The 60,948-nt window shown below is 35.1% G+C and overlaps 4 protein-coding genes and 1 non-coding gene across 11 annotated transcripts; 2 read left to right on the top strand and 3 right to left on the bottom strand.

Annotated features, from left to right (window-relative positions):
• Positions 1-6,210: 6,210 nt before the first annotated feature.
• Positions 6,211-7,650, bottom strand: LOC107177797 (uncharacterized). Its single transcript, XM_015532234.1, has 2 exons — positions 7,065-7,650; positions 6,211-6,788 (listed from the first exon to the last, which is right to left on the bottom strand). The coding sequence occupies exons 1-2, from the start codon at positions 7,648-7,650 to the stop codon at positions 6,211-6,213; spliced, it is 1,164 nt and encodes a 387-aa protein (XP_015387720.1).
• A 2,761-nt stretch (positions 7,651-10,411) lies between these two features.
• Positions 10,412-10,518, top strand: LOC112499136 (small nucleolar RNA R71). The gene has a single exon (XR_003066659.1). It is a non-coding gene; the product is annotated as a small nucleolar RNA R71 (small nucleolar RNA).
• A 9,331-nt stretch (positions 10,519-19,849) lies between these two features.
• On the top strand, positions 19,850-27,482 carry LOC102631183 (ATP-dependent Clp protease ATP-binding subunit ClpA homolog CD4B, chloroplastic). Of its 2 annotated transcripts, none has more exons than XM_006485046.4 (10): positions 19,850-19,975; positions 20,983-21,555; positions 22,175-22,290; positions 22,436-22,558; positions 22,641-22,826; positions 23,916-24,131; positions 24,686-24,903; positions 25,392-25,467; positions 25,558-25,647; positions 25,901-27,482. In XM_006485046.4, exons 2-10 carry the CDS (start codon positions 20,991-20,993, stop codon positions 27,080-27,082), a joined length of 2,772 nt encoding a protein of 923 aa, XP_006485109.1. In that variant the 5' UTR covers positions 19,850-19,975; positions 20,983-20,990; the 3' UTR covers positions 27,083-27,482. The 2 variants fall into 2 exon arrangements, with proteins under 2 accessions (XP_006485109.1, XP_006485108.1); XM_006485045.4 differs by having other exon boundaries at positions 19,918-20,083.
• A 240-nt stretch (positions 27,483-27,722) lies between these two features.
• On the bottom strand, positions 27,723-35,041 carry LOC102630871 (dual specificity protein phosphatase PHS1). Of its 4 annotated transcripts, none has more exons than XM_015532280.3 (11): positions 34,670-35,041; positions 34,504-34,581; positions 34,275-34,417; positions 33,714-33,978; positions 33,102-33,278; positions 32,797-32,957; positions 30,542-31,619; positions 29,605-29,745; positions 29,265-29,492; positions 28,557-28,714; positions 27,723-28,448 (listed from the first exon to the last, which is right to left on the bottom strand). In XM_015532280.3, exons 1-11 carry the CDS (start codon positions 34,718-34,720, stop codon positions 28,088-28,090), a joined length of 2,841 nt encoding a protein of 946 aa, XP_015387766.1. In that variant the 5' UTR covers positions 34,721-35,041; the 3' UTR covers positions 27,723-28,087. The 4 variants fall into 4 exon arrangements, with proteins under 4 accessions (XP_015387766.1, XP_024956585.1, XP_006485107.1 ...); XM_025100817.2 differs by having other exon boundaries at positions 33,714-33,942; positions 34,670-35,040; XM_006485044.4 differs by having other exon boundaries at positions 33,714-33,918; positions 34,670-35,038.
• Positions 35,042-37,104: 2,063 nt separating this feature from the next.
• On the bottom strand, positions 37,105-45,933 carry LOC102606790 (coiled-coil domain-containing protein SCD2). Of its 3 annotated transcripts, none has more exons than XM_006485047.4 (17): positions 45,318-45,924; positions 45,062-45,231; positions 43,945-44,020; positions 43,731-43,772; positions 43,579-43,641; positions 42,486-42,535; positions 42,379-42,406; positions 41,934-42,008; positions 41,742-41,852; positions 41,605-41,665; positions 40,951-41,067; positions 40,743-40,861; positions 40,395-40,464; positions 39,935-39,976; positions 39,310-39,350; positions 38,593-38,719; positions 37,105-37,598 (listed from the first exon to the last, which is right to left on the bottom strand). In XM_006485047.4, exons 1-17 carry the CDS (start codon positions 45,693-45,695, stop codon positions 37,459-37,461), a joined length of 1,710 nt encoding a protein of 569 aa, XP_006485110.1. In that variant the 5' UTR covers positions 45,696-45,924; the 3' UTR covers positions 37,105-37,458. The 3 variants fall into 3 exon arrangements, 2 of the variants coding, with proteins under 2 accessions (XP_006485110.1, XP_024956587.1); XM_025100819.2 differs by having other exon boundaries at positions 45,062-45,227; positions 45,318-45,466; XR_008054118.1 differs by having other exon boundaries at positions 37,354-37,598; positions 38,593-38,735; positions 45,318-45,933.
• Positions 45,934-60,948: the final 15,015 nt, after the last annotated feature.

Raw genomic sequence — 60,948 nt, 5'->3', positions numbered from 1 at the left:
AGTTTTATCTTAATAAAATCCAAAATCTCTCGTATTAAAAACCATAACTCATTACTTATATCATTGCATTTTATGGTGCCATTTCAGATGTGGTCCCAATCCCAAGAAGCAAATATGTGCTCTCTCACGGCATGATAGTTAATTACTTGCCGCAATTTGGCAGCACAGCATTGAAAACATTTTACTGGGCAAAGTGACTGCCTGGCTAAAAACATTACACTTGCATAATGAAGAGTTTTGTTGCTGGTTTTTGGAGATTCATATCGGTCTTCAAGCCAAATCTAGTTCAGGATTTGGCCCCTGACCCTAGAGACAAGATCACAATCTCTAGAAACAGGCTATTTCCTTTCTATTCTAAGCCAGCTAAACTTAAAACTGCAGCAGCTATTTCTGCTAGGTAGGCTTGATATTAATTATTAGCTACTAAGCTTATAATGATCCAAACACAGGGAGGTTGTTTTTTTTTTTGAGACTGATTAATCATCAGATTACTGCATTACACAGATATTTACAACAACTGCTTATTGTAGCAGAGGTATTACACTGATATTTACAATCAGATATACATGATTGGGACTTATATTATTACAATGAATTTTATTAAGTACATGCCCAATACAAATAACCCCTCACAGGAAAGGATGTCCATACTCCATTTGTATTTCGCAAGGGAGAAGGATATAAAGAACATTTAGCCCCCACAATGCTTTTGTGGGGGCTAAAACCGCAGCAGCCCACCACTTCGGCCAAGGCTGAAGTGGCAACACAAGGAGGTTGTTAAAAGAGTTAAGGAGTCGTTTGATGAGATATCTGTATATCAATCTAATTGTTTGTAACGGGCCTTCTCATGATTTGAACTAGTTATGCTTCAGGGAACTTGTATTACAGCAAGAAAACCTATTCACAAGTGGGTGTTAAAAAAAAAAAAAGTGTCACAGTAACTCATTGTAAAATTTACTTTAGTGTTTTAAATTGCAAACTGAAAATTGGGAAGACACGCCATTATATGTACGTATGTAAATTGTAGCATTGAATTATGAATATGAAGTGAAAGAAAGAGAGATTATACGACACTCAACAGCAGCAGCCAGCACAGTGAATGAGAATAATAAAATATATGTAGTAGATGATGATACAATAATAACAATAATAATGATGACAGGGAAAGGAAGCCAAGTATCTCGTGATGCTTTAAAAGTTCACCGCACCTACTGGGTGATGCTGGCCAATCAATTCAAATCCTCTTAAGCCGTGGCTGTGTCTCTGTGTCATCTTCTTTATTCACATATTTTCAGGATCTCGCTAGCTAGTTTGGTCTGTTCATCAACGGTTACTTTTTTCCTTTAGATGTGCCATACCAATCTCTAGTCTCTACTTTTCCTTTCTATTCTTCTGTTACTCGTCTACCGCCACACTTTTTCTTTTTCATTATAAATCTTTTTCAACTTTCATTATTAAGAAAAATTAATAATACTACACTTGTATAATTAGGGTTAGTTTGCAAGTGCTGGCATGCGATAGTCATCTGATACTACTCTCACTGTTCAGCTACTCGACGCCAATCCCAAATAGCCTATTAGTTTAGGAAATTTTAAAATAATTGTTGTTGGCCGTAAAAATAATTAATTGTGAAGAAAATTAGTTAAATATTTGACAAATTTTATTTTAAAAGTACTGTAAATTTTAAAAACAGTCGTATGCATATATGATAAATCTTACTATACTGAATTGTTGTAAGAGTGCAAATGACTAAAATTGACATAATATTGAACAAAATTTATTTAGACATTTATGAGCATGTGTGCATTACTAAAATAAAATTTTCATTTTGTTATTTTAATAGAATTGATAATAATAATTCTTTAAATTGAATAATTTTATTTACTAATTGAATAAGACTGATTTTGGATTTTTATAATATATGTGAAGATATACATGGAATTGCATTGATTATAAAACCAATTCTCAAAATTAGATTTTGAAAACTACTCATTACTTTTTTTTCAAAATCTGCTGTAAGATGGATGATTTTGTCAAAAATTGATTTTTTAAAAAAATTTATCAAACACCAAAATTAGTTTCTTACCTTTCAACATTATTTTTGAACCTCTCAAAAGTAATTCCAAACAGACCCTTAGTTTGAATTATTATTTGTCATGTGTTGTGTGTTGGTTGACTTTATTTTAAGTGCGATAATTGTACTTTATTTGATTATCTTATAAATATATTGAATTATTTATTTATTATGTTAATCTCAAATCAAAACCAATAAAACCTAATATTTAATCAAGATTACAATTTATCATGCATATAAGAAAAAGAAATACAACTCATCAATTACACCTATAATATGGTAGTTTGATTTTCTTTTTTCTTTTTCTGATCAATGAAATGTTATGACATAAATTTAGTGATTTACTAAAAAATTTAGTTAATATGTTAGTCCCAAATCCGAACCACTAAAACTTAATATCTAATCGAGATTATCAATTTATCATGTATATAAAAAAAAGAAATGCAACTAATCTATTACACCTATAATGTGGTAGTTTGATTTTTTTTTTTTTTGTTTCTCAACGAAATGTTGTGATATAAATTTAGTGATTGAAGTTCATAACTAGAAAATATGAACTTACATCACCATTTGGACCCACTAAATCGATAATATATGTAAGTGAGTAGCTAGTGGAAATTAATGTGAAGCATTACGTTGAGTGTAATAAATGTTACATGTCCAAGTAAAATGTAAGAAAAGAGTGACAAGAATCTTAAATAAGATTTTTAGCAGATGGGCTGCAACTGGCCACTGCTAGTAGGGAAAGCAAGATGTCTTTAATATTTCTTGTATACACTCGTGATCTTGAGACATCATTGAAAATTGGCTCTGATTTTTCATTAATTAATTTGTGTATGTGCAAATTGGAAAACGATGCTTTTCAAAAAATACAAGGTGAGGATTGAAGATTGAGGATTATGTTTGGTTTGTAGTTAATGAGATGACGGTGGTGTGAGTCATTTTGTAAGATGTGATGGGTTAAATTTGTAAATATGTATTTATACGTTAGTTTACACAAAATCGGTATTGTATATCGTATATCAAAAGCACGTATCATCATAAAATTTGTTAAGTCCCTTAAAAAACAATTACAAGTATGATTATGTTCGTGTTAAGTAATCAGATGATTATTAAATGTGTTACAATCATATCACTTATATTTCCTAAAATATTTACATTACTATAAAAAACTTATACCCATCCAATCCAATCTGCTTATTTAAGTTGGTTATTTCTGCACTTAAAGTTCATGAAACCACTGTGAAATTTTTTCAATGGAGTTGCCCCTTAAAGTTTGCATTTTGCATCAACTAATTATAGTACAGTTAAACACCTTATAAGAATCAGTTAAAAAAATCTATGGTAACTATTTTACCCCTACGGTTTAGGGTGTTTTGAATCGAGAAACCTCCAAAAAGAGAATCATCACAATCTAATTAATCAACTAATTTATCGTATTGGAGATCATGAGAAACTATCCATAAACAAGTGCTCTGGGTTGATAGCAATTCACAATAGCCCTTTCTAATCCCAATGCAGAGCCATATGATAGCTTTTTTTTTTTTTCGATGAGAAAGTAAGCCTTTCCATTGATTAAAATTGGAGAATAAAATCTACAGCAGGAACTGGGTAGTTTCCTATCCAAAGGACAGGGTCTACACGATCTAAAGCTACCTTTGCCAAATTATGAGCCATGACATTACACCTTCTTGATACAAAAAGAATAGATGCCGTGTTCTGCCCTTTTAAACATTCCTGAATTTCTTCTATGTTCCATGATATTTCAGTTAAGCTGCTCTTCCTTTTCAGAACAAGCTCCACAGCTTCTTTAGAGTCTGATTCAATAACAAAATGGGCACAATTTGCTTTCTTCGCTACTTGGATGCCTAGCAGCACAGCTTCAGCCTCTATGTTTGCAACATTGCGTTTAAGAGTAGTTCTCTGAGCTGCTGCAGCTACACAATCTCCTCTGGAATCTCTGACCACAGCTCCAATCCCTCCCCTTTGCTTAGATAAATTTGTAGCCGCATCTACATTTACTCTGAACAAGCCAAGTGGAGGGGGCTACCAAACTTGCTGCTCATTTTGCTGCTGCCCAACCAAAACATTATTTTTTTCCAGATTTTATCCTCCTATATGACTCCACAACGGCTTCTGCTCTTGTAGCTGGAAACAAAGGATCTTTCATATTTCCTTCAAAGACAAAGCAATTCCTCAAGTGCCATATTGCCCAGCAAACTGCAATTATTTGTTCAATGTCTTTCTTCCCCCTCTTCATTGCTAACTCTTGCAGCACACTTAACATATCCTGATGAGCCATCTCCTTAATCTCTTCATAAAATTCTGTCAGCTTCCAAACTTTTTGGGCAACCTTACACCCCACCAGAGCATGAAATACATCTTCGCTCATACTACAACATCTCTGACACACTGGATCCCCTACAATTTTCCTCTTCCATAGATTTTCCACCGTTGGTAATACATTTTGAGCAGCCCTCCACATAAAAATCTTCACCTTCTCTGGAATGTCATTTACCCAAATAACCTTCCACAGTGTTTTGGAGCTGTCTAAGCAACTTGGCCTATCTGGAGATTTTAAATTCACTGCTAACTGGTATCCACTTTTGACCGAGTAGATTCCATGTTTATCAAAGTGCCATACCAACTTATCTGGTCTTGGAGTTTTTGGCAGTGAAGTTCTCAATATTCTTTCAGTAGTTTCTTTGGAAAAAGACTGCACAATCAAGTCTTCCCTCCACTTGTTGCTTCCATCAATTAACTCAGCCACCATCCCCTCTATTGATAAGCTGGGCTGTGGGTTTGCTCTAGGGATCTCAAAATTTTTTACCCAATTGTTTCTAGAAATTTTCACTTGCTTCCCATCTCTTATCCTCCATCTTAGGCCTTTATGCAATACTTGCCTACCCCACAGAATACTCCTCCATACAAAAGATGGATTGGACCTCAACTTCGCTTCCATAAAGCTAGAGTGCTTGAAGTATTTTGCCTTTAAAATCTGCGCCATTAAAGACTCGGGATTATGCAAGATTCTCTACCCCTGCTTTGCAATGAGGGCTTGGTTGAAACATGAAAGTTCTCTGAAGCCTATTCCCCCTCGTATCTTGGCATGGCATAGTCTTTCCCATCTAGCTCAATGTATGCTTCTGTGAGTATCAGAGGATCCCCACCAAAATCTTGAAATGGCTTTCTCAATATCCTCACAAAGGCCTTGGGGAATTTTGAAAACACTCATGCCATAGGTTGAGATTGCTTGAACAACAGCTTTGATTAACACTTCTTTGCCACCACAGGAAAATTTCTTGCTTTGCCAGTTGGAGAGTTTGCTCAAAACCCTTAACTTTATCTCATTAAAGAAGCTAATCTTCCTTTTCCCCACCATAGATGGAAGGCCAATGTATCTTTCATGTTTTGTGACAACATTCAGCCTAAAAATTTTCTTGAATTTCTCCTTTTGAATCTGACTTGTACCAGAGCTAAATAACATAGACGATTTTTCGAAGTTGAAAACCTGTCCCGAAGCTGCTGCATAGTAATAAAAAATGCCCTTCAAAATTCTGCAATCAATGTTGGACGCCCTTGCAAACACCAAACTATCATCAACAAATAAGAGATGTGTAACTGATAAACTCATGTTAAACTTTAGCCCCTGGGTGAGACTTCAATTTTCTGCCTGAACCAACAAATTTGAGAGCACCTCTGCACACATAATAAAGATATAAGGCGAGAGAGGACATCCCTGCCTTAAACCTCTCTGTGGGGTGATCAACCCTTTTGGCACTCTATTGATTAGAACTAAAAAACTAGTTGTAGATATGCAATTCATTACTAATCTCACCCATTTTTCAGAAAACCCCAACCTTTGCATTGTGTGCTTTACAAAATTCCATTATATTCTATCATATGCTTTACTAATGTCAAGCTTTAAAGCAACTAGCCCTTTTTTTTTACTTCTACTCTGTCTTATTTTATTCAAACACTCATATCCAATAACAATATTATCCGTAGTGAGTCTACCGAGAACAAAGGCACTTTGGGTGAGGGAGATGATATCATTTAAAATCCGTTTAAGTCTATTTGCCATTGTTTTTGCAATGATTCTATATATTACGTTACAAAGGCTAATAGGCCTAAACTCAGTCACTTTTTTTTGGCTTATTTACTTTCGGAATCAAAGCAATGTAGGTATCGTTTAAAGGTGCAAGGTTATCTCCCTTGTTTAAAATATGCATACAAGTTGTAACCACCCCCTCCTTCACTGAGTTCCAGTGCTTCTGGAAAAACACAGCTAGGAGTCCATATGGGCTTGGTGCTTTCGTGGGGCACATTTGAGCTAGCGCTTCTGCAACTTCTTCTTCCGTGAAAGGCTGGTCCAAGTTGTTTCCCATCTCCTTTGTAACCTTTGCTGGCAATTCCTCTACAGCTACATCCATTTGCTTCCGAGAATGATTTGTTGAGCTGAAAATTTTTGAAAAGTACTCATAAAACAGTCGTTCCACTTCTTCCTCATTCTTTGTCCACTTCCCGCTTTCATCTTCCAAGCTGCGAATCTTGTTTTTGTTCTTTCTTGTAGAGGCCTTTGAGTGAAAGAAACATGTATTTTTGTCTCTTTCCTTCAGCCAATCCGCCCTCGACCTTTGTTTCCAAAAAACTTCCTCATCCAAAAGAATGTTATCTATCTTCATTTCTATTCTCCTAATCTCCTTTCCACTGTCTAGATGGCAGAAACCATTTTTCAAGTCTTTTAGCTTCTTTTTTAGCTGCTGTAATTTCCTTTTCCTTCCTTCAAATTCCTCTCTACTCCAAATCCTCAAATTCGCCAAAGACTACTTAGAAATCCTTTTGAAAATTTCAGCCGAATTTCCACCCTTTCAGCTGCTCCCCTCCATCCATTCTTTCTTAACAATTTCCTTGCATTTTTTATATGGACTCCACATGTCTTCATAGTGGATTCTATGAAAAGTTTTTCTGGAGTATCTGTTTCCCCTACCTTTCTCTAGGACCTCCATCATTAGAGGGTTATGATCGGAGCTCCAAGAAATTAAATTTTGGGCTGCCTTCTCTTGCAAACTTTCCCTCCAGCTACTATTTCCTAAACATTTGTCTAGCCTCTCTTCTATAATATTCACCTCGAATCTTCTATTTGACCATGTGAATGGATACTCGGTACTCCCCAAATCCGTTAGGTTAAAATCTTTTACTACTTCCTTGAAATCATTCACCATATTTGCCCTTCTATCTCTATCTCTAAATTTTTCATTTAAATTCAGAACCTCATTAAAGTCCCTGAAACATAGCCAATGAAGTGAAGATAAACCAGTTAACCTTCTTAACAGCTCCCATGTATGCTTTTTTTGATCCGTTTCAGGGTGGCTGTAAACTTCAATACATCGACAGTATCTTCTCCCTTCACTATGAACCACAACATCCACATGGTGTTTGCTAAAAGATTTGATTTCCACATTAATGTCATCTGTCCAACATATTGCTAAGCCACCTCCCAATCCCTCTCTATCAACTGCAAAACAATTCTGGAACTTTAGCTTACTAGCTTTCCCTTGCATTTGTCTAGCCATTATTTTTGTTTCGCAAAGAAAACAAATTTGAGGTCTATATTCTTGCAAGAGTTGCTGGGCTTCTCGGAACGTTCGGTCTTTGCCCAGCCCCCGAACATTCCAACTTAGCAGTTTCATGGCTGTTGGCGGTGTTGGCTCCCAGCCACCGCCGATGTTTCATTTGTGACATTTTGGACCTCCTCCCATCCATTCTCCTTATCATTTCAGAAATTTAGTTTTGTTGCTGCGCCAGCTAGTTTCTGAAGCCGCGGTGATAAAATGATATTACCCGGGCTGTTTAGTTTGCTCTTTTTTTGGTTTTGGGGTTTCCCAATCGATGGTGCTGCTGGGCCTCTTTACTCTTGTAATCTCTTCATTAACCCACTTTTCTCTTCTTTATTTTGGGCTTGGTATTTCCATTTTTCTTCCCCTGGGCCCGTTTTCCATATCTTCAACTTCTAATTCTATTATCGGTTGCAACCCATTTGTCTTTTGGCAGTCCATCTCATCTGAAGCCTTCCTCAAATTCTCATATTCCCGCTAAATTATTCCCGCGGTTTTCAAGCCCCCCACCACTGCTGTGTCAGATTTTATATCTGCCATGGTCCATCCGATTGCTCTTCTTTCCCAGCAAATCTACTAGACTCTGTTCTTGACTTGCATCCAAAGTAGAAGAAATGATTACAGGGAGTATATTGTTTTGACCAAGATAAGCATATTTTAAATGTGAAGGTAACAATTTTAATTCAAAACTAGGAGGTGATTCAATAGATGGTAAAGTTGTTTTTACTTCCCTGTCTGAAAGATTCAGGTGTTCAATAAACCTGTTGTGCCTATCAAATTGCTGTTTGTCCATCTAATCTGTTTGGATTGCTGCAACATCTTCCTCTTCAACATCCTCAAATGTGGTGACTTTGTCAAGTACATTACTGCAGCATCTGTCCATTCTGTCTGCTACAACAAGATCCACTACACTTAGGAAATTGTAATCTTCTACTTCATCGGGTTCCTCATAGCCTCTAGTACATTAAATGTGACTTGCTGATCATTCACTATCATGGTGAGCTCTCCTTTTTGCACATCTATCAAATTTTTTCCAGTTGCTAGAAAAAGGTCTTCCAAGTATAATGGGTACCTATTTGTCAGCTTCAAAGTCCAGCACAATGAAATCCACTGGAAAGATGAATTTGTCAACCTTCATCAATACATCCTCTATCTTTCCTTCAGGATATGCATGAGATCTGTCAGCTAATTGCAGAGTGACTGTTGTTGGTCTGCACTCCCCTACTCCCAACTTCATCAATACATCCTCTATCTTTCCTTCAGGATATGCATGAGATCTGTCAGCTAATTGCAGAGTGACTGTTGTTGGTCTGCACTCCCCTACTCCTAACTGCTTAAATACAGATAATGACATCAAATTAATACTAGCTCCCAAGTCACAAAGTGCTCTGCCAGCATACCTAGTCCTTATAGAATAATGTATTGTAAAACTCCCTGGATCTTTCAATTTTGTGGGAATTTTACTCTGGAGTATATGACTGCTTTCTTGTGTTAAAGCATTTGCTCTCCCGGCATTCTTTTTCGTGCCAAAATATCTTTTAAAAATTTCACATAATTTGACATTTGCTCTAAAGCTTACACAAAAGGTATATTTATGTGCAGTTGCTTTAGCACTTTCAGGAATTTACTGAACTGCTTGTCTTATTTTTGCTTCTGGAACCTTTGTGGGAAATGTGGTGGATGTCCAAACTACTAGGTAGCTTCAAGAGATATCAAACTTTGTTTGTTTGATTTGGTGCAAGTTATAACTACTGGTATTGTGACTTCTTTTTCAGCATGTTCTGGTTGAATTTCCTCTGCAGTTGATGTAGCTTGGCCCATGTAACCAGTGTCTTGAAGAGGAGTTTGTTGTAATAGGCTTCCCTTTTGAGTTGGTTTTTGTGCTGAATTGTATTACATCCCTTTTTTGGTTACCTCAACTGGGATATCAATATTTTTTTCCAGATCTCAAACTAATTACTTTGCAGTGTTCTTTGCTCTCTCTCCTAGGGTCTTCTGTGTTGCTAGGTAGGCCTCCTTGAATTTTGCTGCTCATTGTTGTAGCTAGTTGTCTCATTTAGTTCTCATGATTTCTCAAGGACACAGCTTGACTCTGCACAATTGCTTCATTCTTTGCAATATACTCCTTGATCAGTGCTTCCAGTGAAGTGATTGGATCCTAACTAATATGCTTTTGCCCTTGACTTTGTTGATGAAAATTAGGTGGTTGTGTGTTTCTACTCAGTCCATTCAATGCTGGAGCATTTCGATTCGGGCTGCTCCATGAGAAATTTAGGTGTTGTTTCCAGCCTGGGTTGTAAGTATTTGAATATGGGTTGTTCTGAGGTTGTTGATTGAAGTTACCCACATAGTTTCTTGAAGTTGGATTTCCAGGACAATTATCAAAATCATGTTCTTCACCACCACAGACACAAGAAAGTTCAGTAACTTGCTTTACTGTTGCTGAAGCAGCTGTCATGGCTTTTACCATGTTAGTAAATGAGGTTACTTGTGCTGATAAGGTTGTAATTGCATCACTGTTATGTACCCCTGCTGATCCTCTTGCTGCTGGTTGCCTGGCTGAAGGCCACTGGTAACTATTGTTGGCAATTCTTTCAAGAATTTCATAAGCTTCAGTGTAAGATTTGGATAACAGAGCTCCATTTGCTGAAGCATCACCATTAACCTTGTACTTGGATTCAACCCATTGTAGAAAGTTTCCAATTGAATGCAATAAGGGATACCATGATGAGGACACCTTCTGAGCAATTCCTTGAATCTTTCCCACACCTCGTATAAACTTTCATCTTCAAGTTGATGAAAGGAAGTAATCTCATTCCGCAGTTTTGCATTTTTTGTTGGTGGGAAATATTTCATTAAGAATTTATCAACCAATTCATTCCATGTAGTGATGGAATTAGAGGGCAACGAATTTCACCATGCTCTTGCTTGATCTCTTAAGGAATAAGGGAAGTGCCTTAGCCTTAAGGCATCTTGTGTTGGTCCAGCAATCTTGAAAGCATCACTTACTTCCAAGAACAATTTCAGATGAAGATGAGGATCTTCATTAGGCAATCCATTGAATTGTCCCACTATTTGTAACATTTGAAACATCACTGGTTTCAACTCAAAATTTGCTGGTTATACCTCAGGTCTGATAATCCGAGGGTGTACAACTTGCGGGGTCAGTATCGCGTAATCTCTTATAGCTCTGTCTCTGTCATCAGCCATGTAAATAATATTGTTGTTGCCTGGCTGTCTCCCGTTGGCATGTTCATTCTGCTCTTCTTGAATGTTGACTGGTTGTAGGGGCCCATGAGGATTCAAATTTTACGCATCCTGTAAATTATTCATGCTTGAAGCACTTTTTGAATTCTTTTGTTCTCTTCGTAGTCTCCTGACAGTCCTTTCAATCTCAGGATCGAATTGGAATGCCACAGATCTGTCTTTACGCATGCATGTACCGATCTGCCAATAAATAGAATGAATCAAATCAAATTTGGCGCTATCAAGATTTACTTCACACTTTAAAAATAAACAATCGATCCCCGGCAACGGCGCCAAAAACTTGTTGATTGATTTTTATAATTAATTATTATCAATGCCAATGTGCAAGTATACACAACAAGTAATAAAGTGTTGAGTATTCAAGATCATCTCCACAGGGATTGATGTTACTCAAAATACTAAAGCAATCACAATAGTACAAATCAACTAAAGACCGAAACAAGCAATTGTCAAATAATTATATCGTAACTAATAATTGTGAGAGATAGAAATTAAACAATACTGTAATGAAATAAATTAAGTTAAATGTGTCTAAGATTCAATTGAGAATATAGTAGTTGAATGATCAAACTCTTCTAATGGGGTGATTGTTGTTTACCAAATTAGCACCAGTTGTTACAATAAGTGCTGCAGCAATGGGTAGAATAAATCTGTATCCTTAACTATCGCATGTTGGAAATCTCATACCTTTAAATCTACTAACAATGACCAGTTGCTCATACATTTATGGTACGACATTATAACATTTAATCTCTCCACCCTACAAGGTGAACACCTATGTCTAGAGTGTCACAAATCTTAACTTCAAGTATTTCCCTTATGGGATTCAAGGTAACCTAATCCAGGAAACTCGACTTAAGAACAAGTAATACTCTAATAATGTCCGCTAAGACATGCCCTTTTACTGCTCTATCTTAACTGAAACTATTAAATGGGTGGTCAACCGAAATAACAATTGTATTCATAAAAACTACTAGAGTATAATGCTACAGCATTACCATAACAACATAAAAAAACAGTCAAGAACCCATTGAATTATTTGTCACTCAACCACAAGTAAATTTAGTTTATAATCTGGATAAGAAAAATAAACACAAATATAGTGATCTCGGAATACATCCAAACAATTCAAGGAAGAAGAGAAGATATAAGTTGAGCACGATGAAAGACAAATAATTATGCACGGTTCTTTTCTTTGTTTCCGAATAGCACTCCTCAATCTTGATCTCTTTCTTCTTGCCTTTGTAATTATTTTTTATGATAATTCCTTACCGCCTTTCTATGTGGTGCACGCCTTCTTTTATATTGCAAATTAGGGTAAAAAACCCAAAGTCCATGCGCGTGCATGCGTTTAAATTAGGAAACATGCAGATCGCGATTTTATGGCTGACCCACGCTTTAAGCTTTCTCCCGCATTGCTCTCTGATTGCTGCAGCACTGGTTGCCCTAGAATCCACAACAGCACTGCATTATTCCCGATTGTGCTTGTCTTCTTTTGTGGCCATCTTCTTTCCTCCTCTTGCTCATCTAATGTCTCAACATCCCCTTATGAATTTAAAACCTACAATTATGCACCTGTTTTTAGCACAAATTACTTGATTTAAACAAAACTTATTAAAACCTAACTAAAATGAATGTTTATGCAAAAGGTAACCAAAATGTAATAAAAACACCTTATTTTCTCTCTAAATGATCTTGATTTAAGTCTAGAATTCATGTAATAACTCTCATTTCCTAGAGTTAGCAACTGTATTATTGACAGCTAGGTTTTTATTCCCCGTACAACTATCCTCTAGCTCTTTGCATCCTGCCAACCCTTGCATTAATTGCTTCTGACTCCCTTTCTGAATCTCACCCATTTCCCCCTCCAAGCTATCCATGCCCGAATCTTGATGGATTCGATTTTCTTCTTCAGCACTCCCCATTTTACCCACCCTGTATCTTTCATTTTTTGTGCTGCTTTGCCTTGGATCTTTCATTGGCATTGAAGAACTTGTGTGACCTTTGCTAGCTTCCGACTCTCACCTATCTCTTCGTCTGTTCTGTTTTAATCTCTCGGCTATGGAGGTAGCCTTTAGCCATGGCCCATAAGCCATTTTATCCTTGGATTGGGATTTGTAGTGTGTACATTCTCTGTATTGATGCCCAATTCTTCCGCAACAAAAGCAGAAATCCGACAATCGTTCATACATTACTCTTATAGGAATATCATCCTCGTCATCCCTTTCATGTTCCAACTCTATAATCTTTTTAAAGGCTTAGTGATGTTTACTGAGATTCTTAGCCTAAAAAATTCTCCAAAACATTCCCCAGCAGCATCATTTTCTATTTCTTCCACATTTCCAATCACCGCACCTAGCTCATTTGCCATCTCTGTATACATGCACATGATAGGAACATCATGAATTTGGACCCAAAAAGATGCATGGCTGAAATCCTGCTTTTTTACATCCCCGATCCCAGCTGGCTCGTTTAAAACAATTAGAGCTCTATCAAAATGCCACGGACCTCCCACCAAAATGCTTCTTTTATCCATTTCAGACCCGAACTTGAACATAAAAACATTTTCTCCCAAACTTTCAATTTTAACCTCTCGTGAAGTTTTCCACACCCTCTGCATCACAGCCTTTAAACCTTCAATACTAACCCCCCTTGTATGAATCACCTTCCCAATCAAACAGCCCACAATTATTTTTTCCCCTTGAGCTTTCATTTTGCTTCTGAAGGTTACTTTTCCTTCCTCCTCATCACTTAGCTTTATAGCTCTGCACCTCTTTATTAACTCCTTTGAATCCATTTTACTGAAAAAATAGCTTTAATGCTATATAAAGATTGATGATGTTAAAGACCCTGGACCAAAGGTCCTTCTAGATGGACTTTTCCTTAGCTGACAAAAGTCTGCTAGCAGAAAAACTACTAAAAGAACACTAGTAATAAAAAACTTTAATGTTACAAACCACCCACTGAGAGTGACTTCAAAGAGTCATGGCAACTTTATTCAATCTCTCATCCTTATTTGTCTTCCACAGAAAACTCCTAAGGAAAGAAAACTCTTCATACACTTAAATTTTATTCACACACACACCATATGGTAGCTTATTTAGTCATAGTTGATTGCAAACAATAATTTCCCTCAACCATGACACATTATAAATTTAATTTCTACTGGTATTTCAACTTTTATATATTTATTTATTACTAGAGTGTAATTAATGTATCAATTGAATTTTAAGAGAGTATAACAAGTCTAATTTTACTAAGGAGTAGGTCAAATAATAAGAATATCTTAATTCTAAACACGACTCTATATACACGTATAGCCCCTCTTGGAGCTAGTTAAGGGTCAGGAGGACTTCAGCTCTTTTTAGGCCATATTTTTTTTCATTTAAATGTACCCTAAACTCTTTCTAAAAGAGTTAAATAAAAAAATTTGGGTACATTTTTTATATAACAAAATACTTATAATTTAGTGACAAAAATGCTTTTTAGTGGTTTTGAAGACTTGGTTCAAATCCCAATAATGATTGCTTATTTGGTTCTCAAAAACACAAATTCTATTATTTTTGGTTAAATTTTAAAAAATAATACTAGTTAATTATTTATTTTAAATGTTGGACCTCATTGTGAACATTAAGAAATAAGTATCCCAAATTAAATTAAAATTTTTTAAATTAAGTCCCTCTCAATTTAAGTGTCTGAGTCTGCCATCATATACATTTACATACACCAAAATAGGGGAAAAATGATATTTGTATCAAAGCAAAGACACATAATAACACAAATTAACAGTGGTTAAAAACAAAAGTTCTACTATTTTTGGTTAAATTTTAAAAATTAATACTAGTTAATTATTTGTTTAAATGTTAGACCTCATTGTGAACATTAAGAAATAAGTATTCCAAATTAAATTAAAATTTTGAATTAAATCCTTCTCAGCTTAAGTGTTTGAGTCTGCCATTATATACATGTACATACACCAAAAAGGGAAAAAAATGATATTTCTATCGAAGCAAAGCCACATAATAACACATTAACAGTGATCAAATCGCCTCTGAAATAAGGAAATCCCTAAGTTACATTCAATGTAACATACAATCTAGGAAATCTTGTCCGCTTAAAGTGTTAAAATCTAATCCAACGGCTGATGTTTAAGTTGTCCAAAAGTTGTAACGGACGGGAAACTGGCTGAATAGATTTGCCCATTTGATAATCTTCTTTACCTCTCGACTAACATTTTCTTGCCTCTTCATTGCCTTCTGCAATATCTTTTCTTGCTTTTTAACCATAAAAAAGTACTCAAATCCAACAAGAACTCATTGTTCTTTATAGCCCAATCAAGATCATCACCAGGAATTGGACTTTTCCCGGTCTTTTTCTTCGAAGCACTTTCGGGAGAACAAAAAAAACAACCATTTCTTTATGGTGGATATGGTGAAGAAGAAGGCCAATCAATCCATGAACTTGGAGAACTCAACAACGAAGAAAATGACTTGGATTTTGACTTCAACTTTGATTTCAAGTAAACAGTGAAAACAAGAATATAAGCAAAATAGACCCATATTTGGAATTTTCTTTAGAATCAATTTTTTGATTTGGGTTCTATTTGGACTCTAAGAAAATGGCTAAGGGAGAAGAAGAATCACAACTAGAAACTGATTTTGCAGTCTCCTAGCCGGGTTTTCCATCTGGGTTTTGTTTGGAATCGAATAAAAATTGTCTTTGAAGTTGGATTTAAATGATGATAACGAAGAGATTGTGTGCGCTTTTCAATGTGATGATGATGATTATCATTGATGTGGGTTTTGGGTTCAATAGTAGCAGGGAAAGATTTGAGCTTGCGAAATCGGGATTCTAACTCAATAGAAAGGACTGAGTCATCGGTGAAACCATAACAGTTGATAGCAGAGACAATCGACTATAAAAGGTGTCTCATGCATTGACTTTTTTTAGTGATCGGTCTCCAACTGCTTAAATCAACTCCATTTTATTATTGTTATGTTTACCTGACATTTACTTATTAGCCAATTAGTCATATCACTGACTGTATCTTACGTTAAACATAACTTAGAGAGGTCCTTGAAATAATTTTTTAATATTGAAAAAACGTATGATTTTCTTCTATAAATTACCATGTAAAGTTAAACATATTTATATTTTAAACCTCATAACTTGTTACTTATTACACAACAACCCAATAATTTTAGACATTAAACCCCTAATGTAGCAAATATACTTTACCCCCGAATAGTTGTTATTTATGACAAAATGGCGCCCATGTCAAAGATTATGCTTGAGACCCATTCAATTATTTTGAGTAATATCCAACACCCCCCCCCCCCCCCCCCCCGGGGGGGGGAACCAGCTAGCACTTCCATTTAATTGAAGTTGAAAGTCAGCTTGACCTTGATCACACTTGGCCTTCAACTTTGAGTAAGTGGATGACACTTATTCAATTTGTTTCTCATTATTTTATAACAAGATTAACCTAAATCTGGTAATTTTGTTCATGTTCGTGTTCATTCGAAAGGACATGTACTGTCACAAATTGTCACCCTTATAATACAGTGATGTTAAGTATTTCTCTTATTTATATTAAATAGATTTTAAATTTCATTATGTACTGCACAAGTTATAAATCCCTTTTGTATATGTGCTCCAAGTAACACGTACTGCACAAGTTATAAATCCCTTTTGTGTATGTGCTCCAAGTAACACCATAGTATTATCTTCTATTCTATAAACAGATTCGAAATAATAGTAAAAGATAAAAGCAATAATAAGAGTTACAAACTCTTGTATAAACTTATTTTGTATAAAATTGATGTGACATGATTGAATTGGTTGGATTAAATTAAAATATCTCTTGGCTTGCATGATTTATTTTTATTATTTTATATTTTCATCCAAATAATGAATTAATGCCACATCAATTTGTTCAAAATAAACTTGTACAAGAGTTTGTGATTTTATCATCACTCAAAAAATAATCTAATTTACAAAAAAAAAATTAGAACAAAAAAAAATCCATGTAAATCAATGATAAATAGATAATATTTGGAGGATATATTTAAATAAAACTAAATTTCTTTGCTTTTGATATTTTGCCTTTAATAAAGAGATGTACTTAGTTTTAGTGCCAGTTTGGTATGACTTATCTAATAGTCGTAAATACTTTTTTAACCCTATAAGCGCTTTTCAAATTTTTTTGTTGTTTTTTTAGTAGAGCTTTTAAAGATTAAATAAACTATTTTGCCTTTACTAGAAAAAGTTCAAATTTTAGGTTTTTTAGAGTAGAAATTGATAATATCTAAAATATATTTTACTTATTTAACAATTTTATTTCATTTTTTATAACATAACTTTAAATAACTTGCCGATTAAAGTAATTTTATAATTTTTCTCTTTGACAATCAAACAATTAATTTTTTTTTATAAAATCTCTACTTAAATAAATTATATTTAAAAATATATATTCTTAATAATCTTTACCAACTCACTAGGGCAAATAAGAAATGCTTTCCCTTTGATTAATTTGAAGGTGGGGCTATTTAATAAATATTTCATATCTGGGGCTTTTCAGTATAAGTTGAGTACGTGTGGCTTTCTTTAAAAGGCCTGATCAAAAAAGTTTTCGAGCCCAGCCCAATAGTAAAATCTTTTGTTGAATGGAGTTCTCATTTAGATATTTTGAGATGGAAAGCTTTATTTTATTTTGTTGTTCTTTGTTGACCGTTGGACTTGCAACTAATAAATAGCCTTTGATTCTTAATCTTAAAATTAAAGTCAATGACCTAATTATATTTTGTCACTACACTTATGTTTGTGCTTAGTTTTCCTAATTATTTGTTGGTTGAGTTAAGTTTTCCACCTTTTGGAGACATGGGGCTTGCCTTCAATTTTCTATTGTTCCTCATGTTCAACATCATTGTTCTATAATGACACAAATCAAGCTTATCTCTTTTGTACTAATATAAATAATTATTTGCGATATATTGCTAGAAAATTTATAATAAAATATTAAATACTACATATAAAAATGTTCTTATCGTGATATAACGAAATCTTCATTCAACTCAAACACATATGATTGATGATATCTATTTGTAGACATATCATTAGGTAATCAGTTAAACCATCACTACTGATTGAAGAACAAGGAAATATTGAACAAGAGATATCTCTTGTAAGTATCTCTATTGACACTTTAAAGTGCATAATAAATTGAAGGTACACAAGATTGTTTATTTGTTCTTTCAATATACTTTTTATAATTTGAGTGAACTTCATGGGTAGGCACAGTAATGGATCTTTCAACTTATGGTGTATTTATTTTTTAGATCGGGGAATCAGAATTTAGGATCAAAATCATTAATATTATTTACTTCACAAAATAAGGATGTAAATTAAAATCATTTGGGTGGGGCCCATAACAAAATGGGATTAGGAAATGGGTGTCTAATTCCTAAGGCGGGAGGGCGATTGTGAATTAGACTCTCATTCCTAGAACTGATAATTTTACCTCCTAAAGAAAATTCATAAACCTATTTTTTTTTCAGTCCCAAAAAAAATAAAAAAACATAGCAGCCATGATCCATTGGCAAACTCATTGATGAGAACCAAAAGCCACGATTATTGCATGTCGGTCATCAAATACAGCAGAGTTGATTGGCGTGCATTCATTGTCGCACATTGATCTTGTCAAACGCAGTAGAACCTTGCATAGATGAAGATTGTCAACCTCACGTTGTTGATCATCACTGTTTGTATGTAGTACCTATTGATTGTCCAATCGCTGTAACTTATCGATTGTCTAGCCACCACGACTTGACTATTACTAAAAAATAATGTTACTTTTGTTGTTGTTGTTGTTGTCGTCGTCACAAATATTATTATTATTATTATCATTATTGACAATAATATTAATAACAATAGAAAAAATAATATTAATCATATTTATTATAATAAATAATAATAATAATGACAAAAATTAACTTAGGGAGTTTTATTAATTTAAAATAATTTATTTTGATTATAAGACAAAAATAAACACATCAATGAGAATATAGTTCATTCTAATTTTGATTTTTATAGTTTAAATAAACAATTTATTTTGATTCTCATTCTCTATTTCTATTTCAACCCATTCTAATTCATATTTTATTTTGATTATGGCGCATTCTAATTACTAATGAGTAAAACCAATACTCTGAGTTAGGTTATTACAAAGTTGTACAAATTCTGAGTTGGGTTATTGCCAAATGATAGCTCCATGCCATGTTATGAAAACATTTAATTATTTTTTAATTCACTAACAACAATAATCATTTGACATCACTGTCTATTGAATGGACTTTCAAATTATATACACACTAGACCACCACAATCATCAATCACTCTCAAGTAACATGTTATTTCTCTTTTAGGGTTCAATGTTCATTACATAATTTAAGTTGGATTGAACAAAAACCAAAAAAAATCAAAAGAAATTGGAATTTTTTTTTTAATAGAAACGTTGAAAACAAGGCCAAACAAAGGTAGCCGCCGACCCAATTAAAAATTGATATTTTTGTTGCACAAAACAAACATCTTAGATTCATTGATATTGCGAAAAATTAGAGGCCCTGGCTTCCCCTTAACCCCACAACAAAGAAAAAGCAAATTTTCTCACATTTAGAAGGAAAAATCAAAATATCAAAACTAGAAGCTGCTCTCGTACACGTCTACGCTACAGTGACGTTTTGATATTGGCCTTTGGGTTGGGGGTCAAAATCGGCACACTGACAAATATCACAAGGATATTTCAGGGAACCGACTTAGTTTTGACTCGGAGATAAGCCTGTGAGGGTCCACTATAGCCGTATCAACGTTACACGTCAAACCACGAGTCAACCCTTCCAACAGTATTAGAATCCGACGGCTGAGAAGAAAGATAGTGTTCGTAACTTCGCTTGCCAATGTGCACCGCATCTGTCTATCTATAATAAATCAGCTTGGCCTTCGTCCGACCATAAAAGCGGTCTCTCTCTTTCCTGCTCTTTCATATTTTTTTGCCCTTTTTCTCTTTTCTCTTTTAATTTTTATTTATCAAAGCAAACGCCTTTGCTTTTTTCTCTCTAATATCTAGGTCAGTTTTTTTTTTTTAATTTTAATATTAATTTTATATTTTACGTGCTTATCCACTTTCGGTTTGCGTTGAATGAACTTTAGGTTTTCTCGTTCAGTAAGACGATTGAGCTTCCGATTTTTGCTTGAACGAACGATACTGATTGTGCTTGCTGTGCGGTTGATTTTTTTGTTTTTGGATTTTTATTTTTTGTTAAACGAGTAATAGGAGAATGTAAAATTGCTTGTTTATTAGGTCTTGAATGTGTGCAATTACTAGAAGGTTTTGACTTCTGTGGATATTCAATATTACTATTGGATGCGTTAATCTAAAGAGACATGATGTTTCTATATTTAGGTTTTTTAAATCTATATTTGTTTATTTATATGAACTGTTGGTTGCTTTGATGGTTCATGGAGTGGGTTTGGTTGTAGTACAATAAGGTTCTGCCTGCAGTAAAATTTATAATATTTGTTCATTTATTCCGATTTACGGATTGTCAAAAAAGTGTGTCTATGTGTTAAGTTTACGACGTGACTTGGGTTGTTTCCAGTTTATTAGGGTTTAGGCTTTTTGTAATCATGCTTAAGGATCCATAGCTGTAGTCTTAGTTTTCGAAGTGAATTTTACGAGAGGAAGCTGGTATATAGTTTTTGTTGGGCTAAGTAACTTTAGTCACAACTTCATTTGTTGTGTTTTGTTGACAATGTAACCTTACCGCATGCATTAGTTTGAAGCCTGTATTATTCACTCACTATGTTTTAAGAAGTAGTTGTACTGGAATATTGTTATGAAATATGAGTATGGCTCACAGTTTGTGCATAGCAGAGTTGGTGCCTGACAATTTTTTTTTTTTTGGCTTTCTGAATACTTTTATTTTTCAGCTGTTGTACTTGTAGCTGACATGTTATCGAATGCAGATTAAATCATGGCTAGGCTTCTGGCTCAGTTAACTAATGCCCCTGCTTTGGTTCCTGGCGGAAGACATTTCCAGTCCCAAAATGCTGGAAGATCAAGAAGGAATGTCAAAATGATGTCTTATATGCAGCCGTCTGCTTCAAGAATTAGTAGTTTCTCAGGATTGCGACGCTCCAATGCTTTAGATACATTCACCTGTGATTTCCATTCCACGGTGGCTGTTTCACTCTCTTCTAGACGAGGAAAGTCTGGAAGAGCTGGTGGATTTGTTGTTAAAGCCATGTTTGAGCGCTTCACAGAGAAAGCAATTAAAGTGATTATGCTTGCCCAAGAGGAAGCAAGACGGCTTGGCCACAATTTTGTTGGCACGGAGCAAATTCTATTGGGTCTTATTGGTGAAGGCACTGGCATTGCTGCTAAGGTTCTTAAATCAATGGGAATCAATCTTAAAGATGCACGTGTAGAAGTGGAGAAGATTATTGGAAGGGGAAGTGGTTTTGTTGCTGTGGAAATTCCGTTCACTCCTCGTGCAAAGCGTGTCTTGGAGCTTTCTCTGGAGGAAGCCCGCCAGCTGGGTATCATAACCTTCTCCTTTCCAGTTTAGCAATGCCTTATGTTTTAGGAACTAGGATCTTTTTGGATTTCACTATAGGATTACTGTTTTAAATTCTGTTGGCCTGTCTCTTAACTGCGTGATTGAGCGTATCAGGTGCTTTAATTTTTGATATATTATCCGTTGGAACCTTTGCTTCGGGTCATTTGTTATTGGCCATATTTTGGGCTTAATCCTTCTACATATGTATCACTTTGATTTCCAAGTTCTTGAAGCCAAATTCTCTCAAATTTCAATCTCAGAAACTCACAAAAGTTTATATATGTGATGAAATGTTAAAAAATCATAGAGAAAAGTTGTTTAAGTTGATTCTTTAACCTTGAATTAATTATCTAATTTGTTATTGACTTTATTAGATCTAGAATTGGTTTTCCATTTGATTCTACTGAACTAAAGAAAATATAAATTAAAGCAATTTTTTTTTTGTTACATTGTTACTTTTGTAGCATCCAATTCATATGACCTTTGTTTCTGATTTTTAAAAGCAAGTGTTAGCTTCTTGAAATATATTATTTTCATTTTCTGACTAGGAAACACATCTAATTGTCATCTGAAAAATGTATACTTACTTGAAATTTCAGGCCATAATTATATTGGGTCCGAGCATCTTCTCCTTGGGCTTCTTCGTGAAGGGGAAGGTGTAGCAGCTCGTGTTCTTGAGAATTTAGGTGCTGACCCTAGTAACATCCGCACACAGGCAAGCAACAGTTCTTATCATTTGTGTTCCGATCTGATTTTCTTTCCTTGAGACCTGTTTCATTGCTAGCTTTGTTAAATAAAAAATTGATTTGATATTCTTAGTAAAAGATATAAATAGGCAAAGCTTTTGTTGGAGTGAACAGGTTATTCGTATGGTTGGTGAGAGCACAGAAGCTGTTGGCGCTGGTGTTGGAGGAGGAAGCAGTGGCAACAAGATGCCAACACTGGAGGAGTATGGAACAAATTTGACTAAGCTAGCAGAGGAGGTAATATGCGGTGACGTACATTGCAAAATTTGCTACTTAGTTTTTGAGGCATTTTTCTAAGTTTAGTTTCTTCTCGTTTCAGGGAAAATTGGATCCTGTTGTTGGGAGACAGCCACAAATAGAGCGTGTTGTCCAAATTTTGGGCCGTCGAACTAAGAATAATCCATGTCTTATTGGAGAACCTGGTGTGGGTAAAACAGCAATTGCAGAAGGCCTTGCTCAACGGATTGCAAGTGGTGATGTTCCTGATACCATTGAAGGAAAGAAGGTTGGTATAATCAGATATAGTTGTTAGCTATTTAACATGGGTACATTAACATTTTGAATCTTATAATCGAGGATGAAAGAACTTCCTTACCTCGTTTTTGAAGAATTTAATAGGAGCATTTGCCAACTTTGAGCTGTACTGGTCTGTATGTATATATGTGAACTCTTTGCATTAAAAAAGTTGCTTTTTCTTTTTTTGCATTTTTTTAACTAATTGAAAGTTATACCATAAGCTCTCTCTCTGAGATTTAAAGATGGCTGGTTAAGTGTCATTCAGAAGCTTTTGAATAATAGTCAGTCGTCTACTTGACATGGATACTTCATTTATTCCGAAGGCCAATCTTTCATATGACAGCTTGTGGATCTGGTGATGGGAATTTGATTTTTTTTTGTCATTTAAAATTTTGCATTTATTACTTGGAAAAATGTGTATCGTTAGTGTGAATTAAAAAAAAAAAACTGTTCGTATCATAAATGAATATATAATTAGGCATGTTGCACAAGAAGATGATATGAAGCATTTTATTTCAACTTCAATTCTGTTTGCAGCTTTACATATTTATGTAGTTATATTGATTTGGTGTGTGAACATTTAAATGATATGAAAAACCTTTTGAGTTAATTTAGATGTGTACTCATGTCATGTAGATGTTTTTTCTGCACAATATATTTGTCGATGGATTCGACTCTTGTTCTAAATATTTGATATTCATTTTGAAGAGAGAATACTTTATCTTCTGGTGATTGCTTGATTTGTATTCAAATGCACCAGAGTTATTGGATGAATGTAACCATGTGTATCCTGTAAAAAAGATGTAAGATTTCTGCTGCAAAACTTTAAACTGGCCTTTGACGCTTCTTCATTAGGTGCAGCGTGAATTTATAATTTCTCATAGAATGCTGTAACCTGAGGCTAGGTGGTTGCCACTAAATGAAGGATGTGGTGACCATTTATCATAATTTTATGTCCTGAAATTCAAATTTTTACACTGTTTGATGCTCTGGTTGTTGCATTGGGATATGATAAATTGCTAGATATTGGGGATTTCCATAACTAAATATATGTTTGTTTTTCTTATGTGTTCTCTAGGTTATTACCCTGGATATGGGTCTTCTTGTTGCGGGAACAAAATATCGTGGAGAGTTTGAAGAAAGATTGAAGAAACTAATGGAGGAAATCAAACAGAGTGATGAAATAATTCTATTCATTGATGAGGTGCACACTTTAATCGGCGCAGGAGCAGCAGAAGGGGCTATTGATGCTGCTAACATCCTGAAGCCATCTCTTGCCCGAGGAGAGTTACAGGTAACCGTACAACATACATACAATTCATTTCCCTTTTACTGTTTAACGCAGATAATACCAAAAACAGAAAATGGAAAAGAAAATAAAACGTGAAACAAAGTTGGCAAAACTTGTGCGGGGTTGTACTGATTTCAGGATGGAACTATATAAACTTGTGCAGTTCCACACCCCCCCCCCCCCCCTCCTTTTTAGGTTGCGCTATTGATTTAGCTTTTTCAAAAAAATCTTGAAGTTTGAGTTTCCAGTGGCCTTCTGTATTTTTTATTCAAAATAAACTAATAAATATGCTATTTTATGAACCTTTTCTTATTGATGCTGAATTAGATGATGACAAAATAGTTGAGTATGGCTTCTCAGTTATTTTACCATGTCCGTATCATTTGGAGTTCATACATCACTCTCTTTCTGAATGATTTCTACACTAGTGAATTGGATTATAGTTGATGGTTACCCTTTGAGTTATGATTCTTTGTTTTTTGGGAGCTGATTTTGGGTGAAAACTGTTTACGGAAGTGGATTGTTGGCTAATTAGCTTCAAATTATTTAATGTGCAGTGTATTGGTGCCACAACACTAGATGAATATAGAAAGCACATTGAGAAAGATCCAGCATTAGAAAGACGATTCCAGCCAGTTAAAGTGCCAGAACCGTCAGTGGATGAAACCATACAAATTTTGAAAGGGCTTCGAGAGCGATATGAAATTCACCACAAGCTTCGTTACACTGATGAAGCACTAGTTTCTGCTGCTCAGTTGTCATACCAGTACATCAGGTATGCTGTCCATGAGATACTTTGTCGTGCAGTGAGATAATTCATTTCAAGTTGGCATCTATGATCTGTTGTGTCTCATTGATAACTGAATACATATGACAATCTCTTCAACATGGAAATTCAAAGCAAAATCAAGTGTTGATATGGTAAGGGGGGTAAAAAAAAAGTATTTGGGCTTGCCCACCCCCCCTTACCTTTTTTTTTTTTAAAAAAAGTGTTGATATGGAGATGATTTTTTTTTAATCCATTTATTTTTATTTGTGTGCTTGGTAACCAAGAGAAATAGAAGAATAAAAGTGAATTTTCTGATTTTATATCATAAACTGTTTTTATTGCATTACCAATTTGGATTTTCTGCAGATGCTAACAAGACGATTTTCTGTTGTTCCTGTTTGCTTACCATGTTAATATGTGGCTGCATAACCATGTGGGATAAATAATAAATTTATTGTCCCCTGTAATGACCTGTGTTTCTGCAATCTTCTCAGTGACCGTTTTCTCCCTGATAAAGCTATTGATTTGATTGATGAAGCTGGTTCTCGGGTTCGTCTTCGTCATGCACAGGTATGAGGTGATATGGCAGTTTGTGTCTCCATCTGTCCTGTCTTGTTTCCCTTGCTTTCAATTTGATTGGTCGCTTTTTTGATACTGCAGCTCCCCGAGGAAGCTAGAGAGCTTGAAAAAGAGCTCAGGCAGATAACTAAGGAGAAGAATGAGGCTGTTCGTGGCCAAGACTTTGAAAAGGTATGAACTACCAAGTAGTGTGTGGTTGCAAGTTGGTACTTTATTTTGATACCTTGAGTCGTATCAACCGGTTGTGACACTTTTTTTCTGGTACAATTATAAATTGTTCTTTCAGAACTGAGAAATTTAATGTCTGAAAATTCAATGGTTATTTGATTGTAAAAGTTGGCATCTTGGTTCCTTTTCCAATCAAATAGATTAAGCCACCATATTATTTAGCCAACTAATGGTATATGGATAATATTTTGAACAGGCTGGAGAGTTACGTGATAGAGAAATGGACCTTAAGGCTCAGATATCTGCTCTTGTCGATAAAGGCAAAGAGATGAGCAAGGCAGAGACTGAAGCAGGGGATGTTGGTCCTGTTGTGACTGAAGTGGACATTCAACACATTGTCTCAGCTTGGACGGGCATTCCGGTTGAAAAAGTCTCGACTGATGAATCTGATCGCCTCCTCAAGATGGAAGAGACCCTTCACAAGAGAGTTATTGGTCAGGACGAAGCTGTCAAAGCTATTAGTCGTGCTATCCGGCGTGCACGTGTTGGACTCAAAAACCCCAATCGACCAATTGCTAGTTTCATCTTTTCTGGTCCAACTGGTGTCGGGAAGTCTGAACTGGCCAAAGCACTGGCTGCCTATTACTTTGGCTCAGAGGAGGCCATGATCAGGCTTGATATGAGTGAGTTCATGGAAAGACACACTGTTTCCAAGCTCATTGGTTCACCACCTGGTTATGTTGGTTACACTGAGGGTGGTCAGCTGACTGAGGCTGTTCGCCGTCGTCCTTATACTGTTGTACTCTTTGATGAGATTGAAAAGGCTCATCCTGATGTCTTCAACATGATGCTTCAAATTCTCGAGGATGGAAGATTGACAGACAGCAAGGGAAGAACTGTAGACTTCAAGAATACTCTTCTAATAATGACATCAAATGTTGGAAGCAGTGTAATTGAGAAGGGAGGACGCCGCATTGGTTTTGATCTTGATTATGATGAGAAAGACAGCAGTTACAACAGGATTAAGAGTCTGGTAACTGAGGAATTGAAGCAGTACTTCAGGCCGGAGTTCTTGAATAGATTGGATGAGATGATTGTTTTCCGACAACTCACCAAGCTGGAGGTTAAAGAGATTGCTGATATAATGCTGAAGGAGGTGTTTGATAGACTCAAGACAAAAGATATTGAGCTTCAAGTGACAGAGAGATTTAGGGAGAGGGTGGTTGAGGAAGGTTATAACCCAAGCTATGGAGCAAGGCCATTGAGAAGAGCCATTATGAGACTTTTGGAAGACAGCATGGCTGAGAAGATGCTTGCAAGAGAGATCAAAGAGGGTGATTCGGTCATTGTTGATGTCGATTCTGATGGGAACGTGACTGTGCTCAACGGCAGCAGCGGTGCTCCAGAATCATTGGCAGATCCACTACCTGTTGTGTAAACTGATCATCTATTTTGAGATGTTGTTTGTACTTCCATTTTGATTTCAACTGGCTAGATACTCAGTCTGTTTTCTTGGAAGGACTACTTGGCAGTAGATTTGGAAGCTGTTGATTAAATCGGTGGTGGTTGGGTTTTAAGGCTGTAGTCGTGACACCATATGAAAATAGAGTACACGGTTCAGTTCAGTAGCAGCAGATAGTGGGAAAGTTGCAGTCAGTTGCTAGTGTTAGGTTTCATATTGTTATTATTATTATTCAGTTCTCATCATTATTTGCTTTCTTCTTAATCAGAGAAGGATTTGAATGATAAGTCGGATTATAATCGACTGCTCTTAGTTGCTGTGAATTATATAAGATATTATATTTATATTTCAAAACAACGACCATGTTTTTATTTCTTCTCGCTAGTGTAAAATTGTTTATAACTCCTCTCAAGATTTATAGCCTGAAAAATCATTCGAGCATAACCTTTGTGACGTGTGGGATGCTCGAGGCTAATATGATTACATGATATTGTCCCAAACACGTGGGGCTATTTCTTTTTACTCAATAACTAATAACTAAGAGGTAGTGGGAGGCGGTGGTACAAACTGCAAAGTATCATTTGTTGTACTTGTTACACAAGCAACTTTGAACCCATGATAGCAAAATGATAGCAAAATGATAGCAAAATTCATACATGCTGATATGAAAACATCATTTTCTGTGTACGAGTGTTCACATTCTTCGGATCACATCTGGAGACATGAGTGGCTCTCGCAATGCCGTTGATTTCATCATTTTCTGTGTACGAGTGTCCACATTCATTGGACCAAATCTGCAAACTGTTTTTGAGTTGTTCTCTCATTGCTGTTGACTTCGCTTTGCGAAAATTTTGATGGCTCAAGTAAACTGGACGGTTGATGCTATACTGGATCCAACAAATCACACGTGGGAAAGTGCAGCAATCTGCAGATTACTTCCTCCATAATTTCCTGACACTAGAATGAATGAACTCAGAATTTCTATTCGTCCAGAAGTGAACTAGACTCCCTTTGTGTAGGACTGACACTTCCACCTCTGCTAATTTTAAGTGCATCCAAAGCCTTTTGTATCTCCATAGTCATGGCACTGTCAACGCTGCCCGATGACAACTTCTTGTGTGATTTCTGCAAATGAAGCTTAAGTGAGCTGCTGCTCAGACCGGCATTCTTCCCGCATATTGGGCAAACTTTCATCATTGGCTTCCGCTGTTGCCACTCCATTGAAACTTCACCATGCAGTTTCCTGTCAAGCTCCAAAAGAATCTTTGCAAACCCATCATTGGGCTGGGCTCGGCGATGAACTCGTTTTAGGGTATTCCATGCTTGTAATAGTGTGAAGTTCCTGCACCATAGAATAGCTTCAATAATGAACATCCGAGAATACCATAATTGAAAAGTGAGAATGTCGGGAAATTTCTTTTCTAACATGTACATCACAATATTCACTTACTTCCTGAGCATCAAGTAGGCAAGCACTAATGTGGCACTTCTACTTCTCCCTTCAAAGCAATGAACTAGGACTCTCCCACCCGTTTGTTCAACATGATCAATAAAATCCGAAGCTTCTTCAAAGATACTGCTGATGTTTGTATCTTCATTGTCACTTATCTGTACAAATGGATTAAACAATGTATCAGTCAGAAACTGAAAACAGTTTCCTAGGAAGTTCCGGAAACTGAAAACTAGTGCAGGGTTGGAGGATCCACAATCAACAATCTTAGATATAGGATACTAGAAAACAAGGCATCAGGCATGCTCATACTGCTAAATAAAACAAGAAACAATAAAATTTTGGGTAAAAAATCTCCAAAATGGATCATGTCTGAACCCCAGGTATTTTTCGAACACTTAAATTAAAGAAAAAAAAATATGTTGGACAAAATACAGGTAATCCAGCTAGCTCTGGAGAAATATAAGCATATAAGCTGATTCTCTTAGCATGAATTTGACATGACAAGGAAAAGAACAAGAGTAATTATCATTGATTTCTCTTCTGAGATATTACTAGTGAGTAACAGAAATTTTGGCAAGCGTGCTAGAGCAGAAAAATACTGCAGAACCTATTTGCAGCTTCAGTCACAGATTCCGCTCTGTAAGTAGAATAAGGGACGAAGCACTTAACCACTCTGTAAATAGAATAAGGGATGAAGCACTTAACAGAAAAATTTTTGTACTTGAAGAGATCAGGAAACTGAGAATCTGACTGTCCGATTTCATTGGCGCACAAACACAGTATATGAGTAATTCCTAAATGTTTAAGCGTGTAAACAGATCTTGCAGCCAGGGCACCACCAATGAACAGGCTACTTGTGATTGAAGAGGGCCTCTCTGTATTTGCCGCCTCAGAAATTAATGTTATCCTCTCAAGAATATGCTCAAGTCTGACCTGTCAGTTATGATGCATGAAAAGAGAGACGAAGGATATAAAGAGCAGAAATTTTGATCACAAATACAAAAATATAATACATTAATTGAAGCTTATGAGAACGAAGTATTACCTTCAATTCGTAAGCATCAACAACACCATCACTACCCTCAAAGAACCCTGTATTAAAATTGTTTTCCTGGCAGAGTTTAACAGCATCATTTCTCAGCATTTCATTCCATTGTTCCAATTCTTTATTTGATTCAGCGTCAACCTGAGCACGACTATTGTAATATTAAACAACAAGACATAAGGTAGAACACAGTTGTAACTCCAAAAGAAAAATGAAGGTTTTCAAAAGAAGGAAAAAAAAAAAAAAGGAACAAGTGCTGTTTCACATGGACCAAACTTCCCGCGTGCTATGCCTTTATTAATTTTCTCAGCATAGGTGCAGTAAAACCTTTTTAATAATTAACTCCACTACAAGACATCAATATGACAAAAAGTATTCAACTTCACTTGTTTGAAAGTGATGCATCTGACCATGTCACCTAACAAAATGAAAAAATAGGCAAGTGATGCCACCGATTAACGTGCAAATTATAGCACTCACTGTTTCAGAGGAAGGTGACCTTGTTGATTTCCTACGTGACCCAGAAGATTGTATTTATCTAGAAATGCAGTATACTGAAACCACTCACATTATCCAATTTTATTATTTACAGCAGAGAATCCCTTTAGAAAGTTTCAAAATTTCTCATAAGAAGAGCCAAAGACTAACAAGAAAATTTCATAAAATGCATAATGGACTGTGAACCATACCTCTCAGTCCTTATGATCTACTGGAGAAGATAAAGAACTCACAAATAGAAAATTTCCCATCTCAAGCTAGAAGCGGTCATCAGACAACAGTACAACAGTATAACAACTACTGAGGATCAGCAAAAGCTCCGCTGAGAAACATTTTTTTTTAAATATTTATTCACTTACCAAGTCTAATATAAAATAGCTATTTCAAACAACTGCAAATGACGTATAAAAGTGACATGTTATTTTGTTTAGAAGCACACCTTTGCAAATTTGTGAAAATCACGGAGCTTTGCAGTCAATCGCAAGCTACGAACATGTTCTCCGTTCCCCTTGCAGAACTTTCCGTGCCAGTTTTCCCGTGACATAGGAGAATTAGAGTCTGTGCTTTCCTTAGAAGATGACCTTGGAGCTGTTTTTTGTGACTCTGTATCACTGTAATCTGGGTGGCTATCATTGCAGAGCCGTTCTTTACTTGGTGGAGACTGACAATAAACACTCCCAGCCGACTGTGAAGGAGATTCAGGAGCCACATAATCCTCCTTGTCAAAGTCCCCTGAAGGTGCCTTATTTAAAATATTCAAAAATGCTCGTAAGGAACCATCTAGTTTTTGGTAAAGTGTAATCAGGAATATATGAAATCCTTGAAGATCTATAAGAGCAGCACGAAACCCACTACGAAATTCTTGAACAACTGAGGTCATTTCTGCCAACTGTGAATTAGTCGTACTAGCATCTTCTAAAGGAGGAGACCCTAATTTACCTCCTGTTATCTCATGTAACAGATTGGAGGCATATTCACTACTGTTAAGAAGTAGCTCAACCAACTTGGGATAATTTGCCTGGTCATTTGCACGTTTTCCTGCTGGAGGTCGGCGAGGAACGCCGGAGTCAATAGCCACAATGTGAAAATCAGAAACAGTTGATTCATCTGATGTTTGACTTCTTCGGCTCAATTCACTAGATTTTGGAGATTCTATGATATCAGAAAGATCTGAGCCCTCCGAAACCAAGCCTGCACTGTGAGGGATCACTCTGCTATCTACTGAAGCGGTTCTTCGTTCTTTCTGAAGAGCTCTAATTACCCGTGGTCGGTATTTCTTAATTGCAGAATCAAAAGCTTCCTCCATTGCATCCATATTTGCAGAAGCCATTTTGTCAGCCAACAATAAATTTGCTGGATTTCCGCGCCATCTGAGTTGACGGCAAGGGAGTCTATCTTCATTTCTAATGACAAGGTCCAACATCAAGACCCTGCCAAGAGCTGCCGCAGTTTTTTCAGCAGTTTCCCTTGATTCAAAAGCACTTGAGCTTTCTAATAAAGGAGATCCATGAACATAACTGCAAACACAGAAGTTCTTGATCTTAAGAATGCCTCATAAAAAAAGAAAAGAAATCATATTCATTGAAAAAAAAAAAAACTAATACAGCAGATTAAATACCCCGCTTGTTCCTGTAACTGTTGCCTATATGATGTGCAATTAATAAGAAATTATTCAAAAACATCAAAGGTGATTGTCATCTCCTTATAATGACTGACCAAAAGAGAAACTTTGGCCAAGGCTTCAATTTTTAAGCTATTCGTAACATGTAGCAAAAGTTGAATTAGGAGCCAGTTGCTGATATGTTGGACCTACTTCGGTAGATAGTGCCTGATTGTAAATAACAAGGATTGACTATTCAATCATATGTACAACTTAGAGAGATGTTTTTTAATTACTGACTAGAATTTATTGGTTATAAAAAGAAGGATAATGTTTCCTTAGAGCAAAGCAGCTTACATTATAGATCATGTATCTGCTCCATTAGCAAAATCAAATAACAGTAAAAGGGGCCAAAAAAAATTCCATATCAGCAACGCACCCCCCGCACTTGGACGAAAAAAGTTCAATACAAACTTTCTGTGGATGATTCTCAATACTTTATTGGACGAGCCAAAAACTATACAGGACCGCCTTATCTTTTGTTCAAAAAACTTTACTGCAATAAGAACATCTCGTCAAAGGTAAAATCATGAACACCTATACATAGGCCTTATTATGCCCAACAACATAACTTTGACTCTCCTAAAGTGATATATACTCCAAACACAGGCGGGGTAAGAGAAATAAAAGCTTATTGTTCCTTAAGGTTCCCCTGCTACCTTGTTGCATAAAATCAACAACAAAAATCTAACAGCATTAGGTTCAGCTTTTTTAAGTTTGTGTTGGTTGATGCTAAGTAAAAAGGAAAGCTCTAGCACAAAAAATCCATGGTCTGAAAGAAAAACCCAGGAACGCACCATAAAGAACTCAAAAAGTAGAAGCTAATACATGAATGGATTAGATACTTTTCTCAAAGAAAATAGCTAAATGAGTAACTTGACTCCTTCCAATGCTCATAAAATCCAATAATGTATGATATTCAATTACCCTAACCATCTAACAAAACTAAATTTAAGCAAAAAAGTACAAATACTGTTGAATGGTCCTTGTTCCTCTTAGTTCAATATGCTGTCACATTAGAGAAAGATATTCACCTCATGAGAAAAAGGCATCGACTGAGTTCAAGAGCTTCCAAAAGTTCTGAACATGTCATTTCACCAATCTCATCTCCTTCAGAAGTTGCTGTAGCTCTTGCCTTTTCTGCAGCCTCCTTAATCTGGAGCCACTCTGAGCTACAATTATGAATTACTCTAGCCTGCTCCAGCAGAAAAAATTATAAACAAAAATGTAAAAGAAAAGTTCAAATAAATTAAAAAAAAAAGGAACAGAAGAAGTCCAGCAGAGTAGGACTGGACTTGTGGCCTAAGATGGTGGAAATAATTGGAGATAAGGGCACAACCTGTGGTGTTTGGACACCAAGCCACTTGGCAAATTCATAGCCAAGGCGTTCTGATTGGGTGGCCATCCTAGAAGATGAAAACTTTATAACTGCTGCTGCTTCCTTTGGAGGAGCATCATCACTCCCAGGTTGGTTGAATAAGGCAAAGAAAACAACTCCACCAGAATTTACAGTAACCTACATGCACATACTGAAGAAAATTTGAGGCAGCAAATGAGAACATAAACAAAGATTACTTATTTTCTTCTCGGATCAATTCCATGAGACAGGAATCAGTCACATTTCTGTATCAAGAATGACACATGCACACAAAATAGGGCAGCTAAAATTACAAAAAAATAAGCAATTCGGATTTTCATGCTGGTTAGTATTTCCACTAGGACAAAGGCCTCTAAAAAGGGCCCGATTTACATTCAGAAGCGACATATATGGTGAAGTTTAAGCATTTGAAATCGAGATGGAACCCGAATTATGCAATTGAAAGAAAACTCTACATGAAAATGCATGTAACCTTTGTATTAGCAATCTTCCTCCTCAACTCTCAGAACCATAAAGTAGATTTGATTAAGATAGGTGTTGTTCCAGACAATTGGGTTCAAATTGACCACATACCTCAAGGGCTTTATTCAATTCATCCTCGGACTGGTCAGTGCTACTACTATGCTCTGTGTGATGAAGTGAAGAGAGCATGTCCCATGAGAAAAGGCTGGACTCAATGTCCAGCATAGAAGCTTTCCCTAGTCTCTCCCACAAACTGTTTTCCGTAGGTTGCTCAGTGGGTAGAGGACCTTTAGGATCAACAAGTGATTCTCTGGCACTGGACAGCAAGAGTGGGGGACAACTATGTAAGAAACAGAATGTCATTTCCACTAAATTGCTGCAAATATTCAGAAGCCAAATCACAAACTGAAAAAAAAGGATGGCAAATTCAGCTACTAAATGGTGGCACAGGGTATCAAAAAACAACCATTTTTCTTTCGGGTACAGGATGGTTATCCAATAAATAAATCCAAATTCTACAATGCCATCACCATCTCTGAGAGCTTCACAGTCAAATAAGCCAATACATTATATCGTCACTCTCCAATAGTTTTATCCATAACAACAAAACAAAAGTCATATCATTAACGAAAAAAGATTAATCAAATGAAACAAGAGAATCTGATGCAGTACCTAACAGGCATAGTGTCGAGCCTATAAGGGCGATGAGGGAATCCAGAGGAGCGGTATTTGGCGCTACGTTTACGAACCAGCTCCAACCATTGGGTGAACCGATAGGCCGGACCTGCAGTTATGTCTCCCAACATATACAACACCTGCATTATTGTTTCAATTTCAATTGCAATTTCGTACACGTACAGAAATTGACAATTAGAATATCAAAATGTTAGTTAATAGTTACGCGGGAAGTGGCAGTAAGAGGCAATGGTGGCTCAGATTCGTCAGATCCAAAGTCCAGCTCCTTATCTTCGTCTTTCTCCTGCAAATAAATGGACATGTTATGAACAGCACGTAATGATTTTGTGTTGAAAAGCAAAAAAAAAAAAATAATAATAATAAAGATGAACCTGTGTGGAGTCGATGATTGCTCCAGCTAGTTCTTTTAGCTCCTTAGCCATTTTTTTTTTAATTTTCTGTGAGTTGTGAATTGTATATATGTAAGAAAAAGAAAGCTATCAAGTGGACGCTTTTTGAATGAAGGGTAGGGTTTGTGATACTATGCAACTGCAATGGAAGTGGGGTTCGTGGTCGGTCGGTTTGCCGGTAAAGGATTCGTTTGTTGTAAATGGAATGAATTAAGATCAATCAATGATGATCATCGCAGCAGGCATTGCCAATTTGCCATTCGCTTACGAACTTTAGTAAGTAGTTAGTTATTTAGTCATTGTCACATGGGGGCGACAGTCACTGTGATTATTATTATTTTTGTTTTTTCGAGGAAGCCATGCGAGTATGCAACGACTATATCATATAGCCTAATGTGGTACATTTTTCTAATTCTAAAATCCCGCGGAATCTAATGGTCGAATACTAGAATTAGAAATTTAGAATAAGGCTAATGCTAAGTTATATGTATGTAATTTAAGGGGATCTTTAAAATAAAATATTTTATGTTTCCGAGTTTATTAACTGTTAGATTGACTTGAATCAACGATTGACAATTTAAGATGTAATCATACTGTTAAAAGCCTACTGAATGAGTGAATCCTACTCAACCTTCATCATTTTTCGAGCTTCAGGCATTTTTCACAATCTATATTGATGAAAAGTGAGTTGGTAAATTTAACACGACATGATTATCCAACATAAATTTGACAAAAATAAATGAGTACAAATAATTATATTTGACCCAATTATTAAATGATAGAGTTTGAATTGGCATAATTTTTTTTTTCCATGATTGGGATAGCAATGGGGGTGGGGTGGGGTGGGGTTGGGGAGGGCTACCCCATTTCCCACTCTATTAAAAATTTCGCATTCATTTCCCATTCCACTAAAAATTTTGCATCCATTTAAAATTTAATATTATTAAATTTTATTAATTTTATTATTTTAGTTATTATTAATTATTGTTAATATTATTTTTAATAATAATAATAATAATAGTAATAATAACAACAATAATGATAATATTGTTAATAATGATAAATTAATTATTTTTATTAATTATTAATACTATGGGTATTTTAATAAATTGATTCTCATTCCCATTCCCATTCTCATTTCTTATTCTCATTTATTTTACCAAGTAAACACATCAATGACATTTCAGCACATTCCCATTTCCATTTATTTTTGTCAAGTAAACATTGAAATCTCATTCCCATTCCCAACGCAATCCCATTCCACTCCATTTCCATTCCATGAAATAAACGCACCATTAGTGAGAGGGATAGGAAAATCACTTTCCACATGGAGATTCCCTATCCCCACCTTATTCCCCACTTATTTTATTGTAAATATGGATACATAATTTCAGTAAATTAAAAATTAAAGACTTAAATAAAATCATCACCATATTTTAAAGTACTTAAATTATTTATAAAAAAAACTCCAAAAGTTTGAAAAAATATCTTGAAATGTTATCAAAATTGAAAATTGTTTAAAGAGAGTAATATCTTAAGAGAGAAAAGAAAATATAACAATATTTTAAGGTTGAATAATAATTATATTATAAATTTTTCTTTTAATTATAGTCTATCCATAGTAGGTAAAAATAAAAAAAAATTTATTAATCAACATTGTAATTGATAAAATAAAATTATTAAATAAAAATTAAAAGAATATTTATATATAATGAAAATTGGTGTAAGGTGGAAAGTATAAAACTAAACCCTACTCCATTAAAAATTTAGAGATTATTTTTTCTCCATTCCTAAAAAATTATTTAAAATTCACCCCATTTGGATTAGAACCCTGTGGACATAACAGATTAATGTTAAAGTTCTACCCAATCCATATCACAATTATATTTTTTTATTATAAATTAATTTATAATTTCTTGTAATTAAAACTAAAGTATTAGTCATAATTATTTTTTTCTTTTATTTTTTGAGAAGATGAACATATACACAGTATTTCATTTATGAAATTTTATATAAATTTAAAATTTCAATAATATAAATGTATAAAATATTAATAAAAATATATTTCATAATATATATTAAAATCTTAATATTTTGACACGATTATTAAATGAATCATATTTAAATTGACTTAAATTTAACACCATACAAAACTAACACAATTCAAACACAGTTCAATGGCCCATTTTATCAGCTCTTGATGGGAACCACAGGTACGGGAGAGTTTTGATATCTAATTGATAAATGTCACGAGTTGTGATTGCTCTCTCCCTTGACATACACCATAATCATTGCTAGAGGAATGAACATATCAATTAGAAGGAGAAATTACAACATTAAGTTTGGAAGCGTAATACATACATTTACAAAAACCAAAAAAGGGGGGGGGGGGGGAATAATTTGTCTGTCTAAACCAATTGAGTAATGAAAAGATGAATTGCAAAATCAATTACACAATTATTTGGTCTAAGCATTCGGTTTCCTATAACATAATCTCTCATACAAGTAACTAATAACAGGCTCGCCTAATCATAGTTCTCTGGGTATCAAAGACCAGCTATGGTACCAAGTTTGATGTTGCTGAATGAAACAGGAAATAGCCAAGATTTTCAAGTGTGGAGAACTGGAAACTCATATAAAGAAAAAGAACATATATGCAATTAATAAAAAAAAAATCGGCACAAGCAACTTCTCTCATTCACAGAAAAGGAAAAAAAAAAAAATTGCAGAAAGAAAGCAGCAAACTCATCCAAAAAGAATCAAAATGGCCATCACGAAGACATCTCTGAATCTGTTGCAGGTTTGTGATTAGCAACTGTCGTAGAGGAGGGAAAGTCAATTTCTCTCCGAGATGCCTCCCAGAGTTGTTGTTCTATCCCCAACTTCCTCAGCTCCAATAAACCTCGCTCCACTGCCCCAAAACAGAAATTGCATGAAATGACATAAGTTACAGTAACACACCTATATGAGCCTACATTACGGGTAGCTAATGTTGCCGGTGGACTGTGTACTTATCTAAAAGATTGTGTCCTTATATGAAGGTCCTAATCCCAACATCCATGTCTACTGGTTGTGGTCATGATAATTTTAAGGACCATCTATATGATGTGAGACTGGAAACAATATAGACATGTAACATAGGACTTGAAACCTATAAAAGATTGTTACAAATCCTTGTTTAGATGCTATTGGCCCTCCATTCCATCTTACAAGTCACGCGTATATTGTTACAAATCTCACAGTGAGTATCAAAACCAGCCTGGCTAACTTGAGAATTTGCAACCATTCCTCTCATTTAATCCAACGATCAAGATTTAAAGTCAAAAGCTAACATTAAATGTTACCAACTTGACAACTCTATATTATTGAATTGAAGGGGACAAATGATAACTTAAAACTAGAGACAATTGTCCAACATCTTCCCTTCAAAAGGGGAATTAAAAGGAAAGAATTACAACTGTCCATCTACCTTATTTTAGAGGTGAGAATGGAGCTTCTTCTTCTTCTTATTATTAAGGGAAAAAAGGGAGGGAGGGGCGCGTTTAAAATTCTCACTCAGCAAGTCCAAAACCATTGAATTAAGAAGGATGATGGTTAAACATTAGTACACAACATTAGGTTTCTGTCCACTTAAATTCTTTGCCTTATAATAGGGTATGGGATTTACAACTATCAATCCTAATTCAATGGTATAGAGAAGCTACTGATTTATTAATTTTTAATCAAAGAGATAGCAATATTTCTATTAATCACACTCCATGAAGCATAAGGAATGCTAACAAATCTCTCCACGTTAACAAACTGTGATATAGGTTTTTTAACCATCAGATCAATGTACTTTTAGCTGGAGAGACAATATCTAACACATGTTACTCTCACTAAGAATTATAAACTGCAACTATTACCATCAACAGCATCATGTGAAGTTGGAGACTGCCCGCTGCGACTAATCCAAAACTGTAACCGCTCTTCCGCTATATCCTCCTCCACACCATGCACTTTAGCTCTTCTCCAGAAATACGTCAGCCAAGCCTGAATAATTCAAGTTCTGAGAACAATGATATCTAACATATCAAGACATAATATAAACATTATCAACTAAACACACAGAAACAGACGCACATTCCCTAGATAACCAGATTAGCCATAATCCGTGCCTAAGTTATGGGCCTTGCAACAAATTTGCAAAAACACTCAAGCTTAGAAAATTAAAATTTTTGTCTGATGTTTTCTTTTCAATTTTTCAATTTCTTTTTTCTCTTCTACAGATGCCTATGGGAAGGGTTGGCCAAAAAAAGGAGATTGGTGTGGCAAATCAACTTCCACAGGACCAAAGATCTGACAAATGAGCATTTCTAGAAGAACATAATAACCACATACACTTGAGCCATTACACCAATGTGGACCTATGCATTCCCATACATTTGGTAGCAGCAAGTTCAGAAAATGATATTGGGAGAAAGCATGGAATTTTAACTGAAGTATTAAATTTTCTTCCTTCAATAAATGAAGCAATTGCATCATAAGAAGGAAAAAAAGAAGTCAATCATTGGATTATGTGTAAAAGATACATAGCAGTTTCAATATTATATACAAGAAAATAGATCTAAAAGGTGGCTGACCTCTTTAAACAGAACATCTTCTGCCTCATCTTCACTTAATTCTGCAGGAGGAAAAAAGAAAATGCTAAAAACTAGATATAAAATTGCTAATTTTAGTTCATTCAAAGAACAACCGCATTAAGCCATTGGGTTACAATGGTGGGTTGGCACTCTCAATGTTGATGGCACCGGTACAAGCCCCATGAGGGCTCTTTATCCATTCCACAAATAAAAAGTGGGATAGTGGTAGAATGCTCCCCAATGCTGTTACTTGTCAGTGGAAGTAGATTTCCGGGCTAGTGTCTGTCAATTTCTGGGCTGCCTATATGTATGTAGAGACCTAGTTGACCCTAGACTGTAACCATTAAATTTTTTTTTTTTTGGGGGGGGGTGTTCAAAAGAAAGGAATATTCATATTAATTCAAATCAAACTGTATGATGCTAAACTTTCTGTTATGCAACAATAAAACCCGTAGACAAGGTAGAAATTCAATCCTAGATCCATATAGTCTGATAAGGGCAGTAAAGTACAAAATTTCAGGCACAGAAAACCATGCCTAATATAACCATAGATTGCATCTCTCCAATTAGTTTTAATATCCATAGTTATAACTATAACAGTTGCAGATAAGAGTAAATTACTTACCAAATGCCTCTATAAACTTTGGATCACCTGGTGACTTGGAATCTGAAAATCAAAAAACAAGGTTAGGGCATGTGAAAGATGTTTTCCATGCAATAATTAGCCAATCCTTGGACCTCTAGTGAACACAAAAATGATGGAATACTTCAGAACTGAAATTGCATAGCCCTTGTGTGTGTGTTTAAAGGAAGTATAAAAAGTGTGTATCTTATGGATGAAACATGGAGGTACAAGATAGGACCAGATGTCTGGAGGCTTCCAAGTATTTTCATGACTTCATAATGCCAAGAAGCTATCACATCTTTCATTTTGAAGATTTTAAGTAAAAGCTAGACCGGACGGACAAGTGAAAAAATAAAAAAAGGGCAAAGAAAACATTTTATATGAATAGATCAAGGAATAGAGCTTAGCAGTAACGATCGAAGAAACAAAAAGGAACTTGTGAGTTATAGAGATTCAATACCAGAGATGGATTGCTGAACCATATTTGGTCTTCTTTGCTGAGCCAATGCAAGCACAACAGCATCTTCAACCTTGAAAACAGAATGTAAATTAGCTCAAAGATATAACCTAAAGAAAGAATGCTGTCGAACAGGAACTTAAAAAAAAATTCGAATTCACATACTCCAGAGAACAAACTTTCACATATTGCACATGCATGAATTTGTCTCAAACAATAATTTTTTCATGCACATTTAATAATTGAAGTACTCTCCAAAATATTCAACCAATGTATACACAAAAACAACGGAAACCTAATATCTACTGAAACGGTCCAGAAACAAGCAAAAAGATCAGTAAAGAGAGAAACCTTTAAAGAAGCTAATTCTCTCAAACCCATTTCGACTGAAAGCATAGTCTCAATATTTCCCTCTCCTGTTAGATCACTCAACTCCCGAGCATGTTTGCTCCTGTCTGGATCACCAGATGCTGCTCATCACACAAAATCATAAGTAAATGCAAGTTATCAAAAAACTAAATAAAGATAAAAAAACAGCAAATTTAATATGGAAACTAGCCTCTTTCCCAGGACTCCTCCCTGGCCTTTTGTCCAGCAGAAATGACAACTTCAAAGGGAAGAGGAGCTAAGGCTGACCAGAGTTCATGCTTTGACACTGCTATGTCGGCGCAAGTACCTATAAGAGCCAAAACCAATCACAGGAAAGAGCCAATTAGATTATGCATCTAACAAATAAAATAAAGGCACCCCGCACAAAGCCTTTTCATTAGGTATCAACAGCAAATCTAGTGTCAAGATAAAGCTTTTATGGAACCACCATAATTAAAGAATGGAAACACGAGTTCAACACAAAAAAAGGGAAAGAAATCAAAGGATTAAGAAAGTGGAAAGTAGAAAGATAAAGGAAAAGCGGAAATGAAAACATGGCAAAACTGCATTCTTCTAAAATTTATAGGAATTTATTTAATGTTCATGAAAATAATAGAAGCCGGCAATATCACTGGAATTATAGCAGAGGACATAGTCTTCATTTGTTTCATGAATGTGAAAAAAGTTTTCAACCAGACACATTTAAAGGGGTAATTTCATATTCAGGCTCCAGTAATAATATATATGCCAATGCTGCAGAAAATGAAAATGAAAAAGAAAAAAGACCAGAGAATGCAACTCATTTCATCTTTCAAATGAAAGAAGATTATAGCTAGTTTACTACCATGTTGTACAGCTAATCCCCAGTAGCGAGCAAGCCAACATCTCTTCAAGACAACTTCCTCCTAGAAGATAGACGCAGCATATGGTTAAGGCAGAAACGGCTAGAAATAAATCTCACTTCAGTTTCAATGAGCAAACCATTTCTTCCTGGGTCAATATCATTCTCTGTGTCATTGACTTTAGAGCTTTTGTTTCAGCTTCTGCTTCTCGTAATTGTTCCACAGCTGTGATAGCCTCCTCTTTGAAATTCTGATTCAAATAGACAAGGCATCGAATATTAGTCTATGCAAGAAACAACTCAACTAAAACACTATTCTTAGCATACTTCACCTCGATTTGTGTTCGAAGGGATGCAACCTCTTCATCTCTTCCATCAGTCCTTTGTTTTGCAGCTTTAAGAGCAGCCTGTACTAACATTTTGTTAGACAGTAGCTACTTGATTTAAAGAAAAAATAAAGACCAATTTCTTCAATACCCAGAAAAAAAGAAAGAAAGATCACACTGGGCCAAATCCTCCACACCCCCCCCCCTCCCGCGGAAAAAAAAGAACAACCCTCCACCACTGGCCGCATCCCCCGAATGCTACGGTAAACTAAGAATCTAAAACTGATAGAAAGGTCCAGGTAGATCAACTGGCAGAAACAGTCATGTAGTGGTCTAATCTAACGTACCTGAAGGAAATTAAAAATAAAAAACATAAAAAGAATAAAGTAACAGTTCCAACCCTTGCCAGAGTCATTTCTATGTTGCAGCTAATATAAAGCTACCAATTTACCTCTCTCTGACGCAGTGCTGCTTCCTTCCTGCAGTTAAAGTTTACAAAAATCATTACCAGAATATTCAATATCACAACAGAACAGGGAAAACTGCGTGTAGGCTTACCTGCTCAACAACTTGGCTTCCAGGGATACCCCTTCTCCAAGAGAGGCAACCTACGAGAAGTAATTGTGAAAATGACTATTGGCGTATCATTACCAAGAGCACTTGGAAACTTGCAGGAATTTTGAAAGCTCTTTCATCAATTTAACCCAATTAAGTGCTAAAATCCAAATGCTTGAGGAAACTTAGTTCAATTGACCCAGAAAGAAAGATGGGATAAACACTATCTTGATACACAATTATTTTTGTAAGTTCAAACATGGAAAACAAACACCAGCAGACCAACAATAACATAAATAGCTACATAGGTTTAAATGCAACTAATTTTAATATATGATGAATGTGCTGGGATGCAAATTGGACCATGACATGCCATGTCAAGGGAATTTGTACCAGTATGACTTGGAATTGATCAGCCAATGCGAGCCGTGAGCGGAATAGGCAATTTCAAACCCATCATGACAGCCAAAACTTATTTCTAACCTGGTTGGCTGTGGCCATTATTTACCAATGTGGGTATTAAGGCTACCGTCTTAAAAGGGCATGAGACCATTTTACCCTCATGATCTAAAATAATAGCTTGTTTGAGGGATAAATGCACCATCAAAACATCTCTATATACCCCAATCCTTCAATCGTATTCTTCACTCATAAATTCTTAAACTTGCAACTCTCATTCTCTCATTAGACAATTTGAGCACGCTGTGTATATTTAGCAACACATGTCACAACTTCCACATCTTATAATTTCAGGTCCTTTAAAGGTACCTTGAATATTGCCTATTGACTTCAGTTATTTGTTTGTTAATATATTATTTATCCTATCATAACTTATTAGTTCAATAAGCCACGTACTGATTATTAGTTGAAACACAATTGTTCTTCAACCTTTTATCTTTTGAATACAGATTAATGCAAAATAAATTTAACTTAGACAGAAACAAAAAAAGAATAAACACAAAAATGAAAAAAAGGAAAAGAAAGAGTATGTCAGGAGTGCTGCAAGTGCACAAGTCATAACCAATAAATTGCTAACATTTTCCTTGTGCCAGCGCAGCTATGCATGAATTAGAGCTTTATAAGGATGGAAACTAACCTGTTTCTCAAGCTCCCTCGCCCTGGCCACAGATTCCTCGCGTCTTTCTTCAGCGCGGCGAAGCTAAAAAGTATTGCTTAGGCATAAATCTCATGCGTAAAGTAGAATATGGGCAAAGAAACAATGTCATTTATGGTTAGGGTGGAGCTCACCTTGTCCAGTAGAATCTCATTCTCTTCTTGTACCATGTCAAGCTGCAATTTATCACAATAATTAGCTTCAAGCTTACTGCTTTAAAACATAAATTTCAAATTTTTAAAAGTAATGTTAGAAATTGTTGTAAACAGCCCATAGCTTGGACCAATAGATTATGAGGTTATATGCATCAATTAACAAGAAAGAATTTGATCAGTGAAAGTGACATACTTCATCACGGAGAGCAGAAGCTTCACGCTGATCTCCTGCATCTTGAGAATTGAGTTGTGGAATCTCTGGAGGAAACCTAAAACAATTAACAATAATGAATTTCAAGAAATCAGGAGTTTATAATCAGCTGTGCCGAAAACACCCCGCAACTGAACCCTACCAACACCTCATTCCTTTAAAAGGTGCAAAGAACAATACGTTAACACCTTCTTCCATACAAGAAAGATGGACATAAACATATATCGGCTGTTTAGGAGTTCTTTCATGATATTTGGAAGAATAAATGCACAAAATGACAGTGATTGATAATGGAATCCTACACCCAGTTACATTAACAAAGGAAAACCTCCTTGTTGTATGAATGATGAAACTATTATGAGATGATAATCATTTAGGAATGATGAGATTCTTATGACATTACAATCATTTAATAAATGCAATAACATTATCCACATGTTATGAGTGATCTGGTACATCAGAATATTACTTATGTACACACCCACCTTGTATATACACAAACCACAAATTATGAAACCATTTTTTTAACAATTACATTAATAGACTTATAATAATTAAGATTAAATATAGCCTACAAATTTAGTACATGTCCAAAATAATCTTAACCATCTAAAGTGCATTAATCTAACCATCCACAAATGATGTCATGATTTTGATTTTCCAAAAATAAAAATTCCCAATAACCCCAACCAATATACATATAACAATTACCTAGTAAATGAATAACTAGAATAATAAGGACAGATAAGACAGGCAATGCAAATTCCTATTTGCTGCAAAAATGGTTCTACTTGACAAGATAAAAGTTCGATAACTAATAGCAAGCTAAAAGTTGCATGAAAATAAAGGCATAACAACATGAATTTCTGGGTCCAAAAACACTTGGGCAAAAACAACCCTCTGGCCTCCCTCGATAGTCTCTAACTTGATTCAGCTACTAAGTAAATCAAAATGAAACAGCCCATAATTCAGCAAAGCAAGTGGCATTAAATAAAATTCACAGTCAAACATTCATAATTCAACAGTACAACATTCATGTGCCGCAAATAAAACTCCAATCAGAATCTGAACTAGTCTAAGCTCACAAATCAGTACACACCTCTTAATTATCCTACTACTAGGAGGCTCGATAGGAGGTATGGCAACTGGAGTTCTAACAGACGGTTTACTTGGTGGCACCGACGGCGTCGTTCTAACAGACATCATTGATGGCCTTCCAGCTGACGTGGACCTCACTGTCGTTGTATGTTCTACTAAGGTCCGACCTAACTAATCAAAACACCAAATCATTCTAATCAGATCAAACACGACGAAGCCAATTAAGATCTCGAAACGACAGCGTTTAATAATATTACCGCAGGAGAGGGAGATCTATTAGTTCTAGTACTCGAAATCGCCGATAACGTAGTATTATTACTGCTTGTATTATTACTGCTACTACTGCGACTGCCTCTGGAAGAGAAAGTTGAGGTAGGAGCGAAGTGGAAGGTGAGATCGTCGTCGCGGTCGTCATCAACTTCATCGTCGTCGTTAGCTGCGGCACTCTGTGAGGCCATGACCTTAGCTAGGCGTTGCGCGGCGGCCTTCGCTGCGACGTTCTGGTTGCGCTTGATGGAGGAGACGGCAGGCTGGAGGCGCGACTGAGGGTGCGCCGGCGAGGAAGAGCCCGAACTGCTAGATCCACCGCTCCACTGCCGCCCGTACACCGGACTCCCTGCCCTCCGACGATCCATTTATATAACTGTAATTACAATTCTATTTACGCGTGTCTGGTGTTGTGGGGAAAATGGAGCGAGGAGTCTATGCGAGCTAGATCTTCTCGAGAAAATCGAGGATTTTGAGGAGTTTGGGTTGAGAGCGGCAGTACTATTTTGAAAGCGACGACGTCGTTTAGTTGTGGGTTGACCCCGTGCATGTTTCGCGGGAGAGATTGGGTGGAAATTGGGGGACCCATATGCTGCCGTCTGCTGATACGAATGTGTAGGAAAGTGCGCCGAGATTTTAGAATAATTATGTGATATTATGTCTACTTATGCTCCATTTAGAATTATTTAATTAAAATTTTTATTAGTAAAAGTTTTATTAAAAAAAATTTAGTGTATGTTTGTTATGACTCATTTAATGGGTATAAGTATTTATTTAATTTTATAAATTCTTATCATAATTTTTATTATTGTTTGATTTTTTTTAATAGAACTTTTAGAGCTTAAATAAGCTATTTTACCTCTATTAACAAAAACTCAAATTTTGAACTTTTGGGAGTAAATGTTGAAAAATATTTTTTAAATATTAAAATATCTAAAATATTCTCTACTTATTTAACAATTTTATTTTATTATTTTCATAATATAATTTTAAAAAATTTGTCTATTAAAGTAATTTAATAATTTTTTAATAAAAACTCTTATTGACAACCAAACAACTAAAATTTTTTAGGTAAAGGCTCTATTGTCAAAAACTCTACTTGAATAAACTCTATTTGAAATGCTGTAACAAACAGAGCCTTAGTTATTTGGTTGTTAATAAGAGTTTTTATTAAAAAATTATGAAATTATTTTAATAGACAAGTTTTTCTAAAGTTATATTATGAAAAAAAATGAGGTAGTTAAATAAATATTGATTATTTTAGATATTTTGACATTTAAAAAAAGTTTTTCAACCTCTATTTCCAAAAATTCAAAATTTGAACTTTTGCTAATAGAGTTAAATAACTTATTTAAGATACGAAAACTCTATTAGAAAAATAATCAAACAACAAGAAAATTTATGATAAGCACTTATGTCCATTAAATAAGGTGGCGTTTGTTTTTTTATCTGAAATCTGAATGGACCTGAATTAATCTGAATTCTGAATAGATCTGAATGTCTAAATCTGAATAATATGTTTGTTTTTTTGTCTTAATCTCAAAAAATAAATATTAAGTTGTTTGTTTTTTTCAACTTAAAAAGTTGAAAATATGTACTTTTATATTTGTATTCTTATTAAATTTGAATGTCAAATAAATAATAAATTAAATACTACAATATTTTAACATTTATAAGTAAAACTATATTCAAGTGAATACATAATTATTTTAGAATTTTAATATATAAAATACCATAAATTTTAAATTTTATCGTATATAATATAATAAAGAAAAAATAGAAATATTTTTATGTGAGGTAAATGTCTGAGTGAGTTTTGGGATAGACATGAAAAATAAATTATAAAGTATGGATATTTTTGACATTAGCAAGTAATTGACTTAATTCAGATTTCTCCATTAAGTTAAAAGTCAAAAAAATTGGCTTATTTTATTAAGTCAAAATTATCTAAAACGTCTCATTAAGTTATAAAAACAAACACTTCTAATTAACTTAATTAATTAAATTAAGTCACTTTAAGTCATTAAGTTAAAAAACAAACGCCACCTAAGTCATACCAAACAAACACCTAATTATGTGTATAATTATTTTAAAATATTATACAGTTATATTTAATTAAATTATGAAAGAAAATAAAAAAATTTAAGTACTTATGTTTCTTTACAAATCAAGCAGTGGAATGATCAAATATTAGTTCACGTCAATAACTGGAAGGAAATTATAGGTGCAAATCCTCCTCTTTATCACAGTATAAATACATTTTCAATGAATTGTTCAATTTTCTTAATTCAGCATTAAGAAGAAGAGAAGTAGAAGAAGTATTTTTTGCATTCGATAGGGAGCAATTAAAACTAAGGTTGGGGAAGCAAAATCAACTCCCCTATAAAAAACTTCCAAAACCATATAACAGTTACCATATGCGGGTCGAGTCGGGTTAATCCGCAATAGGCGGCCCATCCTTCCAACATCTCCCATTTGCACATGATGGGACGACGTCAAAATTGCAAAGTAGTGCATAAAAAAATAATGAACAACCACATATTTCCAGTCATACAGGTATATATGATGTGTGACCATTAACATATCCAAATACCTATTCGAGGAGCCAAAAAACATATCTCAATTGCTGACTGACCCAAGCAAGAGATGTCTTAATTGCAATCGTATGTAAGAGAATTTTAACGTATGTTCATTGTATCTTAAATTTAATTTACTTTAATACTTAAGCATACTAAATCATCTTGGTATCCAAAATTGCACAATCTCTTTATGTATTCACAATTGTAATACCCAATGTATGTTATACAATTGGTCAACCAATGAATCATATAAAAAGAAAAAATTAAATTTTCCTATCACACTCATGTCCATCAATCCAGGATAATCGCTTTCCTAGTCATGTTTCATAGACTCAATCATGTTAATGTCATAGATAACATGCTAAAGTAGCAGACACCAGTATGAGATCTCAAAAACATAGTTGATAGTCATAAAGATACTAGAAAGTCATATAGAACTTACATAATGAGGAAGAAGAGATTCTCTCATTTTCCATTTTGGTCAACAAGCGCGCGTGGTATGTACACGCACTACAGTGAATATTCTATTTTAGAGTGTGTGTCTCATTAATCTAATTTACTGTACAGATCTTAGTCCAGTCGCTCTTCAACGTCCAACTTAATTTCTTAAAATAAACGCTCTTTTTTAGTACCAAAATAAGATCTTACATATGGTTTCAATTAGGTCTTCATGATGGTGGGGTACATCATAGTCAGTCTATGAGAAATATCATTTATGACCTCATCTTGATTCTAGTCAAGGTAACAAAATTTATAGAATAGGCTTTTTTTTTATTTGGCTCTTAAATGAATGCATTGTCTCATTATTCTACTTGTCTCATCTCAACTTGCTCCATGAGCAATCTTGACTTGACGACATACTCTCATATGTGTTTAATTATGCCTTTTACAAACTAAATTGAAATAAGAGAACTTTAAATATAATTGCATTTCAAAATAATTCATGTAACAGAGATGTTCACAAAAATATATACATCTTAACAATGTAAAATTACAATTTATGTAGCCCCAATAATCTAGCATGAGAGGCAAATATATCCCTCATTACAGCTTTGGTAAGTGGATTAGCTATCATGCTATGCGTAGATATATATATTGTATAACTACTTCTTTCTTCATGAAAATATCTCTTATAAAATTGTATTTAGTCTCAATGTGTTTCGATTTGTTGTGGTATTTGGTGCCCTTAGAGGAAAATATAGTAGCTTGATTGTCACAGTAGACCATTACTGAACTAGCATTACTAATATTAACCTCTAAGTCCTTCATAAATCTTTTAAGCTATACATCTTCATGCACTACTACAGAACATGCAATATACTCAGCTTCCATTGTCGATAAAGCTGTGCATGTTTGCTTTTTGTACTCCATGTAATTGCTCATCTGTTGAGCAAAAATACATATCCCGAGGTCAATTTGTGCTCATCCAGATCGCCACCCCAGTCGGCATCTGAATATCCAACAAGTCACAAACCACTTCCTTCATAGCATAAAGAATAACTTGCAGTGCTTTTGAGATATGCTAAAATCCTCTTGACAGTGCTTTAATGCGTTTGACCAAGATTAGACTGGTATCTACTCATCATTTCTGTAATATAAATGATATCATGCATTGTACATATCATGACATACATGGGACTTCCAATATCATTTGCGTATTGAACTCTGGCTATTATTTCTTTTTCTCGAGGAGTCTTGAGCACATATCAAGACTGAGAAATTGTCCTTTGGCTATTGGGGTATCGGCTTACAATCAGCTATGTTGAATCTTTTAAGGATTTTCTTAATGTAAAGCTCTTATGACAGTGCTAGAAGTTTCCTTGAACGATCCTTGAAAATTTTGACTATTAAGATATTAACTGCTTTGCCCATATCTTTCATGTCAAAATTTGAGTAAAACCAATCTTTAATAGTTTTGACAAACTGTTGGTCATTTCAAAGGCTATAGGTGTCCATGTGCAAGTGTACACAAAACTGATATACTGATAAGTATTCAGATCATCTCCGTAGGGATTGATATTATCAAATTTGCTACAGTAATCTTAATAGTGCAGTTTTGTTCTAATTAAAATAAGATAATTTATTAAATTAATGAACTAATTAAACTAAAAATACAATAAAGAAAACTCTCACATCAAACACAAGGATGTGACCAATGAGAAATGAGTAGTTGAGTGAATAAACTCACTCAATGGCTTTGACTATTTTTTCAATTACAGCATCATTGCTACAACATTTACTACAGCACTGGGCAACATCCCTCATGCATTCTCAGTTGTCGCCTGTTGGATATATTATACCTAACACAACCTAACAATGACCAATTGTTATGCTAACATTAGATATAGTATTAAACGTTCTGGGTTCCATTTACCTTACAAGATGAATCCATATGTCCAGTTCTTCATTAATTTTAGATTAAGTATGGTTCTATTTAAAATGAAATTTACTCAACTTTGGAAACTCAATCTAAAACCAAGTATTATTTTAATTTGAGTCACTAAATTAGACTTTTTTAGACTCTTTTTTAAACTACTATCCACTAAATGAGTGGTCAGCTGAAATAGAGAATTGAAATAAATACAATTAAGATGAAATGTTATATCACATACAAAGCAATACACATATGTCAGTCAAACATCCATTAAGATCGTTTATCACTCAATTACAATCAAATTCAATTCATGATTTGTGATAGAACAATAAATAAAATTGTTATAGCAATCCAATACATTCCTATAATTAAATAAAAAATAAGAAAATAAAAAGAAAAACTGAAGTCTGCTTGCTCTTGGTGTGATCTTCACTTGTTTCCTCTTTGAATCTTGTGTTACAGCCTTTAATCTATCTCTTAATTTATGTTTTCTTGTTGTTTTTTGTTAGTATTCTCCTTGGATGACATCTCTCTCATTTTTCTTTTCATGCGTGCTCTTTTTATAACTTAGGATTAGGGCAACCGAAAGTGTATGACGCATATTCTCTATTTTTGGAAATTTCATATCGCAATCTTTTAGTTATTACGTGCGAAATCCAGTTTGTCATTAAACCAGGACGGCTACAGCATCTTTACTGTTCTACACTTGTTTCAACTTCTCTGTAGCCAAGTTCTTTCATAATCTCTACAAGTCTGTTGCAGCAACATTCTTTCCCTAAAGCTTGAGCTTTTCGGTCACCTACAACCATGCACTTAGTCTAAGTACAAAAATGATCTAAAACAAACTCAATTTATTAAAAATAAACTAAAATGATGCTCATGCAAAATGTAATTAAAATGCAATAAAAACTCATCATTTACTCCTTAAGTAATCTTAATTTAAGTCTAAAAGTGTTATGATAACTCTCATTTCATAAAGTTATCACAAACTCTTTACTATTCACAGCTGATAAATATCGTCGATGTACAAAGCAAATATCGCAAAATGTCTTTAGACTTCCTAATGTACACACAATGTTCTTCCTTAGCTATCCTAAAGTCCTAAGAAACTACATCTTGATGGAATTTAATATTCGATTTCTAGAGGAATGTTTAAACCCATAGACAGATCTTTTGAGTTTGCATGCCTTGCGCTTTTGGCCTTTAACAACAAAACCCTATAGTTATTGCCTATAAATTTCTTCCTTTAACTCTCCATTAAGACATACAGTGTTTATATCCATCTAATGTAATTAAAGGTCTAAAAGTGCAATGATAAATAAGATCAATCGTATAGAAGCAAACCTTACTATACGAGAAAAAGTTTGTCATAGTCTATGCCTTCCTTTTAAGTATAACCTTTAGTGACTAATCTTGTTTTATATCTCTCGATTGTCCCATCCACTTTACGCTTTATCTAAAGAACTTATTTATTTTCGATAGCTCTACGGTTAGGTGGAAGATCAACCAAGTACCAGACATGATTGACTTTCATAGACTCCATCTTTTTCTACGTTGCTTTCATCCACAAACCCCCAGCAGATGATGTAAGATCCTCATTAAAAGTATTTAGCTCCTCATCATCGTATGAAGCAATCATAAAAGCTCTTCTCTCAATCTCAAAACAACGACGAGAAATTGGCCTATGACTACTCTTCTGAGTTGATTTTCCAATTTAAATCGAAGTGTTTGGTGTTTCATGTTGAGTGTTAGAAAATGTATATTTATAAAGGAGAAAATCATCATTTTACATTTCAAGTCTTACTAACAAGCGTACTTTTATGTATTTAAGCTTCTTGTGATTTAATTACGTGTGTTTTATTTTAATTAAGTATTTTAGAGGCATCATGGTCATTTTACAATGAACGAGAAATCAGACGGTAAAACGGACATCACTTTTGAACTCAGGACAGTCGAAAACCTTAGGGGGAGCATAAAAGGAAAAATGTCACTGTTCACATGTACGTATTGTCCATGTTACTGTTCACGACACTGTTTACATATACAGAACGATGATGTGGCATTGACCGATGACGTGGCATTGACCGATGATGTGGCATTGACTGATGAAGTATCACGATTCCATTGGAGAAAATTCTTATGCACTGTTGATCGGTGACGTGATAGCATATTAGTGGACTAAAAATTACGCGTACGGTACATGCATATACACAGAATTATTTTCAACCAAACCGCGTCACTGTTCAAGCCAGTTGACTGTTCAAACTGCGTGGTCAAACCGTGTCATTGTTCAAACCGCGTGGTCAAACCGCATACTGTTGACTGATGACGTGGCGCAATCCTAAGCGTCCAAACTGTTTTTAATTCGATGGCCATGATTTACTCAATGTATCTATAAAAAGGGGACCTGCCCCCTAATTTGACATCTCTGAATCTATTTTGGGCTCTATTTTCTGTAATTTCTTCTCCATCTTGTATTTTCTACGTATTTTAATAAATTTTCATTTTGCCCCTAGTTCAATTATGAGTAGCTAATTTTTTTTCAAGTTTGGGTTGAAGGTGAAGTCTCAACATGTGCCATAGGCTTTATTTGGTAAATTTATTTTCTCTTCCCCTATAATGTTTGTGGATGTTTTGACTTTTCGTTGACAAATAATAATAATCTTGTCTAGATACCGCCCTGGTTTCACCGGCTCCCTAGTACAAGGTTATTATTATTTGGCATGATAAACCCTTAGCACCATATTAATTAGAGTGTGGTTCATAAGGTGTAGATACCCCTCTCATGATTTAATTGACACTAATAAGGAATATTTAGCTCATGATACATGTTGATGCGGATCCAGATACCCAAGCACTTCATTTCAATAGATTTCTCTTCAATTTATTCTCGCCATTTTAATTTAAATTTTAGCATATTCCAAATCATCTTTACTACAAATCCAATCACCCATTTAGAAAAATTAATTCTACATATAATTAAAATCCACCTCCTCGTGGGATCGACATTCATCACCATTGATCTATTTTACAATAAATTCGTGCACTTGCGAGTTCAATAAAATTTGCACAAGTTTTTGACGCCGTTGCCGGGGAGGTAAATTATTTTAATTTGTGGAATTAATTTTTGTAAATAATTTCTTTTAGTTATTTTCTTGTAATTTTTTATTCTTATTTAAAAAAAAGTGAATCTGCATTTAGAGGTAAGAATTTCTTTTCTTTTTCTCTTCTTTAAAATTCTGTAATTTAATTTTCAATTTATTTTTTTTGTAATTTTTTGTTTATCTTATTAATTTATTTTTAGTTAATTTATTTCACGTATTTTTTTAAGTGTTTTTTTTATAGAAAAGTTGTAACAACGTGATAAGGTTAGTACCATAATTTCTCCTTCTTGTTTATTTTTATTAATTTTGTCCTTATTTTTTTGTATTCTTTGCATGCATGGTCGAAGAACATTATTACCTAATTTTGAGCCTATAGAACTTGAACTTAAAAAAACACTTCGTACACACAAACACGTTGTAATTAAAGGTAAAAGTGAAATAAATTTACAACAACAGCAAGCACCACCAGAGAGGCCATTTAAGGACTATTTCAGTCCCTTAGCTAATTTGAGCACATCATGCATAAGATACCCAAATGTAGCTGCTAGGAGTTTTGAACTAAAACTTAGTGTGCTAAATTGTCTCACAATATTCTATGGCTTAGAAAATGAGGACCCATATAATCATCTGAATGATTTTCATGCTGTTTGTCAAACTTTTAAATATGAGAATTTTTCAGACGATGATGTTAAACTTAGATTATTCCCTTTTTCTTTAAAGGATAGAGTTCGTTCATGGTTAAATACTTTGCCTACTAATAGCATTACATCATGGGAACAAATGGTAACTAAATTTTTAAATAAATATTTCCCAGTGCATAAAACCAATACTATTCGCAGGGAAATTTTAGAGTTTATCCAGAGAGAAGGTGAGTAATTTTTCTAAATATGAGAGCGATTCAATGGGTTACTCTTGAAGTGTCTACATCATGGGTACGAGAAATGGCCCCAATGCCAGTACTTTTTGGGGGGATTATTGCCACATGTGCAAGAATGACTAATAGCAACAAGTGAAGAAGAGCTAATGTCAAAAAGTGCATCAGAGATATGGGAATTCTTCCAACGACAAGCGGATAATTCCCAACAACGGAGTCGATCGCTTAGGAACACTAAAAGAATTAAGGAGTAAATGAGGTTCACATTGGTGAGTCAAGTTCAGAAATTAAAGAAGTCAAAACGATAATTGAAGGTCTTTATTGACAAATAGCATCGTTAACGATTGTTAAATCAACAGAACCACATGACCATGACTCATACTCAGATCAAGCCAATGTCATAGGTGTAATGAGAAAACCATCAAATTACAACCCATACTCCAACACATATAACACTGGATGGAGAGACCACCACAATTTTTCATGGTCTCAAGGATTCCAACAGAATGGACCAGCTGCTCCAGCTCCACCAATGTAACCAATTCCTCAAATTCCTCAAGCCTCTCAGGCTACCATTTAGACCATACAATCAGAACCATAACTACTCTCAACCCAAGCCATGAGAGCGATTTAATGGGCTACTCTTAAAGTGTCCACATCATGGGTACAAGAAATGACACCAATGCCAATACTTTGTGGAGGGATTACTGCCACATGTGCAAGAATGGCTAATAGCAATAAGTAGAGGAGAGCTAATGTCAAAAAGTACATAAGAGATTTGGGAATTCTTCCAGCGACAAATGAATAATTCCCAACAACAGAGTTGATCACTCAGGAATACTAGAAGCATTAAGGGAGTGATTGAGGTTCACATTGGCGAATTAAGTTTAGAAATTAAAGAAGTCAAAGCGATAATTGAAGGTCTCTATCAACAAATAACATCGTTATCGACTGCTAAATCAACAGAGCTACATGACCATGACTCATACTCAGATCAATCTAATGCCATAGGTGTAATGAGAAAACCATCAAATTACAACCCATACTCCAATACATATAACCCTAGATGGAGAGACCACCCTAATTTTCATGGTCTCAAGGATTCCAACAAAATAGACCAGCAACTCCAGCTCCACCAATGCAACCAATTCCCCAAGTTCGTCAAGCCTCTTAGCCCCCATTTAGACCATACAATCTGAATCAGAACTACTCTCAACCCAGACCATGGGAGGATTCACTCTAGAATTTCAAAAATGTTACCCACTCCATGATTGAACAACAGAATCGCGCTATTGATGAAATACGAAATGAGATGAGAGCAGGCTTCAACTCACAAGCCCAATCAGTTTCAAGCCTTGAGAAGATAGTGGGACAACTTGCTTCTTCAGTTCAGACTTTGGTAATGACTGTTGAGAAATGCAAGTTTCTAAGTCAACCAGTGCCTAATTCTAAAGGAGTGCATGAAGTAAGCACCAGTTCACCACAACATCACGAAGAGGTCAAAGCCGTCATGACCTTGCGAAAAGGGAAAGAAGTCGACAACAAAGTAGAGATGTCGGTGATGAAAACAAAGCAAATTGTACCTGTGAATGTTAAGGACTCACCATCAGAGGAGAAAGAAGAAACTAACCCACGAGAATATGTTCCCAAAGCTTTATTTCCTCAGAGGTTAGCTAAAGGAAAGAAGAGAAAATCCACAGGTGAGATTCTTGAAATCTTCAAACAGGTAAGTGTTAACATCCCTTTGCTTGATGCTATAAAATAAGTGTCATCTTATGTCAAGTTTCATAAAGACCTTTGTACTAAAAAGAGAAACATTTACATTCAAAAGAAGACATTTTTGACAGAAAACGTTAGTTCTATACTCCAATACAAAATTCCTCTAAAATACAAAGACCCAGGTTCCCCTACTATCTTATGTAGCATAGGCAATCACACTATTGAGAATGATTTGTTAGATTTAGGAGCTAGTGTAAATCTGTTGCCTTATTCAGTATTTGTGAAACTTGGACTGAGAGAATTACACCCAACTCCAGTGGTGTTACAACTTGCAGATTGGTCCACGAAAATACCTTGTGGTATTGTGGTGGACGTGCTTATCCAGGTAGACAAGTTTTATTTTTCTATTGATTTCATTGTAATTGACACTCAACCAATACAGGATTCAAGGAAGCACATCCCCATTATTCTAGGCCGACCTTTCTTGGCAACTACGGATGCTCACATTCAATGCAGGACTGAAAATATACAGTTGTCCTTTGGCAATATGACTATGGAGCTAAACATCTTCAACATTGCCAAACAACCTCACAATGCAGATGATGGAATTGTTGATGTGGATTTAATAGAAACAATAGTTGATAATACTTTTCTTTCAAACCTTAGTGATGATCCTTTACAAACATGTTTAACTCACTTTGGTTTGGATTTTGATATTGATAGATCAGTCGATGAGGTCAACGCTCTACTTGACTCAGCACCATCCATGGACACTAATAAATGGAAGTCAAGAGTTGAACAAATAGCACCATCAGAGAAGAAACTCATCCCATCATCAGAATCACCACCGAAACTCGAGCTCAAATAATTATCCATCACTTTGGAATATGCATTTTTAGGAGAAGAAAGTACTCTGCTGGTAATCATCTTATCATCCTTAAATGACGAACAAAAAAGTAAGTTATTGGATGTTCTAAAAGAGCACAAAGGAGTATTATGATGTACCATAGCAGACATCAAAAGTATAAACCCAGTAGACTGCATGCATTACATTCACTTTGATGAAAATGCTAAACTTACTAGGGAAATGCAACGTCGGTTAAATCTTAATATGAAAAAAGTTGTTAGAACTGAAGTTTTTAAGCTATTAGACGCATGTATCATTTACCCAATTTCTGATAGTTCATGGGTCAGTCCTATACAAGTTGTCCCCAAAAAGTCAGAAGTCACAGTAGTTATCAATGCTGATAATGAATTGATACCCACTAGAGTGACTACAGGATGGCGTGTATGCATTGATTATAGAAAGTTGAATTCTGTCACACGTAAAGACCATTTTCCTTTATCATTTATCGATCAAATGCTTGATAGATTAGCAGGCCATGAATTTTATTGCTTTCTAGATGGCTACTCAGGATATAATCAGATTCCCATAGCACCAAAAGATCAAGATAAGACCACTTTCACTTGCCCTTTTGGCACTTTTGCATACATGAGGATACCATTTGGATTATGTAATGCACCTGCTACATTTCAACGATGCATGTTAAGCATTTTTTCTGATACGGTTGAACGATTCCTTGAAGTCTTTATGAATGACTTTTCTATTTTTGGTGACTCGTTTGATCAATGTTTACATCATCTAACACTAGTTCTGCAGAGATGTATTGAGAAGAACTTAGTCTTAAATTAGGAGAAGTGCCATTTTATGGTAAAACAAGGTATTGTTCTCAGTCACATTATTTCGAGCAAAGGTATTGAGGTTGACAAAGCAAATGTGGATCTCATTTCCAATCTTCATCCACTTAAAACAGTTAGAGAAGTAAGATCTTTCCTTGGGCATGTTGGTGTTTATAGACGTTTCATTAAAGATTTTAGCAAAATTTCTAGACCTTTATGCAATCTACTTGCTAAGGATGTACCTTTTATCTTTAATGATTTATGTCTTGTGGCATTTGAAAAATTAAAGCAGTTGTTGACATCATCGCCCATCATTCAGCCTCCAAATTGGAGCTTACCATTCGAGCTCATGTGTGATGCATCTGATTATGTAGTAGGAGCAGTATTAGGACAAAGAGTTGATTGAATTTTTCATGTTATTTACTATATTAGTATGACATTGAATAATGCACAATTGAACTATTCAACTATTGAAAAAGAAATGCTAGCAGTAGTGTTTGCATTAGAGAAATTTCGATCTTATCTCATTGGTTATAAAATAATTGTATTCACAGATCATGCTGCTCTTAAATATCTTCTCACAAAGAAAGATACAAAAGCGAAACTAATTCGGTTGGTGTTACTTTTACAGGAATTCGACTTGGAATTTAAAGATAAGAAAGACACATAAAATGTTGTGGCTGACCATCTCTTTCGTTTCCATTTTGACATAATTACATAACCATTAACATTGAATGAGTCTTTTCCAGATGAACAATTGATGAGTGTGGAAGTATTACCATGGTATGCTGACATCGTTAATTATCTTGTTACAGGTCAACTTCCAGAGCATTGGACCAAGCAAGACAAGGCTAAATTTTTTGCAGAAATAAAGAAATTCTTTTGGGATGACCCGTGTTTGTTCAAGTATTGTGCAGATCAAATTGTTAGACGATGTGTCCCAGAAAATGAAATTCAGAATATTCTTTCATTCTGCCATGAACAAACTTGTGGAGGCCATTTCAGTGCTAAGAAAACAACAACTAAAGTTTTACAATGTGGTTTCTATTGGCCAACTATATTTCGAGACGCTTACACTTTCTGTTCTTCGTGTGATAGATGTCAACGGATGAGGAGCATTACACAAAGGAACATGATGCCACTAAATCCAATTTTAGTAGTTGCGATTTTTGACGTATGGGGTATCGACTTCATAGGACCCTTTCCCCCTTCTTTTGGCCATTAATACATATCGGTTGCTGTTGACTACGTATCGAAATGGGTAGAAGCAATTTCATGCAGAACCAATGATCACAAGGTGGTGATAGGATTTTTGAAAATCAGCATTATTTCACGCTTTGAATTCCCTCGAGCAATAATCAATGATGGTGGTGCCCAATTTTGTAACAAAGCATTTAAAGCTCTTTTGACAAAGTATTCCATCACTCACAAAGTGGCGATCCCATATCATCCGCAAACCAATGGCCAAGTTGAGATCTCCAATCGAGAAATAAAGCACATATTAGAAAAGACGATGAGGCCAGATAGAAAAGATTGGTCATTAAGACTCGATGATGCATTATGGCATATAGAGCAGCTTTCAAGACTCTGATTGGGATGTCACCCTACAGGCTAGTGTATGAAAAAGCTTGCCACCTACCTGTGGAACTCGAGCATCGTGCATATTGGACCATCAAGAAATTCAACTTTGACATGCAGCAAGCTAGCTTAGAAAGAATATTACAATTGGCAGAACTTGAAGAAATTCGCAATGATGCATACGAAAATGCCAAAATTTACAAGCAGCGAATGGAAGTCTTTCATGACAAACAAATTATCAGAAAATCTTTGACTCCAGATCAGAAAGTGCTTTTATTTAATTCTCGCTTGCACCTATTCCCAGGTAAGTTACGCTTTCGATGGTCTGGCCCCTTTATTGTTCATACTGTTTTTCCACATGGGGTAATTGAAATTAAGGACCCAAAGAACGGTGTCACGTTTAAAGTTAATAGTCAAATATTAAAGCCATATCTAGAGTACCAACCACATGGAGAGGACACCGAAATAAATTTGAGTGACTCACCAGATTTGAATTGAGTTTTTTTCTTTCTTTTCGGTGATTTGATTTTTTTATTATTCTTTTGCTAATTAAAATTATTTTTGCATAAGTGTGTTTGTTTAACCATTAAGTTTTCTCTTATCATTGTTAATCATGAGTGCCATAGCTAAACATTTCCTCCTGGACATTCTTAGACCACTTCAACGTGTAAAATTTCATCTCAAAAGGCAGATTCGATTTTGTAAAACACATCGTATTTGGGCTCTGCAACCACCAGAGTTAGTATCCTATGTTGATGATTTAGAAAGCCAACTCAGAGACATTGAGAGAAGTGTCTACAACATCCAGTTGGAGCTTGAGGTAAATTCAATAAGAGGACGATTGTAATTTTCTTTATGTGTTTTAGTTTGTTTTTCTTTGTTTGTGTACTTTAGTTTGTTACCCCGGTGAAGTGGCGGATAACGGTACTCCGTAACAATCAAGTCGGTAACTTCAGTTTCCCATAATAACTGATATTCTGAGGCAAAGGTATGGACAAAAACGAGATTCTAGCGAAGCTTCACAATCGATTCCCTTCACTTCCTCAGAATGCCCTTCTTACAATCTATAAAGCTCAGTTCGAATGCATGCAATTGCTCATAAGGAATAACATACTTGATGACATCCGTTGGTTAATCCAGGCTAAAGTACGATTGGCAGGTGAGTTACCTCCAAAATTTATTGCACACATGCCTGGTTGTGGTACTCACAAATTATTTTTGAGAAGTATCTCAATGCCAGCTACTCCCAATAAACAATTTAAGAACATTTGTGTGCTTTCTGGATTTAACTATGGCAAACATAAAGAGTTCGTTGAAACAACCATAGATCTTGGTCGAAGTATAGCGGAGAGAAAATTACACTTGGTGTATGGAGGAGGTAACTGAGGGTTATCAAAATTGGTCTCAGTAGCTGCTTTTGTCAAAGGAAGCCAAGTGTTAGGCATCATTCTAAGAGCCCTAAAACCTTTGGGCAATTTGTCTGACTCACCGACTGGAGAAGAGTCAGTCGTCTCAAGTATGCAAGAAAGAATAACTGAAGTGCTTAATCATGCTGATGCTTTTATTTTCTTATCAGGAGATCTTGCAACTCTAGAGGCACTTATCACATTAGCATCTTGGGCCCATCTGCACATTCACCAGAAATCCATCGGTTTGTTAAATGTCAATAATTTTTATGATGACTTTATCGCATTTCTTAACCATACAATAAGA

Source organism: Citrus sinensis, chromosome 4, assembly GCF_022201045.2.
Source record: "Citrus sinensis cultivar Valencia sweet orange chromosome 4, DVS_A1.0, whole genome shotgun sequence".
Classification (NCBI taxonomy): Eukaryota; Viridiplantae; Streptophyta; class Magnoliopsida; order Sapindales; family Rutaceae; genus Citrus; species Citrus sinensis.
This window is presented reverse-complemented; position numbering and strand designations above follow the sequence as displayed.

What these genes read in the sequence shown, in the direction of transcription:
- LOC107177797 (XM_015532234.1), bottom strand. Translation starts at nt 7,650, where the DNA reads ATGGCTAGACAAATGCAAGGGAAAGCTAGTAAGCTAAAGTTCCAGAAT. An exon ending in GATGGAGGTCCTAGAGAAAG is followed by an intron (nt 6,789 to 7,064) that starts GTAGGGGAAACA and finishes TCTGCCATCTAG; the next exon opens with ACAGTGGAAAGGAGATTAGG.
- LOC102631183 (XM_006485046.4), top strand. Translation starts at nt 20,991, where the DNA reads ATGGCTAGGCTTCTGGCTCAGTTAACTAATGCCCCTGCTTTGGTTCCT. An exon ending in TGACTAAGCTAGCAGAGGAG is followed by an intron (nt 22,559 to 22,640) that starts GTAATATGCGGT and finishes TTCTCGTTTCAG; the next exon opens with GGAAAATTGGATCCTGTTGT. An exon ending in TTGCCCGAGGAGAGTTACAG is followed by an intron (nt 24,132 to 24,685) that starts GTAACCGTACAA and finishes TTTAATGTGCAG; the next exon opens with TGTATTGGTGCCACAACACT.
- LOC102630871 (XM_015532280.3), bottom strand. Translation starts at nt 34,720, where the DNA reads ATGGCTAAGGAGCTAAAAGAACTAGCTGGAGCAATCATCGACTCCACA. An exon ending in CTCTTACTGCCACTTCCCGC is followed by an intron (nt 34,418 to 34,503) that starts GTAACTATTAAC and finishes ACAATAATGCAG; the next exon opens with GTGTTGTATATGTTGGGAGA. An exon ending in AATTGAATAAAGCCCTTGAG is followed by an intron (nt 33,279 to 33,713) that starts GTATGTGGTCAA and finishes ATGTGCATGTAG; the next exon opens with GTTACTGTAAATTCTGGTGG.
- LOC102606790 (XM_006485047.4), bottom strand. Translation starts at nt 45,695, where the DNA reads ATGGATCGTCGGAGGGCAGGGAGTCCGGTGTACGGGCGGCAGTGGAGC. An exon ending in ATAGATCTCCCTCTCCTGCG is followed by an intron (nt 45,232 to 45,317) that starts GTAATATTATTA and finishes TGTTTTGATTAG; the next exon opens with TTAGGTCGGACCTTAGTAGA. An exon ending in GGGATTAGCTGTACAACATG is followed by an intron (nt 41,068 to 41,604) that starts GTAGTAAACTAG and finishes TGGCTCTTATAG; the next exon opens with GTACTTGCGCCGACATAGCA.